The sequence below is a fragment of the Lemur catta genome, chromosome 7, assembly GCF_020740605.2.
Source record: "Lemur catta isolate mLemCat1 chromosome 7, mLemCat1.pri, whole genome shotgun sequence".
Taxonomy (NCBI): domain Eukaryota; kingdom Metazoa; phylum Chordata; class Mammalia; order Primates; family Lemuridae; genus Lemur; species Lemur catta.
In genome coordinates this window covers 72,920,281-72,981,228 of record NC_059134.1, presented here as the reverse complement: position 1 = coordinate 72,981,228, position 60,948 = coordinate 72,920,281, and the positions used below count along the sequence as shown (strand labels likewise).

The following is a 60,948-nucleotide window of genomic DNA, read 5'->3' as shown; positions in this document are numbered from 1 at the left end:
TGACCTTGGAGCACGTACAAACTTCTTTTGCCTTTAGTCTCTTTATCTGCGAGGTTTTATAGAAGAACAGATCCTTAAGGAACTGAAAGGTCAATGTGATTAGAGGACTAAGTGTGGTCTAGCAAGACAGCAGTAAACAAAACAGGGTTGTATCATTCAGGGCCCTGTAGGTCATGATAAGAATTTTAGCTTTACCCCAAAAGCAAGGGGAACCCACTGAAGGTTTTCAGCAGGAAGGTGCCATGCCCAAGGGCATATACATGCTATACTAAGAGTTAAAGCTGAATTAGCATTTTCTCCAGAACACCAGTGTATGTTGAGGGCACTAAGTAAAAATAATAAACTTTAAGAATTTCTATGTTCTTTCTAAGTAAGATGGAAAACTAAATTAGATCTTGCTTATTGCTATTAACAGTAATCTCAACTCATTCTTGAAATTATGAACTAGTTGCTCTATGTCCTATGTACATCTTTTCTCAGTTTAAGACTCTAGAAGTATTAAGTGTCAGAAAGTAAGTCTCAACTACAAAAAAAAATTTTTATTAAGTGTGAAAGCAAAACAGGTACATCTATTTAAATATTTTTTACATATTTATAGATACAATAAAGACAAATAACTTAGCAAAAATTACAAGTTTAAAGAATAGTACTATTTTGAAACAGCCAATAACATATCTGAAAATACTCCATTTTATCCATAATTAGTGAATATTACCTCCAAAAAAAGGATAGCTTGCATTTTCCTGTGAAAAATATAATTTTTTTTTTTTTGTAGATGTCTGCCAAAGTTATACAGGAACAGTCCATCTTTCTAAATCTAAAAAAGTGTAATGCCTTTATTGAGAACTTCTGTTTTTACCAAATGGCTTTAAAAACCACCAGTGTTTCCCTTTGGGCTTAGGTGAACTCTAAATCTTCACTTTCAGACCACAGGGCGTGAACATAAACAAAAATAAATCAGATTGAGAGTTTTGGGTTACTTTTCTTCATACGGAGCGAAGAACTTTCTCTTTGGCTGGGTGGAAGACCATGGTGTACTGTGATGTCCAGTCTACCACAGAGGGCTTCACCAAGCCAAAGCAGCCACACTGAAAGAAATCTGCCAGGTTCTGCGTGAATCCAAGGCTGCCAAGAAAAAAAGAGAACACGTCTTACCACATTTCCTGTGTAGTTCTTGACAAACATTCATTCAAACCATATACATTTGTTGAGAATCTATAATATACAATGTTCTTTGAAGATCCTGCAGAAATCCAGAAGTAAATCAGACAGTTCCTGGGTTCATGGGAACTTAAAAGCCTAATTACTTTCCTGGACCTGAATCCCTATTTTGAGATTCCCTGGAATATGCCCAGCAAATTAATTGGGTTTTGCTTCATCACTTTATTTTGGGGCCCCTACTCACTGGATTGGTCACTGACATCAATAAATTTCTTTCCTTTAACTCTCACTGCCCTAATTCAGACTTTGATCATCTTAAGGGCCACAAAAGTCAGAATACTTGTAATCAACAAGATGTATTTTGACCCTTAACCTTCTAAGTAGCTCTCTAAATGATATTCTTGTCTCAAGTCTTCTAACTCATTTTACATATTGCAGACTGTCTTGCCCTCCAAAACACAGATCTGTCCATAGCCCCTCGCCTCCCAGTCAAACCCTTTAAAGATGCTCCTCTGCCCAGAGCTCAAATCCAAATTCCTCATCTTTGTATTCAATGCTCTACACAATGTACCACTCAAGTTCTAGCTCTCCAAACTCATCTTTCGAAACCTCCTGCTCCAGCTACTCTGGCTCTATTTTTCCCATGATCATAACTGTGTGGGTCTGGAAGCCACATGGGGGGAACCTCCACCCCTACCTCAGGTAGCCCCCTTACCTATTTAAGTCTTACCAGTTCTCAAGGCCCAGGCCAATCAACGTCCATGTTCCCACTGGAGCTTTCCTGACTACAACTGTCTTCAGCATCATTTTTTCTCCAATAAATTCCTGCAGTACTACTGTCTATTCCACTTATGAGGAATGCTAATTTTTATACACATTCCCTATCTTTTAAGTGTCTAGCCCAATCCCTTACCCACAGTGCTGCTGTTTGGATGACTGTGTTCTGCGTGGGGGATGAAGGTGCTGCTGTCAGGAAAGGACCAATGCTACTCAGGAGCCGCTTCCTCAGTAGAGGGCTGACCATGCAGAACTGATGGGGTGGTAGTGGGTAGACATTCTGGGAATTTATAGGGCCTGGCTCAAGAGGTACAGTAGTCCCCCCTCATCTGAGGTTTCAGTTTCAGTTACCTGTGGTCAACTGTGGTCTGAAAATATTACATGAAAAATTCCAGAAATAAACAATTCATAAGTTTTAAAATTACATGCCATTCTGAGTAGCATGATGAAATCTCGAGTCATCCAGCTCTACCTGCCCAAGACACGAATCATCCCTTTGTCCAGTATATCTACACTGCCTGTGCTACCCACCTGTTAGCCATTTCAGTTATCAGACTAAAAAACATAGCATATATAGGGTTTAGTACTATCTACAGTTTCATCTGCTAAGCGTCTAGATATACATCCCCCCGGGGATAAGGGGGGGACTACCATAGTAAGTAAAAGTAGCTTAGGGGAGGACAAATGAAATCTTTGGTTTGGGCAGGATTTTGGAAGCTAGATTCAAAGCGACTCTAAGGTTTTACCTTTAGTTCCTCTAGTTTATGCTGCCGTTACTGAGCAAACATGCTCCAGCTCTCACCTGTCCTTCTATTTAGACTCTTCTCCAGGGCTTCGAATGCCCTTCCTCCCTTCTCTATCGCACCCTGCCCCACATCTCCCAAGGCTCAGCTTCAAATTCCACCTCCACAATAAGGCTTCCATGCTTTAGTGGGATAATTATTTATTCTTCTTGTTGAACCACCAACAAAGGGACTTTATTATCACTGCCAGTGTGAAAGGATTATCACAAGCTTTACCCTGCTCACCACTCCCCATTGCTTTAGCCATCTCTTCCCAATTAAGTCAATTTCTCTCCTCTCTAAATACACATTGCAGTCATATTCCAGTCTCTGATTCTCTTGTCTAACAGCCTAACAGTTTCATCTTGTACCAAGAGTATGCTTTAAAATAGACTGCGCGTGAGATATGCAGTAGGCATGCAAATCCCTAGAGGGCTCTAGGTCACCTCTGCAGCACTCCCAGCCTCCAAGACCCTGATATAGGTGGCAGGGAGATAAGCTTCAAAGCATGATCTTTCATATCACAAGATGACAGCCTTCCTACAGACACTCTCATTTTCAACTGAGGACAGGTTTTATACAACCAATGCTCCAGGGGGAACATGTCCCAGACCTGAAAAATGGGCTTCCCCCGACACAGGTGGGCACATTAAACACAGGGCTAAAAGAATCACTGGTAATAGAAAGCCAGGTTGAAAATCTTGGCAAAGCACATGATCTAACGCTTTCTACAGAGAGCCTTGTGGCTGACTTTCTCAGCCACGTGCTTAATTATCTCACAGTGACTCTGCGCCAGCAATGTGCAACCTTGTGACCATGTGGCTTGAGTGGAGAGAGTCCTCAACTTGGCAAAACTTCAAAGTCACTTACTACTTCTGCTGGGTCCAGTCAACTAAATCCAAAATTCTTATCACCTTGGGACTCATGACCTTACTGCTCACCCCATCACTGAGGCTTCTAAGAAAGAGGGGTTTAACTCTACCAGATAGCACGTTAGAGAATAGCAGTGTGGCCGTGGTGGTGGCACAAGGTTGGGAAACCAGTGGCTAAGATTCTTCCCCAGGACTCTGGGGCTAGAACAGATCTCACTTACTTGTATGGTGTCTTCCTGAGGGACAACGTCTGTCTCATGTGCCTGCTCTGCTTCAGCAAGCTGATTCTCTCATGGGAGGTCAGGCCCAGAAAAGCAATCTGAAAAAGATGGTTGCAAGGTAATGTGAAAAAGACCACAGAGTAGCTCCACCACAGGAAATGGGCAAACATACAGTACCCGCCCCAAAGCCAATTCCCTCTAGCCTCTAACCAAGGACCACGGTGAGGGCAGAGATTCAGTAGCCGTAAACTATACTTTCCTATGTAAATATAATAGCTGGGCATTTTGTATTTTTTTTGGTTGTCTAATTTTTATTCAAGAAAAGCACTGTGTATTGACTAAGAGTCATGAAATAATTGTTTTATTAATTCAAGTCATGGCTTACGGTCACGTTTAGATGCTTAACACATTCAGCATGCAACTTTTAGATGAATAAAACAATCTAAGGTCAGTATCAGCGCAATTACCTCAACCTGTGTATTCTTAGTATCTCTTTGAAAAGGGCCAAAGAAAAAGTTAATAACCAGAAGTGAAGAACATTTAAATTCATAAATTTGGGGAAGAGTAAGAATTAAGGTGACTTAAAAATTTTCTTATCATCAAAATCCCCAATTATTCAGTTATCTCATTTAATCCTCAAAACAACCCAAACATCAAGTCCCTTATCTGTAAAATGGGCCTCATCACACCATCCCTCATCCTATTGTTTTAAGGATTTGAGAAAATATATTTAAAATACCAAACGCAGAAGCTTAGAGAGGTGAAGTAACGGGTCCAAGGCCACACAGCAGAGCTGGGACTGACACCTCGGTCAGTGTGAGAATAAGCCCATGCTCCTGACCAGCAGTCTGTCTACTCAGTTTGACTTGTTACAGTCAAAGCCATGACTAACCAGAGCACTCAGAACATGCAAGTTTTCAAAGTACTGGATTGTTTTGTTCGTTGAGAAACAATTTTGTTCTAAATTCCCATTTTTTAATATTACCTGAAACTTTGAGTCTATGTTTCTGCCTTTGCATAATTAGAAAGTATAGAAAAATATATTAACCTTTCTTTAAAAAATTAAGGATACTGTAGTCTCATATACTTGTACTTGTTCTAAGAGTTCAGAAAAAAGAGAATTGATGTCTCAAATCTTGGATGCTAATTTTTACTCAGTCTCTTATTAGGCCTATGGTTATAAGCAAGGCGCCTGACATCTCTTGGGTTTAGTTTTCTCATCCATAAAATAGAGACACTACTTTGGCATGGTCTATACCTCAAATGTTTGTGAGGAAATAGATGGGAAAGTGCTCTGAAAAATAAATAAAGCACAAATAAATAATATAGTATTATAAATGATAATTAATATTAATCATCACTGATGTTAATATCCATTCTTGCTACCTGAGTCTGTTGATGTCAGAGGGATAGGAGATTAGGACGAATGCTCAGCAATCTCAGTTTAGTCAATATTATTAACTTAATTCCTTCCTTTCCTTAACATTTCTTTTCTTTTTCCCTCCCTCCCTCCTTATCTTTCTTGTTGTTATCATCATTATTTTGAAACTGGTTACATCCCCATAGAAGTGGAATACATTTTGCTTTGGTTGAGTAATGCTCTAATTGTCTGTGGTCTTGCAGTAACTGACTCAGAATGATCACCGCCTACAGCCCATTCCATGTGGGCAGGAGACAGCAACAATGAGAATTAGGTTAGGCTCATAGGAGAAGGAAGGTGGCAGGGAAGGGACAGAAGCTTCAGAGAAAGCTGAAGCTGACTACTGCCCTGGAGTTTGAACTTTCTAATGGCCATGGCGTTCTCTGAAAACGTAATTACCATGTCCACTGGTTAGTGATTTATCTTTCATTTTTTTCCACTCCCATCCACTTAAGCACTGCATAGTAACAAGGGTAACAAATAGGGTTGGAAAAACTTAGGGAAGATAATCATCTTGCATTTGCATGATGCTTTACAGTTTATATCATTCTTGCACACACCATATAATTTAATTGTATGATGGAAAAACCCCTTAAATGGAACTGTTGGAGGACCTAAGTTTCCAGTTCTGATTCTGCCACACCCTGGGTAACCTTGAACAATTCAATTCACCTCTTTATACTTCTATCTGCAAAATAAAGAGGTCAGATTAGATAATTTCTAGGTTTGGTTCTAACAATTATTTAATATCATGCTAACCTTTAAACCATCTTGTGAGAGTACACAGGCATTATTATCCTCATTTTACAGGCAAGGAAACTGAAATTCAAGAGTGGTCAAATGACATGCCTAGACCCACAGAGTAAGTGACAGAGGTGAAACTAGAATCTATATCTTCTGATTTCCAATTCAAGTCTTTCTACCTCACTACAAGTTGTTGGAGATTTTACTCAAAGGCATTATAAGAAGAGAAATAAAATACCTGAAAGAGTTGATTTAATAATAAAAATGTTGACCATGAGAAATGGAAAGCTGCTAGCATAAAGATATACAAAACCCAAGGGGAACAGGCCACAATCTGAGTGAGGTAAGTCCATAGTCCATCTTCTCTGAATGTTGTGGCACAATGATTTGACCAATCTGTGAAATCAGAAAAAAAGGGAACTCATTAAAAAAGGCAACAAACTTGCGATCATTCTCCAAGAAGATAAAATCACTGTAGTTCTATTTAGGGAGAAGAGAAAGCAAGACATGATGGCACAGGTCAGAATGCAACTTTAGAATCTTAACTTACAAATGCCACCTCAACTACCAAACACGAGAAAATGGTGCCTCGATGTTAATTAAGGCTGTAAGAACACTACATCAGTAGTTGACAGTGAAGGAATAAAAGTGGAAAAGGTCCACAAAACCTTTACTGAGATCACTACATGCAGCATAAAATGCACCAGCCAGAAGTTAACTATTCAAAGACTTGACAACTGAGAATGATTATATCTAATAAATTAAATATTTGTCCTAGAAAAGTCTCTATCTTATCTATGTTATAGCAAGGTATGGGTCTGTCACAGGACTGAATATAAATTCTTATTAAGGGTTCAGATGAAGAGGCCACTGCTGTGGGCGCAAGATATTCTATTAATACAAACACCTAGACACCATCAGAACACACCGTAACAGCATACAGGAAGCTGGGCATGAATATAGTTCTGTGTTGGCACCATAACTAATCCTGCAGAGGAAGAAAGGCCAGGTAAAGGAACTTCATGAGACAGATACCCCCAGGAAAAGATTACAGAGCAAGATTTAGGTGGTCACAGCTCAGTTCTCCCCCAGGAATGTATATGCCAATTAAAAGAGAAGACTTCACTACAGCCTTCATGATACCGCCCCCTAACCCATGCAGCTGAGAGCAGCAGTAAAAGGAAATATGGGTAGGAAGGAGCAGAAACAAGGGAACGGATCTTCAAGGTTATGTAAATCCAATGACTTTTACAGGCACCAAGACCATGCATAAAGGGTAAATTATTTTCGAAATGAGAATTCTGTAGATTTGCACCTTGAGGTTTCATAAATGCCTCCGACAATCTGAGAAGTGATTTTAGACATTCTCCCAAAGCAGCTCTGAAGAGCTCCTGGGAGAGCAAGAAAATGAGTCCACGACTTTACTGTCAACTGTCTGTCCATTTAAGTCCTAAAAATCTATTTTTTTTTTCCTCTTTGAGTCTCATTTGATTCCCAACCATCTTTCAAGAATATATGCCAGAAGCATTCTAAGAGCAATCATTATAAAGCAACAATCAAGGTAACAAGTTAGGCAAATTACACTCTCTTTAGAGCTTCTCGTTAGGACAGCAAAGAAAGACGCATTCCACGCACCTGATTGATATCACAAAAAAGAATATAATTTCCAACAGCAGGTGGAGAAAACAGCTTTTGAGTGGGAAAGAATATCTACTTTCTTTCTTTCAGCTTATGGATTTATACTGCTCCCTTCTGGGAATTCTTTTGATAACACAACATGACCACACACTAAAGTTTTCAGAGTACTGATTTCAGATTCAACATCAGAGACATGACTGCAAATTGTCATGCACATCATTTTATGCAATGTTAACACTTTAATTTATGCTGATACATTCCTATCAGGTGGCCAATGGCTAATGATAGGGAACTCCCGTGTAGCCCCAAGTCAATCGTTTTCATCTTTAGTTAGCTCTGATAAAGTTCTGATACTGATCTAAAATCTTTCTTCCTGTAACTTGTAGGATGTTGACACTTTCTGAGTCACTGTCTACCTTGAAAACAGACTCACAAAAGATGAAATGGATGGAAGCTATACAGAAGTAGCAGCTGCTGGATCACACAAGGAGGAGGATATACAGCAGGGCTCTACCAGAAGTGCTAATGGCAAACAAAGGAGGTGGGATGAGAGTGAGGCCTCATTAGAGAAATGGAACACAAGTTCATGTTTCCTGTCTGCAAAATAATGATAAATGACATGATGCCCTCACTCAATATAAAGAAATATTGCCAGAATATAAATAGAATAAAAGTAACAAAAATATGCTCAGCTAGTTTATACAGTTGTAAATGAATATAAGGTGGGACTATTCCTTATATATAAAAATACAAAACATAAATTGGTTCAGAACCAGAGAAAAGAGACAAAAACCAGAGAAGAATCAATGTGTGTAACAAAAAACTAACTTGGAAAGACTGTGACGGAAAATCGCTTCTGTCCTTATCAATACAGTCTTATGCTGTATATAGACACCAAACAAAAGTGACTATTTTTAGTGAGGAGAGAGGGGTGAGGAGAAACAAAAACGGTATAAAGTTGGCTCCTCTTCCCCAGGATCCAGTCCAAGAGACAAGTTGGTCCATGGGCCAACCTAGAAAGGTTTTCCAGGAATATGCTTTATTGTCAGGTCTTAAAAAGGCAGCTTTCTCAACAGAAAGAAGCACTATCAAAAATCTTTCATTTCTTATACCACAAGACATAATCTAAGAGGTTTTAAAAGTCTAATGTTCAGGATTACTGGTGGCCTTTGATAAGAACTGAGCTCAGGGATCACAACCTTCTCACCATTAGACCTATTTAAGATAGTGAAGGTACATTTGGCTACGAAAGTATTCCCTAGCGAGCAGAGACACCCAAGGGGTCACGTGGGAAAGGCTCTGATGAGGTAACTAAAAGCCTTGCCATGCCTACGGCAGCGTGAAAAATAACCTATTACACATAAATACTAACAATCTCTAGAAATGAAACCTCAAACAAAACAAAAGTTGTAATACTGGATGTTTCTAGGTAGGGAAACTGGGAGGCTGGGAGACAAGTGTAGAAAAATTATCTTTCAAAAACTAAACAAAATTTAAACTAAAGAAAGCCAGAGAGAGAATATGAATGTGTGTGTATTGGGGCTTGGGAGGCTAAGGGAAAAAAACTTTCTTAATATCTTCCTGAATTACTCTAGATTTCAGTTCAAGCAATAAACTGGAGCTCTACTGGTAAAGTCTAAAACTTGAACAGGAATGTAACAGGAGGGTGGACAGAAACACAGTAAAAGTGAAGCCTCTGCTTCTAGAGCCAAATTCTCCCAAAGCCTTCAAGATAAATAATAAACAATTAACCAAAAGTCCAAATAAATAAACTACAAGCATTACAAGTAAATACATAAACTGCAAGCACTATAGGCCTTTCCAGTTAGGTAACCTATTCCAAGGCCTGAAAAGCAGTCATGCAATTCTTAAGAGCTAACTGAAATCTTTCTTGCTTTAATTTAAACCCTGTCCTTCCTAGTCAATCATTCCCTACATAAGACCCCTAGACACTCTTTTAAACTGCTACTGAAAGTTATTGTCCTTTTTCAGGGGTGCAGAATAAGTGATCTAACATTCTCTTTCAAGTTATTATTTCCAGCCTTTCAATTGCTAGTTTTCCAATCAGTTCTCAGTTTCAACTTGATACTTACCAAATGGCATGTGCTTTCAGAGCTTTGTTCCTTAGTTTCTGTAACCACCACTCCCCAATCTCTTTGCCAATGACTTTTTTTTTCCTGTTTTATTTACCTATCACTTCCCACTTTGTACTTGAGCAGCTGACTTTTCCTCTCTAATGAGGGACAAATCTGTGCTTGCCTTAAATGAATTTCTATTTTTGACCACTTCTCAAATTTATCAAGGTTCTCTTCCAAAGTACTGAGAACTAACCTCATCTAGCATTGCATGCAGCTTCCCAATGCTGAGAGAGTCTTAGAGGCACCCATTTAGTTTTTATTAGGGGTACAGTTTATAGTCACCTGGCCCCAATGTGATACACAAGCGTTTACAAGTAAAGAGTAAAGTGTATGGGTTGTAAGAAAAATTTATACTTACAGATGAAAGATCCATATATAATCCAGTCACATACCACAGAAAGGAAAAACAAGAAGAATATGTAATAGTGATGGTTGCCAAAACCTAAATCAAAAAGAAAATAAACATACTTAATACTTTCTTTTCTTATAATGATTTTTCAGATAAGACCTCCTTAACTACTTTCCTGTTAAAAGCTTTTAGTGAAACAGAAATAATGCTGGTCCTTTGCTTTTAAATACCATTAAACCAAAACAAACAGTTCTGATATGTCATAGTCAACTGTCAGTGTTAACTGAACTAATATTTATTCATCACTTACTTAAAATACACTTTTTTTTAACAGAAGAAAGTTAACCAAGCCAACACAGCTCCAGGCTGGCCTATCCTGTGCTGGCAGGAGGGGAGCAGACAAGATTTTGGACAAATCCTACCCTGTTTCTTTCTTCCTTCTGTGTATCATACTTATAAAAGTACAACCTCTGAACATCAAGGATTGACTTGATTGGAGGAACAGAGAAAATGAATCCAAGGAGTAGCAATATATGTTGCAGGAGACTGGACATAACAAAGAGAGACGACCTGCAGCCTGTGAAAGGTCTACAAAAGGGAAGAAAGGCGGAAGGGCCAGGCAGCCGAGCCCCTCTCTTGCATGTGCTTCCTTCTTGATGCTGGAGATAGGAGAGTTTCCATGCAAATAACACAAATGTTCAAGGTCCCACCTTCTCCTGAAGCAGCAAAGCCCAATAGAAGGAGCAATACCCATTGGAATCAGCAGACCCAGGTTTACAGATTACTAGTTGTGTCATGTAATACGGAGACAGGCCTCTTCTGTCTACATCACAGGCCTGTGGCACCCAAATAGGATGATGCGTGTGAAAACACTGCATTAAATGCAGTGTGATAAAGATGTATGGGCTCACTGCTACTGGAATATTCGAATACTGAAAATGGAGCTCTTGGATGCCCTTCTACTTTTTCTAGGAGTCACACATATAATTAAACATATGCTTACCTTCATAGTGGTAACTGAAAAATTAAATCTCTCACCTACACACCGTCCAGTCCACAGGCAGTGTTGATCATACCGAGCCACACAGGAGTTGCACGTAGGGCAGTGGAGTGACCGTAATGGCTTCCTTATCTAAGTGCAATTAAGAGAGGCCTAAGCAAAAACCAGTGTCTCAAAGTGTTAACAAATCACAAGCAAAATTTTAACCCTAGGTCGTAAAGACATCAGCACAAACCATCCTAAATAGACCATAGAGGCTCTGGAGTGCCTTATTAATATTTACTTCCATATGTCTACTTTGATTAGGCCACCACTAGGGGCGATGTGAATTCCAGAGGCTATTTACACTGGCTAAGGGGAAATGAGGCAGTATCATAGAGCAAAATGAGCACAGAACTAAGAAAAAGGAAACCTGAGCTCCATTTCTATCTCCACCAGTAATTTGGGGGAATTTACTTTCTCCCTTGATTCCACAATTGCAAAATAAGAGGTTTCACTAAGTGGTTTCCAGGGTCATTATGAATTATGAGCCTCTGACTTGAAGATAGTTCTAATATATGCTTTATGACAGCAAAAGCAAGCAAAACACACTATGGATAATTCACAGAGAGACATAACCACAGGCAATTCCAAGAGATTATAAACATCATTCCTCCATATGTTCAAGACAGAAAACTGTTCTGACAATTACACAAAATTAGAACTGGGTAAAAACAAAGGTGTATAAATATACCATGATGATTTGACAAGTGCTTACATGAGCAATATTACTGAGAATAACGCTTTTACTATGGAAAAAATTATACAGAAAAGACTCACGAGACATGATGTACAAAATGTTCTGAAGTCCAGACAGCCAGTTTCTGCAAGGGTGATGATATTCTGAAAGACACGAAGTTTGACCTTATGACTGCATTTTATTGCAGTACGTATTATGCATTATGAACCATTCTCACTGCTCTCGCTCCAAACTAAAGAAGCTAGAAAAGCAATTTGGAATACTTGCCACCAAATCACTCTGTGCTTGACATAATGTAACTCTTCAAGCCTGCGTTTTCAAGCAATAGCCAATAAATTAGAGCTCATAAAAATTACACTTCCCCACCACTCCTGTCTACCACCTCCTCTCTGCTAATGACAATTATCTCTCCATTATAATCTGCTACAGAGAAATAAATATGCACATATACATACCCATCAAAGAAGAAACAAAACCCACCAGTATACATCTAAACTGAAGGTTACAAGCACCAAGGGCTGAGTTTTTCAGGAACACTGGCTTTAGGTAACAAAGACGACACTCTCCCCAACTTCTAAACATTCACAAGCAATGAAAAACATGCCATGTCATCTGACAACTCCATATTTGAGGAAGAGAAGGGGCATCTCCTCAGTTAAGCAGGAGGACTCCCTGCTCCACCCCCTGTACCACCACCATCTGGCCCTGGCCAAGTCCCTGCCTAGTCCATGTATTAAGTAGGGAAATTTAAGCTAAATGACCATTATCTAAATGTTGTTATAAGGAAGCAGGAGATCGCATCCCTATCAGGAATCACATCTGAAAAAGTCTTAGTGGGGTATAACTTTAATAGAAAATAAAAATATTTATTAAAACTTTTACACACACAAATGAAAAAAGTATAATAGTAGAGAAATTTCATTTTTGCTGATTTAATTATCCCACATGTCATGTAGCCACAACAAAAACCAACATAGCCGTGACTTTCTGAAATTTACAGACACTCCTATTAAAAATATCAATAACAAAGAAAGCTCACCACTTTCTTATCTTCTTCAGAAGCCTTAGTGAAGCCAGGATCAGTTGCCCAAGTCTTGTAGAAAAAGTAGAGAAAGGCTAGTACGCTGAAAATGAAAGCAAAATAGAAAGGGGTTCCTGCTAAATGTTAAAGCCAAGTTAAGGAATATATCAAACTTCCATTAAGAAGAGCATAATTACCATGTAAGCCAATTTCATCATTGGTGCCTAAGAACCTCTCTTCTCTGCATTCTGTCCCTACCTTTCCTTACATATACACATCCCCACTCCCAAACCTGTTCCCATCCTATGTTCTAATCCTACAGGAATTTGCTCCTAGTTGGCTAATGCTCCTAGTTGGCTAATAATTAATACTTCCTCATTAGTTGAAACTCATGTTAAATGTTGATAGAACAGTCACAATTTATGAGGAACATCCTGAAGACTGAAAAATATTCAAGACCAAATAAATTAATCTCTAATGGTTTAATTGTGGCTCTCCTGTGAGCATCTAGAAAAATATTCTGATTATTTTAACAAAATCATTCAAAGAAACAAACCACTTGGTTCAGAGATTCCAACTAAAAATATTTCCCTGTATACTAGATAAATGCTTGCAGAAATTTCCTTCTGGAAACTTCAGTAACTAATCCTCGTAACTGTATTAGGCTGAATGAATTTAGAAACAAAAGAAACTGTTCTTGCAAAATGATTACAAATCACATACTGTTTGGGAAAGTCAGATATTATGGATAAATTAAGATAAAAAGTGTTCCAAGGATAAACATTACTTGCTTTGAAATGTTTTCAAAGTGGTACAAATTCTTTGTATAAAACGTAAAACTTTCCTCCAGGGAAAGATAAATGAAAGTGCAGTAATAAATCAATAAACCAGGAGTAAACCAAATGTCTTTGCCTAATTGAAATCATTATTGACACAGTAACTGTATCCACCTTCCAAGGGGTTGCCAAGCTATCTTGTGCCAAACTTCAGAGTGGGAAAGGTGGCCATAAAATAGACTCTAAACCCTTGCTATTCAAAGTGCGGTCCACTGAACTACAGCAACAGCTTCACCTGGGAGCTTGTTAGAAAAGAACAACTTCAGGCCCCACCCTAGATCTACAGAACCAGACTGTGAATTTTAACAAGATCCCCAGGGGCTTCACACACACATTAAAATCTGAGAAGCACCACTCTAACCCACAAAGACCAGCACAACCACATCTGGTTCAGACAGGTAGAACAAATCTTGTTGGCTTAATTTGTCATGGTTTATCTACAGGTGGGCCTAGCTTTAAGAAAAAAGAGATGGGGGCCAGGGAAGTTGTGTGAAATTGAATTTTAATAAAGTTCATGCAGAATGAATTAAGAACAAACACTAATAAATGGTATACAGGGCAAGATCTTTTGTTAAAGAAACACATCCTATTTTTTCCATAAAATCCTGGTCAACTTATATGACATGTTCTCAAAAACACTTTCACTTGAATCATACAATGATCCTGCACATTGAGCTGACTGAATTTTGGGCTGTTCCTCTGAATAACTTATAAAACAAATCCCAGGCCAGGAGAACCACTGGATTCCCCACTCTCCAAGTGAATTGCACTCTACCCCCTCACACAGAAGCCAAACACATTCCTTGTCCCTGAGCCCCTGTCTGTGTGGTTCACTAACCTCAAATGTTCCCCATGTCCTCTCATTTACTTTTTTTTTTTTTTTTTTTTGAGAGAGTCTCACTCTGTTGCCCTGGGTAGAGTGCAATGGCATCATCATAGCTCACTGCAGCCTCAAACTCCTGGGCTCAAGCAACCTCCTGCCTCGGCCTCCCGAGTAGCTGAGACTACAGGTATGTGCCATAACACCAGGCTAATTTTTCTATTTTTAGTAGAGACAGGGTCTCATTCTCACTCAGGCTGGTCTCGAACTCCTGAGCTCAAGCGATCCACCCACCTCAGCCTCTCAGAGTGCTAGGACTACAGGCATGAGCGCCTGGCCTCATTTACTTCTAAAACTGCACATTTCAGATGTCCAAGTCCTAAATGCCTTCAAGACCTAACTTATAGTCTCCTTCCCCTTGTAAGTCTTTTCTGATTCCTTAGAGAGGATTCTCCTCCCCTTCCCTGAACTTAAAAATGCTTCTTCTATAGCACTTAGACCTTGGACTATAGGTATTTATAGATACATCAGCCTCTCCAGTAAGCCATGACCCTTTTGTCGTTAAAAAGTATCTCATATGCAGCTAAAATTTGCCTTTCTATAACTTAGACCAAATGATTTTCATTTGTTTTATGTGTGTGTGTGTGTGTGTGTGTGTGTGTGTGTGTGTGTGTGTGTGTGTATCCTTTAGATATACTCTACATAAACTATTCCCTCACTTGCTCAGTACCTGTTTATTGAGTGTCCATTCTATATATCAGCTTCCCAATGATAGACTTCCAAACACTTGAAGTTGGAAGGCAGTGATCATACCTCCAGGATAAACAGAAACACTGTTCCTTATAGGACAGTTTCCTGGTCATGTTTCTCTGTTTGTGCTCCTATTTATCATTATCCCTTTTAAAAGAATAGAATTCAAAACAGAGCAAACACCAGGGCAGAGGACAGTGGGTTTGATGTCGTCCTTTGCTTGCACACTCAAATCCCTATAATACAATTTCAGAATATACTGGCTTCGTCACTACCACACCAGGCATTTTGACACAGATTCTGGTTTCTTTTCACTTGACCAGAAGCTGTATTTTATGTTACCACAACATGCACTTGTACAGCTGATTCTCTGAAACCAAGTACAGGACTTCACATATGTTTATCCCTCTTAAACTTAACTCAGTTAGTTACAGCCAGCATCACAAATCTAACATTCAGTTCACCATTTCTTTCCTGTGTCTTAATTTTACCTCCAAACTCATCAGTAAGGTCCTATTCTCTCACTCAATCCCACCTCATAAAAGACAAATACATTACTTGCTGAACATATAAAAGGCACCAAAAGAAACTGATTATCTGAGGAGCCTAGAGTTGCCCTTAAAATTAGTTTCAACTTGCAGCATTCCACACAGACTTTATTCATAAGAGTGAATAATAATAAAATATTGGGTATTATCACAGAATGCCAGTCCTGCAATGGGGACCACGGCCAGCACTTTATAGTCATCCTTGCACCCAGGCCATGGGCTTGGTACCATTACCCCTAATTTACAGAAAAACTAAGTCTTGGTGAAATTAAATAACATGTCCAATGGTAAATAATTAGTAAGAAAAAGGGCTCAAAATCATTCTGTCTGATTCCAAAGACCATACCCTTTCCACAGTGCCCCAGAACATCTTCCCATAGCAGACCAGTATCCGTGGCAGCAGAAGCCCCCATTCAATCCAGACTCGGCAACCTGAGACAAGACTAGCCCAAATATTTAGGATTGGTCTTTACAGGGCAGCACCTGAGTTCAATCACAGGACAGTTCCAACAGCACTCAACATTTAGCTTAAAAAACATTAATCTGATGGTGAAGTATGCCACTTACTGAGTCACAGGCCCTTACAAGTAACAGGTTCATATGGGGACCTAGATCAAATGGCTTTAGGTTACACAAGCAAGTAAAATATTCAATCTTGTCAATTCCAACATCTTAAGAGTCTGTCTAGCTATGGAAATCAGTTCTGATGTAATAGCATCTTCACAAATATTGGACAGTTTCTATGAATAGTTAAACCCAATTGAATATTATCTTCTGTAATTGAGGTTTTCAAACTACAGTAGAGTTACATTTTTGTTAATTTTGATTTTGCAAATTTGAAATAATTCAATATAAAAAGTTTGTGCAAATTTGAAATAATGTAAGTTTGCTCAAATTAAAAAAATGTTATCAAAAATACAATTTTTAAAACTGCCACATAAGTTGGTAAACAAAAATATCATCCATCTCTCCTCAGTTTCATGTCAATTACCCTAGAATTTATTAGCCTTGGGTCTTCTGCAAGTGACGTTGGTGTATACTGTGCTGTTATTTGATACACTCATGGTTACTTACAAAATATTTTTATATCATATAATAATATCATCAAAGTCTTCATTAAGTGGTGGTAATAAGGCTAGTGCTTAAGAAGCTGCCACTAAATCAGTAATCATGAGACAAAGAATAGATGTAATAAAATCTTTTTAAAAAAGCCAAATGGCATCCATGGTATGTTATGCCATTCATTTTTAAAAATCTGAAAAATATTAGAGAAAATGCTCCGAAATAAAAAGCAGCATTAAAGCAAAGACATGCTATAGTGGACATAGAGTGCATGTACTCTGAGAACTCTTATGTCCATCTCACTTCACATTTATTCCTATGAAAAAAATATTCTTGAACTGAGTTTGTGCATCTCTCCTATAAACATTCTGTTCTTTCTTTTCTGAAATACTAACACCAGAGAGAGAAATAACATAGAAGTTAAAGGAATATGCTAAAAGGTACATTTCTATCTACAACATTCCTTCTTTCCCTACCTTATAAGAAAAGCAAGGCTATAATGCCTTCCTGGGGTCCTCAGAAGGGGAGAAGGGAGTCTGAAAAGAGGCAGGAAGATTGAAAATGCCTTCCACTTAACTGGAGTTGAAAATGGCTATAGCTGAAGAAGTAACCCTCTTTCCCCACTTCTAGGTGACTAGACTTGGCCAACTTAGGACAACACATCCCTGAGCTGGACTTGGACCTGGCCCCTGATCCTCAAGTGATAAACCTATTCTTTACATGACTTTTCTTAAACCACAGGCTGTCATTCATTAATAGTTCATGAAAGAATTAAGTGGGATGTGACTGAAATATTTTTTTTTAAGAAAACAGGATGAAATAACAAAATAGGGTAAAGCATGTGTTAGGAGTATTATTTTCTGAAACTTTTGTTTCACTTATATTTTGGGTGGCAAAGTCAATTTAGTTTTACTGTGGATTGAGAATCACTCCCTTAAATAATACCACTGCCACTTACCATTACTAAGGAAGCCACATTTTCACCAATATACCTCCCATACAGGCCATCCTGGCACCCAGAGGATTTATTAATTGACTCTAACTGCTGATCAAGGTAAGAGAACTATCTGACCTTGAAGAAATTCCAAGGCAATCCAACAAATCATTATAGGTCCAAGTAAAACAATAATTCATTCTACTGTTCCCCTCCTATGAGTAATAAATAAATGCTGGACACCTACTGTTTCCATAGTGTGCTCTGAGATTACTTCCAGAATCAAGCAGATTTTCAACATTAAACATCTTCCGCCGAAATCATTAAATAAATGCAAATATAAGTTGCATTCCCTGGATCTTTTCCAATATTTAAATTCCTAACAATGGCATTACTATTTTTTAAAGGCAAAATGAGATGTGCATCTAAATTTGAGCTTAAAGGATATCAGGAAAGAATAAGAAGAACCAAGTCATAAATATCAAAAAAATGGAACTTAGCAAAAAGACTGCTGGTAAGTATACAAGATTCTTATATCCGACCAAGAACCTAAAAGAAAAAGGATAAACATAAAGCATTAGTGAAACAAAATATTAGTATGATTCATTTTAATTTTAGTTCTAAATTTCTCTAAATAAAGATAGCAATAATAAATAATAGCAGCAGCAGCAGCAGCAGCAATAGCTTTCACTTACTGAGTGCTTAATATGTGTCATTTTCCATGTGGTAACAGAATTATGCACCATCATCACCCCATTTTACACATGAGAAAACTAAAGCATGATGACTTCCAAGAAGTATATGTTCTAGTTCTTCTAACCAACTTACACATTATTTCATTCACAGTAACTTAATATATATTTTCATTTCATTTTCAATGAATCTTTTTCATTTCTACTGAGACATATATTTGTATTCCCTTTTCGTGTATCATATTTTTAAATACTCCAAAATGCAAAAATTTAGACATCTTCACATTTCATAAGCTTTCTTCCAAAGGCTGGTAGTATATTTATGAAACATATAGATACACACAACCTTAAGCATTTTAATTCTGCAGCCACCTTGAGAAGCAGATACTTTATATGAAAAGATGCATAAGCTAAAAGTGACACTAATCATCAGAACACTAACAATCTCCTTTGGGTAACAAGCAACTTGAAGTCTACGTACAACTTACTCAAAATGTTTAATATTATAGTTCCAAAAGAAAAAAAATCTGTCTTTCATACTAAACACTCAATATAGTCACCCTATGCATGAATATATCTTACCTGGATATATTTTTTAATTTATACTAAGAAAAAAACAATAGTTAATGGTAGGTATGAAGGGTTAAGAAAAAAGCTATCAGGATCATAACCATAATTATGATAAGATCATATTTGAGAAGAGCTAAAGATCCCAAACCTCAGACACTCAACATGATGCCAAAATAGGCCAAATGGAGCCCATGTAACTTCCAGGTTATGGCCTGAGATTCTGCAGTAAAAAATGCACTTGGTCTAATTAGGTAGTGCAGTGAACTACCTATGTTTTAAGAGCCTGCTATTACTACGACCTGACTACTTCTGACAAGTGTCACATAACAGCCTGGATCTAAAAGCAACTGCCCCTGTAATAGTAACAGAAGCTTGCAGCTGCTTACCTCTATGAAATTGGGACTGCTCCTACCAAGGAGTATGAGAAAAATAAAAGCAGTATGGTAACGTTGCCACATACATTTGGCTCACATTTAAATTGTGTCAATATGCCAAGCGTCGTATGTTAAATCCTCAACTCACTGTCATCAAGTTTTTATATGTTTTTTTAATAATGTAGGTTTCAACTAAAACAAACAAATAACCAAACAAAATCTCAAATGCTCCTATCCTAGGTGAGTAGATGTTGTCATCCCTTGCTTCCTCTCTGAAAAAAAGAGTAATGATCATGATTCCTAGTGATTTCGCTTAAAATTTATTTAGATACTGAGTAAAGCCAATTAGTAGAAAATGAAAGAATATCTCTAAGTGGCAAATTTTCTGAATAATGGACAAACTTAGGCATTTTGCTGTTTCTCAGAAATTTGAGCTTTTAATTTACATTTAAATTCTAATTCATTTCCAGCCAATTGTCCTGTTCTTCAGTGACACAGTAGTAAGGTTCCTCTAATACTTTGTTTTCTCTTATGACAAAAGCAGTGCATGCTTATTCCAGAAAATGCTGGCAAGCAACAGAAGGACATAGGAATACTCATTATCACACCCTGCAGAGAGCAACACTGTATTTCCTTTTAGATCCTTTTCTATGGATCATCATTATTACATTTTTCTTTCACTCAGTAAATGAAAATATTTAACAGTAGAAACAAGGTTCCTGCTTGTATGAACCTTACATTGTAGGAAAGTGATTAAGTGCTACCAAGAAAAAACAGGGTGATGGAGCAGAGTCAGTAAGGGACGGGCTCACTAAGGAGATGACATCTGAACTTAAGCCTGAATGACATCTCCAGCTACACAAAGTTACAGTGTCAGAACACTTCGGACAAAGACATGAACAAGAGCCAAGGCCCCCATGTGAATGAGCCTTATGTGTTCCAGGAACAGAAGAAGGTGGAGTGCAGTGAGGGTACGGGGAGAGATGAAGTCAGTGGGAAGGGAATGGAATCCCCTAATACCTCACAGGCAAGGAGTTTGGACTTTATCTTAAGCACAAGAAAAAGGTACTAGAGGGTGGCTTTAAGCAGGGAGAAAAGGCAGACACTGATTTGCCTTTCTAAAAGACCACCTTGATTGCTAAATAGGGGTGAACTATAGGAGGTAAGAGTTGAAGTCAGGAGACCAGTGAGACGGCTTGGTTTGGAGTGCCTGTTGTGGAGACGGAGCGAAGCAGAGCAAGGAGCACTTGGTAATGGGCTGGATATGGGAGGTGAGGAAAGGATGACAGGAATCCAAGGGTGACACCCCTATTCACGTCAGGAACTGGATGCCATTTTACTGAGAAACGGAAGAGAGAGGGAGAAGAGATGGGGGTGTGATATGATTATTGAATATTATGTGTCAGCCACTGTTGTAAGCATTTGCATGTATTAACATGATGTAGGCATTATCACAATAATTATCCTCATTTTATAGATGAAGAAATTGAGGCACAGAGAAGTAAACCAACTTGTTCAAGGTCAGAGTGCTATGTGGTAAAGCTTGACTTGAATCCAGGCAGCCTTACTCTTAACCATTAACTACATATAATCATGTATAAGTATTTTCCTAAAAATAAAACCATACCAATATTTACCATTTTATAATCTCCCACAATTTAATTAGGTCGTTTTAACTAAAAATCACTGACAGCAAAAAGAACTAGCTTAAAATGAATTTAGATTTAGAAAAGGAAGAAAACATATAATGTCTGAAAAAATGAGCAAAAATGCTTCTTCAAAATACAAAATGGTTACAAAAATCTCCTCATTATTCACCAAAACTAACAATTCAAAAAGTGATCCAGGATATTTATTTTCCACCAATTGTCAATTCAATAAAATTACTGGGTTGGACAATTTGCTTTCAACCAAATCATATACTACCAAAGCCCTTTTATAAGGTTCCCACCAACCCTTGGAATGTTATTATGTGGTAAGTAACATTTACAGCTCGATAAAAATCTGTGATTCCAGCCAGTCAACAACAGAAATAAGCAATTAAATTGGAAATACAATAACCCACATTGCAAAGACTAACATACATACCTTGGAAACAAAGATGTCAGAAAAAACAATGTTATTAGAAGACATCCTTTTAAAAGCCAAGAATCTGAATTGAAGTCCAATATGTATCCAACAGCCCACATGGTAATCACAGAAAGCATCAGCATCAGGAAGAGCTATTAAGAGATGTAGAATTTGAGAATGTTATGGATTTTACCTAAGTATCTAATAATAATTAGTTCAACATAAGAACTACTTCCTAGACCGGGCGTGGTGGCTCACGCTTGTAATCCTAGCACTCTGGGAGGCCAAGGCGGGTGGATTGCTCGAGGTCAGGAGTTCGAGACCAGCCTGAGAGAGACCCCATCTCTACTAAAAATAGAAATAAATTATCTGGCCAACTAAAAATATATAGAAAAAATTAGCCAGGCATGGTGGCACATGCCTGTAGTCCCAGCTACTTGGGAGGCTGAGGCAGGAGGATGGCTTGAGCCCAGGAGTTTGAGGTTGCCGTGAACTAGGCTGATACCACGGCACTCACTCCAGCCCAGGCAACAGAGTGAGACTCTGTCTCAAAAAAAAAAAAAAGAACTACTTCCTAAGTATGTAATAACAATTAATACACCAACAAAACTAACAGAGTTTTTCTTCAAAACTGCTGACTGATAAATTTGAAGTTTGAGAAATTATACATCTTCGAAACAATCTATGTTTTATAAAATATGGCTTAAACACATTTTGTTTTGCTTTTCTTCCCTATAAGAAATGGCGGTCTTTTTAGAAAAGTGCTAATAAAAACTGACATTTAAAAAAATAATTTCTTGCAAACAGCATTCTATTAATATGTCAGAAAGCATAAAGCAAGCATAAGGGACCACACAAAAGTCGATATACCCAAGACTCAATGAGGGGAGTATGAAAGCTCCAACCTGGGCACCAGATGGTGCCATCCCCTAATAAAGAAGACTAGACAGAATAAGTGCGCAGAAAAGACAAGTTTTGTTTGGGGAATAAGAATTTTAAATGTCTAGATATCCAGAAGGCAGCATAAGGTGGTAAAATCGTAAGTGAACAACATCCCAAAGACTGTGCGGGTAAAAAGGTGCACAATCTTAGCCAAAACAAACATTTAAGGGGAAAAAAAATCTAAGTCTCCAAAGGTAACCAAGAAACACTGACCAGAAAGGCAGGAAGACAACCTGGAGAAAGAAAGGTTTCAGAGAAACCAGGGAAGAAAGTGTCAAGAAGGGAAAAGTTCTTAGTGTCAAATGTCACATGGAGATCAAAGACTGAAATATGTCCTCAGGATGCTAATGATTCAGGTTTATTTTGGCAAAGTTAAAAAAAATGAAACTTCTACAAAGCAATAGTCTGACCGTCTATACTGATGCCAGACCCCACTGTTGTGCAGTGCAGTCCCTTAACTACAAGATACCAGACCTTGAAAGCAAGCAGGGTTTTTGCAACAGCAAAGAGGAAAAGTGTATTTTGCCCCATCTTCTTCCATTTTCATGACTCTAAGCCATATCTGGAAGAGGATAATTTCAAAAGACATCAAATCTTTTTTTTTTCTTTATTTCCTCCTGATTTAGTCCTCAGAGATACCAAATCTTTAAAATGTTTCCAATTCCAATTGGCATGATGACACAAAATGAGCAAGTTTAGATTTTTTTTAAAAATTTAGAATCTACAAGCAACATAGTCTCAGAACAGAGATAATTAAATATGGATCTCAAAATTCCAAATCCCAGATACAACATTCTCACAGATGAGCCAGATACAGATGTTGTATTCATTTTGAGGACATACTGTATGCAAGGCACTGTTTGGGGCATTTGGGACATATCAATGAGTTTCAGGTATTTCTCTCATTTAAATACTAGCCAGGGAAGATAGACAAATTTATTAAGTGAATTTTATAGTATATTAAAAAGCTGGATCACACACAGACTTGTAGACCATAATAATGACTTTGCTTTTACTCTGGGAGAAATGGGGAGACATAGGAATTTGAGCAGATGAGTGATACAACCTGACTTATAGTTTAAAAGATGGACCAACTTTGGTCCATCTGCTGGACCAACATGGCATTGGTGAATGATGAGAAGGGCTCAGATTCTGGATAGGAACTGAAGGCAGAAATAGCCAATACGTCTTTCTCAAGGACTAGATATGCGGTATGACAGAGAAAGGCAAAGTTGACTGGAATGCTAGAGTAGCCACTACTGAGACGGGGATGGCTTAGTTGGGGTGGGGAGATCAGCAGATGCCTACTGGACACTAAACTGGATGAGTCAAGTAGGTAACTAGATATATGAGTCTGGAAAAGTCGGGAATAGAGAAACAAATTTGGGAGTTGTGAACATGCAGATGGCATTTAGGGAATGAACAGACAGAAAAGAGGTTCAAGGACAAAATCCTGAGGCACCCTACCAATAAGAGGTGAAGGAGAAGTGGAGGAGCTGGCAAAGGAGACTAAGGAGTGACCATTACTTCTTTCTCTCCTCTTCTACATACATAATGCAAAATAGGTGTAGCCTTCATGATGGTCCCCTACACAGAAACCTGGTGTGTTAATTTAGAATCACTCTGAAAGTATAGTTAGTAATTATTATTAGATAAGATTAAATGGTATCGTATTTGAAAACATCAGAAATAGTGGACTCAATCCACTATCCCATTTTAACAATTTGACTTATACTCACTACTATGACAGATTTTGTTAGCCATTCATGAGAACAAGTTGAACTTTTTGACTTTTTCTATTATTCAGTTCACATTAAAGTTTAGAAGAATACCACCCAGAATTGCTAAGTCAAAAAATACATAAATAAAATTTGGGTTTCATCTCTCAAAATTCCAGATGTTTTATTTTATGAAGTGACATCATATGCCTGAAATTTACAACACTGTCATTTTTACAGTCCTTAGGATTCTAATAAAAAATTGTGAATGTTGTTATCCTTTTGAGAAAAAAATTTAATAAGGAATAAGCTCTTTAAGAAAAGCTTCTATAAAATTCCTTGCAAAAAGGTGTTATTCCTTTTGCTTCTGTAAGAATCTAAGCTATCTGCATTTCAATCCATTAATTAAATAAATGTAGAAGTACATCCTAATATTCACAAGGTAACCTGTAGTTTTAGAGCCATCTAGCTGAGGACCAACAATAAAAAGCCAATGAAAGTGACAAATTTCCAACTTTGGGTCATGGGATGCATGGGAAAGATACAATCAGCAGATGTAATACAGTAAAAAGCCACTGTCTTGTTTCCTCTGATGCCCTAAAAAACAAAAACAAATGAACAAAAAAGTTCTTATATCCCATAAAATAGGTCCCATATGAAAATACCTCACATTTCTGCAGCCACCTCCAAAGTCTGAACTTTTGGTTAGCTCTCATTTTGGCTTCTGTTTTTAGCATGTGAATAATGAGCTGATTTTTGTTTTGCAGAGCCATATCAAGAGGTGTTTCTCCCTTTAAAAAAAAAAAAAAAGGAGGGAAATTTAATAATATTTTTGATATACTATGGGTGCTAAACATTTTTTTAAAACTCACCAGAATCATACTCAACACATTTATGCCAAAAGTAGCCAGCTATTACTGTCTACGAGGTCTGTCCAGAAAGTATCCAGCCATTTCATATTATATTTTTCATACTACATGGCTAGATACTTAAGGACAGACTTATACATAAAAAACTGAAAACAAATATATAGCTTATCTTTGTGTTAATTTATCAGTCTTCTAACTGAAGATATAATAAGCTAAGAGAGATAAATACCTGGTCATACCTTAACATTTCGGATATCTAGGCTAGAACCAGCTTCCAAAAGTTTATCAACCGCGTTAACATTTCCTGCTGCAACTGCCCAGTGAAGTGGAGTGTTTTGGTGTATTTTATCAACCACATTGAGAGAAGCATTAAACTTTAAAAGAAATCCAGTTGGTTCTGGCCTGTCTCAAAACAATAAAATACCAAGGGTCATTAACAGAGATGATGATTTTAGGAGTAAATGCAAATAATGAATCTTTTAAGATAATCATCAATTAACCAGTCAGTAAGTATTCTGAACAACTGAGGAAACTCTTTATGCCAAATTCTATTCTAGGTACTAATAGGAGATAGCCCCCTACCTCCAAAAAAGACATCTATTAAGTGATAGCTTGCTATCTAGATAATATAATTTTAACATCAATACAGTGGAATACTGCTTTTGTTTTTCAAATTTTCACTTTTCTGTTAATTTTCTATTAGTTAACATTTTTTAAAATTGTGGATTAAACTTTGGCTAATATTAAGTGCTATGTTATTTATCCAATTAAAGATTAAACGTATGTTATGTTTGAGGAGAAACCAAAAGCTAACTTCACACTCTCCATCTAATCAATGTTAAATAAAGCAAGTATAAATAATGTCGTAAAATATTTGTTTATCTTAGAAAGTTATGAACTAGAAGACAGAATTCAGTCAAATATTTTTACTTTATTATCAATACCCTCCCTTCATGACTACAAATGATTTTTTTAAAAGAATATTCTATTTTAATTATTCCATCAGGTTCTTTAGAGATTATACCTGACTTCAGAGTTATCAGTGAAAAAGAGAAAATGCTTTTTAACAAAATTCTACCCCAGCCCCACCACTCCATGAACAAAAAGGAAATGGCATTAAAGTTAACTCAGTTCCTAGAAGTCCTAAGTAAAAGCAGAATCAGAGATTTAATACAACATAGAAACAAACTGATAACGGAAAACTGTAGCATGTATTTGCATAGAGGAATACCAAAAGATGTACTACATAGTGGTCATGAATCACTTGTGTTTATAAAAATGAATACACAGAAAAACTTAAATACATAGTGCCTGATCTGAACATATGAACAGACTTTTCATAAATCAGTTACAATTAATATTTTCAGAGCAGTTAACAATGGTATCAGAGAATCTCAAAATTTACTGTTTTCCAAAAGGTAGATTTATCAACTAAATTTCAAATTATGAGCATGTTTAAACTTGCGGTCATTTTTTAAAATGCAAAAGAAATATAAGCCATGGTAAGAGGTATTTGCTAAGGAATCTCTCCCTGTTCTGTAAGGAAATTTTTTTCTTATTAGTAGCTTTCAAACTTTTTACCAAAACTATCAGAAAAGAGAAAATGTATTTCAATGGTGCTTTTCCAACTATAACTACCTTAAAATTCCATATTAGAGTCACAGGGTAGAAAATTTTATTTTCTTCAGAATACACTATCATCTCACATAGATACTTAAAATTACATACACAGGAAAGAAATTGTTGAAACCAAGTATCAGATTGAGGCAATTGAATGGAACTTACTCACCCAATTACTTTGTAAGCTGATAACATGAGAGGTGTCTGCCCATTTACATCTGTCATATTCACACTCTAGTCAAAAAGAAGAAATCAATTCACATCACTGTAAATATACTCAAAATTCTGTTTCTTCTCAATAGAAATATCTCTTTAGTATATTCAGCATTACCATTATGTCTACATGAAGGATTCAAATATCATTTGAATAAATGAAAGTTCTGCTTCACTTCCATATGGTAATAAATCTATGGATTTTGACAAAATATGTTTAAAGGGAAAAATCCGAATGTATCATGGAAAGCGTTGTATGATGTGAATGGAGGACAGCTAAGGGAAAGAGAAAGATATTGATAGCCACCATCAAATACAAGAGATGGTAAAGACCTTAAAAATCATCTAGTTTAGACCTTAGTTGACACATTAATTCATGCTATCATTTCTTATACAAAGTCATCCAGTCTCTACTCAAACACTTCCAATAACAATGACCTCTCTATCTTCTGAGGCAACTTGTATTTTTGGCTTTATCATATTAAGTTTCAAATAGTAAAACACAAAAAATTCTTTTCTATTTTCTGGAAGAGAGAAAAAAAGGAAATCATGTCTCCATGAGGACATGCTCCTTTTAATAAAACAGGTCCAGGTTTAATGCGTACAATAATGGTTCTAACCAAGCCCAATAAAAAGAGCAGATTCTTATGGACCTTGGAGGAACAGAACTTGGAAAGAAGCCCAGAGAGAGGCAGAAAGGACTCCTCTTCATACATCTTTCCAAAATGAAATCCAAGAGGTTATAATTATTCTACTTCAATTAGCCAAGTCTCAGAGAAAGTGCTTATTTAAAGAGAGCATGATCATTCCAACAGCATTTGTGCAAACATGTTTTCACGCCAGTTATAGGCAAGTCTGCTAATACACAAACTGCTTTGCCACTAGAAAGCATATTTCAGGCAAGTATAGCTGACAGTGAAACTCCCACTGCTAATACCCTATAATTTAACCTGTGCCTCTCAAGGCAAGTCATTTTTCATGGAATTACTTTGGAGAACAATAAGAAGCATATATTCAAATTGGCCTCCCATTTGGGCTCAAATAATGAAAGCAAATGATGGGTTAATTTAGTGATCTGACTACCACTTTTATATTCAACCAGAAGAAAATACAGCCTTTGAAGACATGTTTTTTAAAAACTCTGCAAATTACTGGGCTCATAAGAAAAACTATTACAGGCTTACAAGTTTTAGAAACATCAATTATATGTTACTGAACTAAATGACCTGTCGTTTTCCCTCCAATGAAGCTGAAAAAGCAATATTCAATAGCTAGACTTACTGAGGCTATTAATATTTGAATACCTGGATATCCATTAACTTTTACTTTAAAAATGAGGACAAATTACTGATAATCTTCCCAATCTCTTCAAATTATAATAGCTGGAGTATAATACACATTTTAAAACATACCTGTCCTTTGGAGATGAGATATGCTATAATAGGCATGTGTTGAAATAATACTGCCAGGTGGATACTGCTGAATCCCTCTCCATCGATTAGAGTGGGGTCTGCACCATGCTGGAGTAATAATATGACCATAGGTAAATGTCCTTGTCTGTAAATAGAAGACAAAAAATTACTCTGTAGCATGCAGAAGAAGAAAAAAAAAAATCAGGAAGAAACTGATATCCCGAAGACATGAGGGATTTGAGCTATATAAAAAACACGTCCTAACAGTAAGATTTTTGAAACACTGAAGACCATTCAAACATCTTTTACTTACATGCTCCAAACTTAGAACTATATGGATAGTCATTCTTGAGTGCAAGTGATAAACTTGATAACTTCACAATCTACCTTAAACCTTATTTTGTTGCTACCATGTGTAAATAATAATTTTATATCACATGCTAACAATAAAGACTTTAAAACCACTTAGACTTCACTGTTGCCATTTTAAAAACAAAATATAATCATGAGCCAGATATACAGGAGCATAATATCCACAAACTATGGGTATACCATATTATTAAAAACTACATATTCTTATACTTGAATATGGTCCATTTTTCATGTAAAGCACTGTACCTCAGTAGCTTAAAGAGGTTGAATTACCCCTAGGTTCTTCAGATCTCTTGGCTATGGAGAAAAGATTCAACTCTTCACCTTACATGAACAATTATTAATTTCAGTTTCAGGTTCATGTCAACTCCACCAACCACAGAAAGTAGAGTTTAAATAAAAAAAAAAAGCTGTTAAGTATTAATATGAAGATTTATTAACTTCAGCTTCAGATGGCCAATACACATCAGAGAAAAGAGGACAGCGACTTAAGAATAGAAATGTTCTAGGTTGACATACTCAAAATTTCTTGTTAATTCTAAAACAACTTTCAAAAGCGTTGACTCATTTGACCCTAAAAGATAAAGAGATATACTTTACATTTACTTGAGAGAAAAATCCACCTCTTTGAAATAAAATTACGACTACAAGTTTCCAAACAGGCATCTGTCATAAGACTGAACTGACTTTACAGTTCACTGAACTACTGCTTTTATTCATGTGACCAAATATAAAAGATATTCATTCTAATTATAAAAAAGTAAGTATATACAAATTTGAGTTTGATAATCAAAATGGAGCCCTAAAATTAAATACCAAAAACATCCTTTCTGAAAACTCATTAAAGCTGTAATTTGTTTTTAAATGAAAAGTTTAAAAAAAACAAAAAGGAAAGAAAGAATACCCTTCTAATTGTCTGAAACTGTGATTTCCAATATGGTGACCACTAGCTACAGGTTACTATTTAATTTCAGTGTTTAAAGAAACCTTACCGGACAGCCCAGTGAAGAGGAGTTGAATTTAAATCTCCACCCAACTGATCTACAACAGCACCTTTTGAAATATAAAACCTGTTAAAAACAGACATAAATGAAAATAAGATTTAAAACTTAAAATGCAAATTTAGGAAAAAAAATAAATTTTTCTTAGTAATTAATGTGTTAGAAAATGAAAATTACCCTCCCTAACACACCCAGATCTATAGAAGTCTGAAAGATTCACGTGGTAGTATCAGGCATATCCTTGGTGAAACCATTCTTAGCATATAGGTAATTACTCCTGCTGTAATTAGCATTCCATTATAACGTACATACCAAACACATGACAACTACTTTCTGCATAGTCTTACTACCACAGCACTCTTAAAATAGTCTATATACAAAAGGTTTAGGATCAGACAGACTAAACTTGGAGGAGAAAGGTAAAATTATGTCACTTTCAACAATTCAAAACTAGAATTACTATTGGAAATGAATTCTAAAAGTAAGTAGTAAAAAGTTAATTTAAAATCCTTCCAGAAAAGTTAGACATTTTGAGTGTTTTGTTCTTTACACTGGGGGCATGTGATACATTATTTAAGGTAAATGTAAGATAATGAGATTGATATTCTTCTATGATTTATAGAAGTTAGTCTCATTACTTCAAAGGTGTGCTTCATACATCATATTATCTAAACACTATACTAGTTTGTTTACACAGAAAAGGAGTTTGCCTGTGAGTATAATTTGTATTAGAATATTTTAAACTTCAACAAATTTTCATTTCCTTAAACCTTGAGGATTTTAAATATATAATCCTATAACACAAAATATATACACATTCACATATACATATACATTTTACATGCTAAGGTATAAAACAAAAAAAATGGGTAGGCAGTAGTGTTTTATAACAGGGAAATATTTTATACAATCCAACACATGCCCACTTAAAACTGTATTCCATATTTAGTTACAAAAAAAAAAAAAAAAAGATTAACTGGTGTGTGTGGCGGTTCCAGGACTTCATTTCTAACAGAGGATTATAGATGGTTCAATATGCATACTTGCAATTGAAGAAAAAGACGAATGAAGGAGAGACCTAAAATTATAAATATGCAATTAACACACATATATCCCATCTTACTTTACAAGATCCAGCCTGTTGTTAATAGCAGCCCAATGAAGAAGTGACACATTTTCTTTGTCTGGTTGTCTGACATCATATCCTGCTTCTACCAACTCTTTACATCGTTCAAAAATTCCGTATCTCAAATAAGAAAAAAAAGGCATAATTGATATAGTTAAAATAATTTCAAATATCAAAATTTCTTCCTTTTACCATGTTCTTTATCTAAACTGTCTTTCAGCCAACAAATACAATAATTAACAAAAAAGATATGCACAAAGAGGACAGATTGTAAAGCCAAACAACAAAAGTAAACCTGGTTTACTTAATGATCAGATTAATCTATTTAGAATTGAACTTGATCTTCTTAAATAAACTTTAACAGTCACATTGTCCTCCTTCAGTAAGTTTTATTTGATCCTCCACCACGTGCCAAAAACGCATGGTGCTGATTCTTCACTACAACCTTATCCCTAAATAAAATCAAGCCCCTGTAATAACCTCACAATAAGGGAGAAAGACTAAAAGGAAACTTAAAATGGGATAAAGTCAACAACAAAATATGGACAATTATGTACATAGGTATAGCAGAAGAAGAAACAATTAGCACCTCCTGAAGAAGATGAAACTAAGATATATTTTATAGGCTGACAGAAGGAAGGGAGGGCATTTCAGGCAGAGGAAGTAGCATGTGCAAAAATCAGAGATGTGATACAGCATGGATGTTCAGAGAAATAAAAACAATTTAGCATTGCTGAAGCATAAGGCATAAGAGAGGGAATGGTGAGAGATGAGGCTAGAAGCAGTAGATAAAGACCACATGAGCCTTCTATGCCATGCTATGAAGTTTAGACTTTACCTGCGGTTCAATGGGAAACCAATAAAGGGTTTTAAAGAGGAATCACTCAGACTTTGAGTTCTAAGAAAGATCACATTAGTGACAGTACAAAAGCTGCTTAGAAGAGGGTGAGGACAGAGACTGAGAGACCAGTTTAGAGGCTACTGTAATAAATACAGGTGAGAGGCAATGAGAGCCTAAAGAGAGGCAACTGGAATGGAAAAGGAAGGATGGACTTGAGAGATATTTAACCAACTGACTGCTAAGAGTGAGAAATACCTCTTTTTAATGCTATAATAATTTTTAAAAAGCATTCATTAGTAATATTTCTTTTCAAAAGAAACTATGAAGTCCCAACAAACTATTTGTCACTCTTTTTAACATTTATTTCTATTTAGAAGGACGTGAAAGTTTCAATAGGCCTTCAAGGGTCAAAAATCAAACCAAATGGCAGAATTGTCTCTGTTTCCCACACTGTTAAATTAGAATAGTTTCTGCTTTACCAAAATGTGTGTATAAATGTGTGTGTGTGTGTGTGTGTGTGTGCCTTTTTGGCATTTTTAAAAGACAGAGACATCTGTTTGACAATACTAAGTGAAAATATTGAGTAAGTTTTTGATAATGACACACATATCCTTATACTCTCCATCTTTTAAATGTCACCTTTAACATTTTAATGAAAAACAAACACTCTCTTTATTTGAGAAACATAATAAGAATACACATTAATTAGGATTTTGGTGGTTTAGAAAACACACACAAACACACACACACACACACACACACACACACACACACACACACGTATCCCAGCTCTCTTTTGCCCTTTCCAAATACTACCTACAGATCCTCCCACAACCACTTGAGAAAGTCCAAGACCTGAAGGAAATTTAAGGACAGACATAAAATGTGAGTTTTTACAGAGATTTCCTGTGAATATAGCCTAATTTCTCACATCATAACAGAGTTCTACAGGTAGCAAAGAAAGGTTTAAGTGTTTCCATTGTCATTCAAGCAAGTATCTACCTTAAGAACACTCTCATCTTCATGTAAATATAAACAATATCAAATAATATTCACCTGAAGTAGTGGTTCCCAGGACCTCTAGAGTTCATATAAACTAGTAATTAGAATACTCAAATAATTGTCAATGTGTTTTTTAACTAACATAAACAATAGTCTATATTAAAGCCAAACAGGCTAATTAATCACCAAACATCTTTGCTTTTAACAGAAATTATACCAAGTTAGTATGGTAACATTAGTTCCTTTCATGCTAATTTGAGGGGCATGGCAATCTGATGGGCAGATTTATGTTTGATTACTAAGAAAATGGATTACTGCTTAACGTAGTTTGATGGAGAAAATATTTCAAAATCTGTTCAACGGCAAGAGCTAGGGTAGATGTTAATTATTAATGAGATTCATGAGGGTAAAAATGTTGGAAATAATTGACTTAAGGTGAATACCTTAAGTTATACGGAGATCTTAAGGGGAAACCTTCAAAATGTACTTTTATTTTCAGTGCAAACAAAACAACCCACTATATGTTTCAAGGGGTCAGAGAACATATTTCCACCTTACCTTACTGTCTTTCTTCCAGCGCACCCAGGACAAGCACATAGAAAGTACTCAATAAAAAAATAATTGTTTAAAAATATCTATAAATGTGTGAGCTGATATTTTTCATCCTATCTACATACTTAGCCTGTAGAGCATTTTAAAAGACTCAGATTTGTGTTTCAAATTCAGAGACTAGCTTTAGTGTCATTTAAAATCATTCATTCATTCAACAAACATTTACTGGGCACCTTATATTAATAGAAGACAGGAAGCGTGCCAAAGCACCGGGGCTACAAAGATGAAAACATGCTTTTGCTAACAAGCTACACACAATCTAATGGGAGAGCCTGGCACATAAACAGGTAAGGTATACTATACTAAGCACTCTGATGCTAGCATGACAAACCTACATAGAGCTGGTGTTAATGAACTACCATTATGAAGTGAGGAAGGTAAGCATATGGAGTGCCATGAACTGCACATATGTTATTATTAATTCACCACAGCATAAGGATAAAACAAAGCATTTGGAAGACTTACTGAGTAGCTTTCACAATGTCACAGTTACTAGAGTCCTCTATAAGAGGAAGAGCTTCTCTTGCCTTGGCAAGTTCTTTGTTTTCATGCGCACAGTTGCCACATCGACCAAATCCTGGAGGGTGGGGGCCATGGCTGTGATTCCTGCACTGAAGAGTAAGAGCAATTTGACAAAGCATATAAGAGAATTAATGTCACATTCAATTACATAATGAAGCATTTGTTACTATCAACAATATCTATATTAATAAGTGAGAATTTTTTTGGAGTCTTAGAAGTGTATCCTAGAGAAGATTTTCTTTATCTTAATTCTGTTCACTAGGAAATATGCTTAATATTTGAAAAATCCAAATTACATGTTTTGTCATAAAATAAAGGTCATCTGAAAAGGCACAAATGGAATTTTTGTAGTGGGTAGAGGATCATATTTATTGACATGGTAGGAAGGTCTCCCAGCCCCTGCTTTGTGGGGTTGTGGTGGACACATCCTAAGGATACCCGTCCAGTAAATCAAGTTCTTGTATAATCCCTTCCCTCTGAGTATGGGCAGAACCTGTGACTTGCTTCTAGCCAATGGAATATGGCAAAGATGATGAGACAATCACTCCCATGATTACATTATGTTATACAGGACTGTCTTAGCCGACTGGAGCAAGAGATTCTTCTGCTTGCCTTGAAAAAGTAAGATGCCATTATATGAGAGGGTCTGTGAGAGGGCCACATGGCAAGAAACTGTGCGCAGCCTCAAGGAGTGAAAGCAGTTCGTGGCTGATAGCCAGCAAGAAAATTGAGATCTTGATCATACAACTGCAAATTCTGCCAATAACCACATAAGCAGGAAAGAGGGCCCTGAGCTCCAGAATGGAATATAGTTCAGTCTTCATGTCAGCCTAGTGAGACCCTAAGCAGAGGACCCAGCTAAGCCATGCTTGGACTCCTAACAAACAGAAACTATGAGATAATAAACAGGTGTTACAATGGTGGCCACTAGCCCAGTTGGTTAGAGGATGGTGCTAATAAAGGTGTTGTTTTAAACCACTAAATGTGGGGTAATTTGTTATCCAGGTAATAGAAAACTAATACAGAGTGACAACAGGGTTTGGTGAGCGTAAAAAGAACTACTGCCAAGACAGTCTCATCAGCTTAATGAAATGTTACATTCAGATAACCCATTAACAGTAGCAGCAAATGGCAAGCTAAAAAATTTCTCTTTAAACAAAGTATTATCTTAGATTTGCTATTTGAACTGATAGAGTGTTTCTAATCTCAAACACTGAGCTTAGACTTTGGCAGAAACCCAATAAGGGACTTTCCAACATTATTAAAAAAAAAAAAAAAGCCCCCCAAAGTAATTTAAGATCAATTATCCATTCTGTGGATTATGGATGTATTTTGTTTCTTCTTTCCATTACCATGGACTTTTGGGTTCATTATCACCTCTAGGGTAGAAGATCAACTTAGATCAGCAATCTTTGACACTTGTCAACAACTTTGCTAAAATATTTAGTGGACAAGCAGGCAGAAGGAGGGGGTTAAAGTCTTTAGCATAAATGAGCTTACTGAATCATTTTAACACTCCAAAACAAAGACCTAGTTTTACTTGAGAGGACTCTTTCAGCTAAAGTGTGGGATGCTCAAAGTTTCTCAAAGTTTCCAGACAGTACAAATATATCAAGTGTGTATATTATTTGCATATATTCTAAATAAATTTTTAAAAAAAACATATCTGCAGTGTGACCCTAATTATGGTGAGACCTCTGACCATTCATTTACATAATAACCAATCTAACTGATCTCAAATTACTCAAATTTCCAAGCAGAAACAGTTTCAAGTTAAAGTATTCAACTTTAATAAAACACATTATATTGTTTTCTCTAAAGAAATGACACCTTAAAGTGCAACCTTCCTAAATTGTACTTATTAAGCAATTAATGGGTACCTATTCAAAATTTAAAAAGCTGATTTTTTAAAAACAAATACACCAGAACTTATATCTTCAACATAGTCTCCTTGGGAGATTATTACTTATTTCAATGACATTACCTTGAAATGTTTTTAGAATTTCCTTTCTGAAACTGTCCTCACAGCCACATAAAAAATGAGACTCATTACATTTTTAAACTCTTAAAATATTATGATATATCATATACAGAGAAGTACATAAAACATATGTACATATATGAATTTTTTTCTTTTGTAAAGTGTAAAAAATAAATATAAAAAGAACGTCTATGAGACCATCATCTAGGTCAAGAAATAAAACTTTGCCAGCACCCTAGAACACTGCCCTAACAAGCGCTATGCTCTATCACATTCTCACACTAAAGGAAGTTTCCTGACTTTAGTAATACCACCTTTTGCTTTCCTTTATAATTTTATCCCTTATGTATCAACCATAAAAAGTACAGTTCAGGTTTACATTTTTAAACCCTTATGTAAATGGAATCATATTCTATGTATTCTCTATAATTTCTTTTGCTTAACATTAGAGTTATAAGCTTCATCCACATTGTTGTAAAAGGCACAATAGGTTCATTTTCATTGCTGTATCATGTTCCAATATATTAACATACCACAATTAATTTGTCTATTTTACTGGCTAGATATGTAGATTGTTCCCAGTTTGGAGCTATTATAAGAAATATTGCTATGAGCACTCTTGTACATGTCTCTGGATATACATGCAAATAATTGTCAAGAGCACATATCTAGAAGTGAAATTGTTGCCTTTTAAGATATGTTTATCTTATCTTCCAAATGGTTGTACCAATTTAAATTTCCGTTGCTCTGATCCTCACCAACACTTAGTATCAAACTCTGTAATTTTTGCAAAGCTGAAGAATGTGTAAACATACCCTATAGTGGTTCTAATTTGTATTTCCCTATAATTACTAATGAAGTTGCATGTTTTTTCATGTTTATTGGCCATTTAGAGTTCTTCTTTTGTAAAGTCCATGTTTAAGCAATTTGTCCACTTTTGTTTTACTAGATTTCTGTCTTTTTCTTCCTGAATGGTAGCCCTTATACATTCTAGATACTCTTTTTTAGCTATATGTTGATTATAAAATGAAGTAGGACCTTCTACTTCCATGCATGATGGAATAACAAGGATTGGACTTAACCTCTTGCTGTCTATTAAAAAAAAAAAAACTAGAAAATAGGACAAAATATATGAAATAAACTGTATTTAGACTCTGGACAATAGGAAAAAACAAGACTGTGATCACCAAAAAAAGAGAATAAAACAAGCTGAGCCCCACTATCATCCCAGTAGTTTTGGAATTGTGAACACTGAAAAGGAAACACTTTGTTTTAGTACCCAGCAGCCTTGCTAAATTGAGAGGACAGAAATTTGAGATTGGAGAAGCTGAGGTGTCTGTAAGTTGGAGGCGGATTTCAACAGAAGTGAGCCAAGCAGATAAAAAGGGTTCTAAAATTCTGCACAGGAGGCCCTTTGAGTCTTTGCTGAATACTAGACCAGTCAAGTACTCTAACAAGGCTAGGCAAAAAATTGACTGGGGATTTGTAAGCTGAACAATTACCAGAGCTCACATGCATCAGGAAGATGTCCAAATTCTGACCAGCCAAAGTGGAGAGTCTTTGATGATCCCCTGGTGTATTCAGTGGCGACATGAGAGGTCCACGCCTTAGTAGTAGGGCTGAACAACCATACCTGGAGTAAAGGCTACTCCAGAACCACTCGAGATAAGCTTTAAAACCACACTTCAAAGTACTCAAACTGAGAAGCATTAACTTTGCAGCCAGCCAAAACAATACTCAATGTTCTTTAAGAGAGGCAACAAATACCACATACTCAACAACACGTATTTACAAAGTCCACCATCAAATCAAAACTTGCTAAACATGACAAAGAAGCAACAAAAGTGTGACCCATAACCAAAGAAAAGAATCAGACCCTGAAATGATAAAGATGACAGAATTAGCAGGAAAAAACATTAAAACAGCCAATATAACCATGTACAAGTATTTAAAGGGGAACATAAGCAAAATGAGCAAAGAAACTGAAGATATGATAAAAGATTAGGTAACATCTAGAGACAAAAAACAATCTCTGAAATAAAAATTACACCAGATGAGATTAATAGCAGATTAGATAATATAGAAGACCATTGAGTTTGAAGACACAATAATGAAAAGTATCCAAAATGGAGCACAGAAAGAAAAAGACTGAATATGTGCAATTGGAGTTCAAGAAGAGGAGGAAGAATGTTTTAAAAATATCTGAATAGCCAAAAATCTTCCAAATTTGGTAAAAATTATAAACCCACAGCAACTAGAAGCTCAATGAACCCAAGCAGGACAAACCCCAAAATCCTACACCAAGAAATACCATAATCAAATCACTAAATACAATGATAAAGAGATAATCTTAAAAACACACTGAAGAAAAAAGGACATATTATGTTCAAAGAAGTAGAGATAAGAATAAACTCTGATTTCTCATCAGAAACAATGCAACCCAGAAGATAACAGCATTTTCAGCTCTTTCAGTTTAAAAGTGCTGAAAGAAAAAAAATAAAAACTTGGAAGAATCAACAAAAATATTTTCAAAGATGGAGGTGAAATAAAAACTTTTTCAGACAAACAAAAGCTAAGAAAATTCCCAGCAGACCTACACTACAAGAAATGATAAACGAAGTTCTTCAGGCTAAAGGAAAATACCAGATGGAAATCTAGATCAAAACAAAGGAATAAAGAGTGCCAGAACTGTGGGTAAATATGTGTGTAAACATAAAAGACATTTTTTCATTTTTTACATGTCTTGACAATAAAAGGGAAATAGTACATTGTTGTAAGAGATACTATAATAGTATTTGAAGATAGACTGTAATAAGTTAAAAGTGCAAAAGTGAAAGTCCAAGAGCAACCTCTAAATAAACAAAACAGAGGTATTAGGTAATAAGCCAACTGTAAAGACAAAATATTTATAAAATATTTGGTTAATATAAAAAAGAAAAGTAAAGAAGAAGAAGAAAAAGATAAAAATGCTATATTTATTCCAACCATAATGATAGATAATTATGTCAAATGCAAATGGTCTTAAAAATCCCAAAGATAGAGATTGTTAGACTGGATTAAAAAAATAAACTATATGCTATCTATAAGAAACCCATTTTAAATAAATATTGAAGTTAAAGTATTCAACTTTAATAAAACACATCAATTGTTTTCTCTAAAGAAATGCTTGCCCATATAGTAGACATATTTATAAGAAATCACTAAACTATTTTCCAGAGTGGTTGTACCATCTTGCATTGTCAATAACAATGTATAAAAGGTCCAAAAGTTCTACATCCTCACCGGCACTTGGTTATTATCAGTCGAACAGGTGTATAAGGACATCTCATCATGGTCTTAATTTGCATATCCCTAATGGCTAATGAAGTTGAGCACCTTTTCATGTGTTTATATGCTATTTGTATATCTTTTTGGTGAAGGGCCTGCTCCAGTCTTTTGCCCATTTTTTAACTGGGCTATTTGTTTTCTTATTGTTAAGTTTTGAGAGTTCTTTATATCATATACTGTAGATACAAGTCTTTTGTCAGATATGTGAAATGTGTGATTTGCAGATATTTTCTCCTGGTCGGTAACTTACCTTCACATTTCTTAAAAGTCTCTTTCACAGAGCAGAAGTTTTAAATTTTGAATAAGTCCAACTTATCAATTTGTTCTTTTATGGATTGTACTTCTGGTGTCACTTCTAAGAACTACTCTCTTGAGATCACTATTCCTCAGATAGTTCTCCCTCAGAATTTCTGGTGCCTGTGCTCCCAGGAGACCCCTTTCCTGTTCCTTGAGCCTGAACTGGATGGCTTCTCATGGAGCTCTCCCTATCTGCACTGATGCTTACTTCCAGGGCTCAAGTCCAGGCTGGGGCAAACCAGAGGGAAAAGAGGTACTAGTTCAGTGGTTTTTGAACTCTGGTGTTTTCCTTTTCCACTCTACCCACTCTTTTGAATAGCTAAATTCTGATTTATCCAGTAAATAATCAACCACACACACACACAGTCACACGCAGCTAAAAATAAAAACATAGGTAGTTAGATTAGAATGTAAATAAGAACATTACTTTAGGATTCTTTTCATGGTATCACAGTAATTATAATCATATTCAACTAGAAGGAGACAAAGGGTTGAGGAAGAGTTGAACTACACTCAAGAATTTCTAGAATGTCAATAAGTAACAGATGTTAACCAAAAGTACAGCTAAGATTGACAGAGAAATCAGTCTTTTATATAAAAGTCTCGCTCTGTTGCCCAGGCTAGAGTGCAGTGGCGCCATAACAGCTCACTGCAGCCTTGAACTCCTGAGCTCAAGGACTACAGGCATGCACCATGGCACCTGGCTAATGTTTTTTTTTTTCTTTCTTTCTTTAATTTTTTTGTAGAGACGAGGTCTCACCATGTTACCCAGGTTAGCCTCGAACTCCTGGCCTCAAGTAATCCTCCCACCTCAGCCTCCCAGATGCGGGGATTAGAGGTGTGAACCTACACATCAGCCTGTAAAACTTAATTTTTTTACTAAAATTTTAAAATTGTAAAATGATACATATTAATTTTAAAGACCTGGCAATAAAGAAGTGAATAAAGTATTAACAATGTGGACTCCTTCCTCTCCAATACTATATATACAACCAGAGATAACCATTATTAACAGTTTGGTGTATCCTTCCTTATTATGTTTATGTTATACTTTAACATATATATTATACTGAATACACACATACAATTTCTTTATAATTTTCTTCTTATATTTATTTAACAAAGAATGGGATCATATTATACACATTATTCTTCAACTTGCTTTTCTCACCTAACAATATATCATGTACAGCCCTATAGGTCAGTAATAGTTGAATATTATTCCATTGTATAGATTTAGCATAATTTATTCAACCATTCCCCTACTGTTAGAGGCACAGGTTGATTTCAGCCTTTCATATCTATAAACAATCCTACAATTAACACCCTGTACATTCTAGTTCTAAAGGATTGATTCCCCAAGGAGGACTGTTGGGTCAAAAAATAAAAGCATTTTAAATATAAATAGATGCTGACCAAATACCCTCCCCACTTCAGTGCCAACAGCACAGTATATAAGTATTTTTTTTCCCTACAAACCTTCCCAGAACTGGGTATTATCAATCTTTTTACAGTCTGGCCAATCTGATGGTTAAAAAATGGCATCCTGCTTTTCATTTGCACCCCCCTAGTTGCTAACAGTCAGTGTTTTGTTTTTCTTATTATGTATATTGGCTCTCCAGCATCTTCTTTTTTGTGGACTGGCTTTTCATAGTCTACTTGTTTTTCTAGTGAATTATGTATATCTGTTCCTGTTTGTAAGTTAGGAAGATTAATCCTTTGTCTACATGCAGATTTTTCATAATAGAAAATTGACTCATTCTACAAATACAAATTTATTGCCTCTTATACTGTCTTAAGGGGTTAAGGACATCAGCTTCATTTTTCATGTATAAAGTTGAGGAGGATTACACGTGTCAGAGTAAAGAAGATCCACAATTTAGAGCATTTACTTATGCAGCAATTAATTACTGTGTATTTATGGTATTCAAAGCATTATGCTAAGCAGCACAGAAGACGTGGGTGTCTATCCTGTAAGAGCTTAAGTCTAATAGGGGAGATACAACAGAGACAATCAAAGTAAAATGATAAAAGAAGGCAATGTATGATTCTATATGATTAAATGGCAATAACAGACTACAGAACAGGAGGTTCTTCTGTTCATTTCATCAATTTTTACCTAAATCCAGATCAAAGTAAAACCTAAAATAACTATACAAATTCAAATCCTATGTTTGAAGTCAATGGTCTCCAAAGTGAGGAGAGTACACTTAAGGCCACATATGCAGTAACACACTGGGTAATGGGAGAAAATTTTAATGTTTCTATTATAGATTTTTATCTTTAAAAAAAAAGGAAAAATAAAATTTACAAATTTGAGTTTTTTAACCTTTACTAATTTTTAACACTGACAATCTCACTGATCTGTATGTCAAGCAGGCCACTCCTACTCCACTTACAAGGCACCTGAAGGCAGAGCAGTTTCCACAACTAGAGGGGCTGAGGGTGGGACCTTCAGCATATTATCATATATATTAGGTTAAGCAATTTTCAAATTATATTACCAAATTTTAACTAAATTACCTCTCCCAAAATAAGCAAGCAGCTTAAATGATTTCTACAAAGAAGCCATGAATTGAGGTAATAATCAGCATAAGCAAACAAGAAAATAGCAGAGCTGACAATTCTATTCATAGGAGCTATTGATCAGTCACACGGAAAGTATAAACAAAGACAATCTAATCTAATTTGACAAGTCAGCCCCCTCCAAAAAAATTCAAAATTATCAAAAAGGCTAATTTGAGGTAGCTTTATACCCACTATCTTTAATTCAAATCTTGCCATGAGTATATATTGAGCTATTAATTAACCAATATAACTTAGAAATACATTCAATTCTTATAACATGACCCATGTTACAACCCATGGGTTACAACCCATGAGAATATGAATTTGGCAACCAGCTCCTGTCCCCCTGTTCAAACACAGGGGAGCTGGAATGTTACTGTTTGTGAAGTAGAAGGATCATCAGGAAAAGGAGGGTAAAGACATACACAGAAGTAGAAAAGCAACTTTGAGTCTCAAAGGTAGGGAAGAAGAAACCAAGTTCCGGCTTCTGCAATATTCTCTTAGCCTAATCTCTCCTGATTGCACTGAAAGGAACAGGTGTCAACTAACCAGATTCCTAGTATTCTCATGTTGGCTGTATGATGGTGGCTAATCATCTACCCTATTTTTGGCCCTAGTTTCTACATTTGTAAAATGAAAGGGGCAGATCGATATACCTATAACGTTCCTTTTAACTCTCACATTCTATGGTGCTAAGAGGAGATATTACAATAGTCACTACTGACTTGTGCACTGGTTAAGATTTCACTGCGCTAACAACCATTTATGGATATGGAAGCTTAACTGATGCATGGCTGCATACAACATTAAGGTAACAGAATAGACTAAGCAAATTCTCATGATGCCAGCAAAGTCACAAGAGTCTTCATTAATCATTCATTCAGGGATATGGCAATGAACAAAACAGACAAGATCCTTGGTTTTCAAGGAGCTCATATTCTAGTTAGGAATATTCTCTTCCCCATCCTCTGAGCATAGCAAAACAGACTACTTCTCAAGCCTTGGATTCAAGAATAGGTGGACTCCAGGTGACAACAAACAATCAATAAAGATCACCATCATAACTGGGCCACCTGAATGGCAATGAAAAAGCACTGTTTCAGGAGCCCTAGGACCTGGGCTCTGCCTTTAACTTGATGTAGATCTTTGGAAAATAAGTTATTGTTTTTGAGTCTCAATTTCATGGGAAAAGTAAAAGGGTTAGACTAGATCAATGGTTCTCAAACCTTCCTAATGTCATGGCCCTTTTTGAAAATGTTACCAACTAAGGCCTCTCTATTTAGAGAAATACACAACTGCACATAGAAACCTAACTTTTGGATATAATTTCAATATGTTCATTAATGCCCTGAAGTTTACCCTATATACCAGTTTAGGAATCTCTGAACTAGGTAATTCACTGAAAAGCCTTCCAGTGCCAAGTATTCCATGACCCATTCCATTTTACCTTCTCTAGTCCTCCTAGGATTCCAGTCTACAAACTGACTCAAGACACCAGGATAACATGTTTTTTGTTGTTGTTGTTGCTGTAATTAAAATACATAAACAAAAAAAAAAAAAACAAAAAAGAGGGGAAAAGGGGATGCAACATGTAACTCTCTTCCACAGGGGGAAAAAAGTATAACAAGATACTATGAAAATTATCTAAGAGACATATGGGCACATGTGTGGTGATTTTAACATCACATCCCCAGAATTCTTTGATACTTCTCCATCAAGAGGTAGGGGTCTATGTCCCTTCCTCTTCACTGAGCTCTGTGACTGCTTCACTAATAACATACTGCAGAAGTGACACTGTGCCAGTCTGCAGGCCCAGAAACTGGCAGGTCCTCTTTCCATTTCTTGAGATGTTTGCTCTGGAAACCCAGCCACCATGCTGTGCAAAGGCCCAGGTCACATGAAGGTGTCCCTATTGAAAGTCAGCATTCACTGCCAGATGTGAGTGAAGACACCCCTAGATGACACCAGCTCCAGCAATGGAGTCATCCCCAGCTTAGGAGTCTTTCCAGTTGAGGCTCTAGAAGTGGTAGAACAGAAACAAACCAATCCTCCAGCAGTCCATCCAAATTCTTCATACAAAGAGTCCATGAGCATGACAATGACTGCTTTACGCCCCTCTATTTTGGGGTAATTTATACCACAATAGAGAACTGGGGCATCTTTAAGCCATAGGGGGGATCACATAATATTTCTCACACAGAGATATCATGAATCCAATTATTTTTCTAAATAGTGCTGAAGTATTGCTGATGTTACAGTGGGCATTAACTTAAAAGAAAACCAAGACCTAGAAAACCATAATCAAAACTTTGATGAGGGTCACTATCTTGACGGATTATCAAATAAAAAAAAAGAAAGTGAGAGAAAAAGTGTGAGAAAGACAGAAAGAGAAAGAGAGAGAGAGAGAGAGTACATGCGTGAGAGAGATCTGACAGATAGCTATTAAAACTTCTCACATTAACAGAACCAGAGTTAAGTTTCCAAGTTCATTCACTGGACAAGTATTTACAGAGTACCCACCAGTACTAGGCACTGTTCTAGATACTAGGCACACAGCAGTGAACATGACAGATAAAAATCACTGCCCTTATAGCACTTACATTCAGTGGCGAGGAAAGAAACAATAAGTAGGACCAATAAGTATGTTAAATGGTATTAAACATTGAGAAATGTAAAACAAGGATGGAAGTTAGGGAGTGTTGCTCACAGTGCTGATAATGGGAAGAGCTTGCAATTTTAAATATAGGGGTCACAGAATGCCACACTGAGGTGACACTCGTGTCAAGACTTTAAAGAGGTAGGAGAATAAGCCAAGTGGGTACATGAGGAAAGAGCATTCAGGCAAAGCAAATATTAAGTACAGAGACTGTGAGGCCAGTGTGGCTTGGGTTGACTGGGCAAAAAAGATAGCGTCAGAAGGAAACTGGGGACCAAATCATGTAGGCAAATTCTGGCACAAACTCATCAGCAGTGAACTTGGAATCAAGAGAGCCAAATTCAATTCAACCAGAGCAGTAATGTTTTTGTCTATTTTGTTCAATAATTTTTTGCCAGCACCTAGAACAGTGTCTATTGCCTAGTAGACATTCAAAACACACTGCTGAATGAATGAACGAAGTCTTAGTCTTGGCTCTATCATTTAGGAGCTATTTATTTGACTCGTAGCAAGTTACTCCAACTTTTTGAGCTTCAGTTCTTATCTCTAAAATTAGAATAATCATTTCTCCTCACATCACAGGATCATAGAAGCATTTTGCAAACTGTAAAGCACCACATATAGGTGAGGTCTTCACATTATTAGTGAAAAAGTTAACAACAACTTTTTTGATTATTATTTGGATATTAATGATTATTATTAACAACAACAATGATCTTTCTACTTTGTCTAATTTCTACCTCCAAATCATTCTCTCCCTCCACAAGTGCGGGAACCAGGGTAGGCTGTCTTCCCTTCAGCATAAGGGAGTGAACTTTAAGCACCTAAAGGCTTTTGTAAATAAGTGGCAGTAATTAAGACATGCTAGTTACTCCCACCAACTTTTCTTTGAGGTTCTGAGAGAAAAAGAATGAGGCATAGTTTCCATGTGAAGATTCAACATCCTTTTGCAAAATCCAGTAAGACTGCAAACTAATTTTTCCTGTCCAAATGTGAGACTACCCAATAAGAACACCCTGACACTTCTCCAGATATTTTGGTCCTTACTAAACCTACACCAGGCTGCTGAAAGAAGGGAAACGGGGAGCATGAGGAACTCTCAGGATTAGAGGTCAAATAATCTGATTGTACCAAACCTCTAGAAATTCTACCACCTAACTCACTCTCCAGTTTTCTCACCTGTAAATGGGGATGGTATATTTTTCTTAAGGATGCTTCAATTATGAAATAAAATAATGTATATAAAAGCATCTGGCATATGCAAAGCACTCATCAAAATTGGCTGAATCTGGAAATTCTTCATTAATTCAACAAATACTAAGTGAAGGTCTACAGTATGCCAGTCAGTACTCTAGGCACTGGGAAAGGGCCATAAGCAAAAAGGACAAAAATCTCGTTCTCTTGGAGCCAACAACTACCCACAACTTCCCCTACTGGCCCGCGTCCGTTCTCTGGAACTACATCTGGATTTTATAACACCTCCTCCACAGAATACGCTCCTTTGGGATTTCGCAGGTCGCTATCACGGGGCTCCCTTTCCTCCATCCTAAACAAGCAGCCTTAATTCTTTCAAGGTGTAAGCAAGGACGTGGAAACCAGAGCTAAAAACAGGGCTGGGTGGGGCGAAGGCGGGTGCCAAGGCGCCAGAGCTGAAAAGGAAATCAACAGAACCGCTCAGACCCCAAGCCAAGGTCAGGCAGGGCCGGTCCAACTCAGGTGTATCGCCTGACACCTCTCCCAGGAACGAACGTCCTCCCCTCCCCAAGCCCCGCAGCGGTCCCTGCCGGGCTCGGGCTGCCGGGCCGGGGGTGCCGGCCCCAGGGGGCGCCCTGGCCCCGGGACGGAGGCCGGAGAGGCTGGCTAGGGCCCTCACCCGTCAGTCCTCGCCTTTTCTTCCCGGTCGCCTCGGAGAGAATTCCCAGCGTCATTCTCGGTGTTCCCAGGCTCCGGCTTCCCCCGCCCAGGCCCCGCCGCCCCCGGAAACCCCTCACCGAGCCGCCTCACACGCACAAGCTCCCTCTCCCCACAGCCGCAGCCGCTCTCCGGGCCCCGCTGACAGCCCCCGCCCAGACGCACTCACCTGCGAGCCCAGCCCCGGCCCCTCCATCTCCCCAGGCACCCGGGCGGCGGCGGAGACTCAGCAAAGCGTACAAGGCAGCCCCTCACCAGCCCGCCTTGGGCCGCCTCTTCTCACACTTCCTGCTCGCGCTCCCGCCTCTGCCGCTGAGGTCCCCGCTCGCACCCTGCGCCGTCAATCGGCCTCGAGAGCCAATCCCCGCCCTCCTTCAGCTGGGGGCGGGACTTTCCCGCTGCCCTGAGGCCAGTTGCGAACGGCCCGGTGGAGGCTCCGCCCCCGGCCCACCCCGCTGTACGTTCCCTGGGCTCCCGCCCAAGACTGTGCGCCCCTCCCCCTGGTGTCCACCTGCCCTAGACGTTCATACAGGTACAGGATCAGGCTGTTACTCCAACGTCAACCACCATCTGCTGAGAGCAAATCTGGACTTGGCTACCTACTGGCTCGATGACTGTGAAAGTCTTTTACTATACCTCAATATCCTTATCTGTGAAATGGGAAAAATAAGGGTACCTACTTCATGGAATTGCCAGAGGGACTAAATGAGAAAAAGCACGTAAAGCCCCTCAGCCAATGCTTGGCATATACAAAAGAATCAATAGATGCTAGCTGTTAAAATATTTGCCACTCTCCATTTGTGTGACCTTGGGCAAGTCACTTCTACCATCTGGGGTTCTGTTTCCTCATACAAAACAAAATATATGAGTTCCACAGCCCAGGCTAGAGGGGGATTGGGCAAGACCCCCCTACATACACCCCCCATGCCCTTTGGTGGACTGCACTGGAGGAGCTGGCATGTAAGCCCTGTCCAGTTTGAAGGTCTGCAAAGCAAAGATAAATATGGTTCCTGCCCTGTGGCACTCCACTGGGGCAGTAGAGCTCTCCTACTTCAGCCCCCAGAAAACACTGGGCTTTTTCTAGCCCAATATTTAACACAGTTCTTTATAATTATTCTTTGTCATGTGTCTGTTGCTAAATTAAACCAGATTAATACCTTCAGAAGGTAATTTGTAAAAGAACTAAAAACACTGACTCTCCTATCCTATAAGTGTCTAGAAATCCAACAGTGCTGAGTTTTCCCATGAAAAATACTACTATGATACAATAAAATTGTAGATTTGTTATGATTAATATTACTTTAGTGTCTCTGCCTATTGGGCACACCAGCGCTGGGTTACCCCAAGAGTGCAAGCCCTTTGAGGGCAGGAACCATGTCGTATTCCTCTCTGAACTCCCAGTGCCTGACATAGCACTGGGACATGGAAAGTGCTTGGTGCAATGTTATTTAGTGGATGGATGGATGTACAGGTGTGTCAACAACTTCTATGATACAAGGAAGGACAAATTGAATGACAAATAGAAGTGCAAGCAATTTCCATCGAAAGCCAGGGGAAAAAGCAATTAACTCAGACAGGTCAGGATGGGGGATTGATGGGTGAGAAAATTGGGTATGGTCATTTTGGTTAACTAATCAGAGCTCTCTCTATTGAGCACTCACTATCTGTTGGCACCTGTGCTAGTGTTTTGCATACATTATGTCTAATCCATGAGGTGGTTGTTATTTTCTCCATCTCCTGGAAGAAACAACTGAGGTTGAGACTGATTCCATAAGCCCCAAGTCACTCAGCTGGTAAATAGTGGAGAGAAGATTTAAACCCAGGTCTTACTGAAAAGTGCTTTGGCCAAAGTAGTTTGGTTCTTTCATTTTGAAGGACCAATTTAGACGACTTTGTTGAACTTGAGGGAGGCTTGAAATCTGCTATTTCAATAGGTCTACACTGATATCCTAACACATTGGAAGATTCTGGAGTAAATAAATGCTAACACCCCGCTCCTTAGCCAGGTTTCTAGTTCCCCTCCACTTATTTGTTTCATGCCTCCAGTGAGCTACTTTAGATTGGGATACTTGTATCCATGTCTAATGGCTATGTGAAAGCAAACCCAGTGATGTCTCTAAGTGCCATTCCCTCTCACCTTTGAAAATGCCTTTGGCTTGTAGACAAACCCCAGTAGAATAGCCTGATGGTAGAAGTATGCTCCTAGAGCCGGCTGCCTGAGCCTACAGCCCAGCTCCAGCACCTGGTATCTGTGTACACTTGGGCAAGTTACTAAATCTCTTTGTGCCTCAGTTTCCTCCTCTGTAAAAATGGGATAGCAGTACAGTTCTTACTTCGCAGTGCTATGGAGAAAATGAAATGAACTAATATATGTAAAGTACTTAGAGGAGTGCCTGGTACATACTAGGCACTAGATATGGGTTAGCTATTATCGTCGTCATCGTCCTACTCAGGAGCAGGTGTTGGGGAGAGCACTGAATGCACCAACTGGGGCTGTCATGTGAAAAGCCAAGGACAGAGATTCATCAGACTTGGCCTCTAGCTCAAGCTTTGCCTTCGCCTTCTGTGTGTATTCTTCCGGTAGAGCTGCCATAACAAAGTACCTCAGACTGGGTGGCTTAAACAACAGAAATTAACTCACAGTTCTGGAGGCTAGAAGTCTGAGATCAAGGTATCAGCAGGGTTGCTTTCCTCTGAGGCCTCTCTCCTCCGCTTGTAGATGGCTGTCTTCTCCCTGTGTCTTCACATGGTCTCCCTCTTCGCATGTACCTGTGTCTTAATTTCCTCTTCTTATAAGGACATCAGTTATATTAGATAAGGACCCACCCTAATGACCTCATTTTAACACAATTTCCTCTTTAAAGACTCTATCTCCAAATACTGTCACATTCTGAAGTACTGGGGGTTAGGATTTCAACATACGAATTTCAGAGGGACAAAATTCAGCCCATAACACCACGTGACCCTGGGCAAATCACTTCCCCTCTGTACGACAGTTTCTTCTTTTGTAAAATAGGAGTGAGAGCAGAGGCTGGAAGTACTGACCTCTGTGATCCCTCTCGGCTTTGATCATGTAATTTCTCTCGCTGAGATCAAGCACTATCTTCTGGTCCCCCCAACACTTTTAGATCTTTTTCAGGTGACACTATTTCCTTCATTCTACAAACATATGTTGAGTTCCTGGTCTGTGCCAGGCACTGTTCAGCATGGGGGATTCAGCATTGAGCAAGACAGAGAAACCCATTTCCTGGGTTCCTTGTCCAGCAGCAAGAGACAAACTTTAATCAAACAGGCTCACACACACTCACCTCTCATCGTCAGCCTTGTTGTTCCTGGGTAGATCCTCTTTCCTCCATTTGGCCACAGGCTACTGGTGCACATCCAACTTGTGTCCTCGTGCTTTGTACAAGGTCTGCCACATGCATGGTGAAGCCTAAAAAGAAGTGCTATTGAAACAAACGAACAAAGAAATGAGTACAACAGGAAAAAAAATGGTTTATAAGATGACATCAAACACAGCTCAGCTCCATAAATCACTCTAAGATGTGCTGATTTCACAATGTTTAACAATTCTTGGATTAAAATAATTCCATATTGGGTTTGCTAATCCCCACTGTCACAATATGGGCGGCAACTGACTGAACTTCTGATTCTGGTTTCATTTCTTCCACACCTCTGGAAAGGACAGAGTGTTTTTTGAAGCAGGGGCATGTGGTTGTAATCATTTCAACAGTGATACCAAAATAATCCTTTGGAATGTCAAAAAAAAAAAAAAAAAATCCCACACATCTGTCAGCAGAGGGCTTCTCCCAAACACCAGTTAGGAAATCCCGATGCTCTGCAGTCCTGAGCCAGAGGGCTGGGTGGGGTGAGTGCCCACTGCCCTGGGCAGCCAGTGTTCATTGAGCTGCTAACATGTGCCAGGTCCAGGCTAAACATACGAGTAAACTGGGTGGACAACAGAGCCTCTGCTCTTCTGGAGTTCAGTGTGAGGGCAGCAAATACTGATAGACATGGAGAAACAGATCAAAGGAAATAGTGAGGATGGTGAGGACTAAAAAGGGAAAGTGCCCAGAATATAAACACTGGGACCTCCTTTAGCCTCAGGGGTTAGGGCGGGGTAGAGAGTCCCTTCAGAAAGTCATAAAACCAGCTCAAAAGGACTGCTCCAACTTCTCCTATTCACAGAAGCGGAAACTGAGGCTCAGGGAAGGAAAAAGACTTGACCAAAGCCCCCTTCAAAGGAGTGGTGAAGACAGGGCTAAGATGACTCCTCTGACCCCTCTATGGCTACCTCACCAGTCTCAGGAAGCCTTAGCTTCCCAACTAACTATAACCAAACTCAAAGAGGCTCAGGACTGGGGGGTTGGGAGTAGGGCAGGGATTGCTTAGGAGTCTTGCTCAATCTTTTGTCTTCTACCCATGAAACGGCTTCACCTATGAAGAGTTACAAACTTCATTTTCTATACAGATCACCAAGATCCATTCATGAGATGTTCTAAGAATCCCAGTTACTGTGGGCTGGGTTTGGAGCTCATGGCGTGCATTTTATATTTGACTTGCCAGATTAACCAGATTCCTATGGGTGGGTGGGTAGGTGTGTGAGAAAGAGAAAGAAGAGGGAGGGGCAGTGGGATAAGGTGAAGCAGGAAATGTTCCTGCTCCTTTTCAGTGGTTGATATTTTGAGTCTTAGTCACCTCCTTGCAATGATACATTTAAATACCTATTCCTATGGAAAATTTTTCTGGATGTGTCCAAATTATGACAGTGACACTCAGAATTGGGCAATACATCTGTCTTGACTCTGATATAGACATGGCAAGCCTCCCTTCTCTACCTTCTAGATCCGTCTATCATAGCTATGTATTTATTTGTTTATATACGCATCTCCACCTAATCTCTGTGCTCCTAGAAGACACTTAAATATCACTTCCTCCGGAAGGCCTTCCTGGATTCCTAGACAAGGTTATGATCCCTGTTCGGTGCCCCCATAATACCCTGTGAGGCTCCTGTCACAGCACCCATGGAACGTTACTGCTTTATTGCATTCACGTTTAGAACATCTATCTTCTCTGCACACCATAAGCAGTTCTGTGAGCACAGACCTGGGCCTGTTTCAGACACAGATGCACCTGCAACGCACAGCACAGTACATGCCCCATGAGAGCCACTCAGTATTCAGTTGCTGAATGAGTAAACGACTGTATTACAATCATTCATTTTTATTTACATCCCTGGCACCTAGCACAATTCCTAACACAGGCTAAGTGCTCAAAACTGTTGACTTGCATTAAAGAATTCCGTTTCTGCCTCTATGCTGTTTGCAAAACACTTTTGCTTCCTCTCAGGTTGAGATTTATAACAATCTTATGAAGTAGGCAGAGCAGGGATTAGCATCCCACTTTTTAGACATGGCTCAGGAAGCTTAAGCAGTTGCTGGAGAGCATCAGGCTAGAGAATGTCAAAGAGCTGAGGCCAGGAACATCCAGTGACAAGAGCAGTGCTGTTTCCTTGTTGTGATCCTATGGATATCATCACTGACAAGAATTAAGTTCAGAACCCAGGAACTCACTGCAGGTTCAGGGCCCTTCGAAACTTCATACAGGTACTTTTTCAAAGATATTTTTCAAACTCACACCTACTTCGGAGAGGGAAGTCATGGGTTTTAGAGGCTCGCTTTCTGTGTTCTCCTAGGAAGAAATCTTACCACTTTAAGCCTCCATGCTCTCGTCTGTAAAATGGAAATAGTAATAGTATCCACTTCATGGAGGATTAAATAAAAGGATTAAAGAAAAGAATGCACATAATGTGTATGCAGTAAGTACTTTATAATGTTGGCTGTTACTAGGTACAAAAGCAGCTGAGAAAAACTAAAATCTTAGGGAAAACTTGGCCTTGAGATTGATCATGAACCTCACTCTGGAATATTCATAACTTTACAGGAAATATAATGGCCAAGGTTCTACTGGCCAAAATTTATTTCTAGTTCCAACAGGTGAGATTTAATAAGAGTAATGGTGCTTCTCTTGCCATCACCAACCTGCCCTACACACTCAATTATTTGTATTAATGAGAAAAACTGCATTCACTAGAATGTTCTGCATTTACTAGAGAAGGAGGCACTGATTGAATCTGTCGTCAGCTGCTCCAATTACAGCGGTAGAGCCGTGTCTGTGGTAATTGGCCAAGCTAGCTGGCTGCGGTGCAAGTTGCTCAAGAATATAAAAGGTGGCACCATCTGAGGCCAAGTTGGTTAACTGTCATCTCAGTTTCTAAAGGAATGATAATTCCTCATTGTGCTTTGGCTAGATGGCAAAACATGGCAAAAATCTCGATTTTGCAAGCTGAAGGCACTGGAGTCATTCTCAGAGCCACTGAGTCCCTGATGCAACTGATTTTTGGACATGTGGATTGTAAGCAAGGGCAAATGGGATGACAGGAGAGGCAGAACACTGAACAAAATGATAGAGAGAAATTCTGACACTCCCTTGAACGCTCTATGCCTCACTGTTGCCTGCTCTAAAGTCTCAACTCCTCTGAGGGCCTGGAGTTGAGCGCTGAGACACCCTCAGGAACCAAGGCAGCCACTCTCAAATCCTCTCTCTCTCTCTGTGTCTCTGACACCTGTTCTCTTCTCTCTGTAGAGTGGGCCGTCTGCTCTCTCATGGTCCCTGCTTCCCTACAACTTCTGTTTGCACACAATCTGACAACAGCTCTGATTCTGCCAGGCTTTATAGGCCCAGCACCCACCACCCGCTTGCCACTGTCTGTGTGTCTCTTCATGCAGATTCTTGGAAGACAGAATCCACTTGGCAGGTACTTACTCAGTGGCTCAGATGGCCCTCACTCACTTATTTACCTTGACCAGTCAGCCGTGAAGGAGTGGCTTGTTTTTCCCTGATCACCAAGGGCTTTAGCAAGGACTATAGATGGGCACGATTCACAGAGAGGAGGGATCTACGCTACCTGAAATTCCATGAATTAGAGACTCATTTGCCCTTACAAGTAAACACATTCAGGAGGGTGTGCTAGTTTCTTAGGGCTGTCACAACAAAATGCCAAAAAGCATGGCTTAAAACAACAGAAATGCATTCTCACACAGAGGCTCAGAGTCCTAAATCAAGGTGTGGTAGGGCCCTAGTCTCCCTGACAGCTCTAGGAAGGGTCTTTCCTTGCCTTTTCCTCTCTCCTGGTGGTTGCCAGCACTCCTTGTCCCTCCTTGGCTTGTAGGCATGTCACTCTAATCTCTGCCTCAGTTGTGGCATTCTCCCTGTGTATCTGTCTCTGTGTCCAAATTTCTTTCTTCTTATAAGGATAGCAGTCATTGATTAGGGCCCACCCTAGTCCAGTATGAACTCATCTTAAATTGATTATTTCTACAAAACCCCTATTATCAAATACAGTCACAATCACAGGTCCAGGGGTTAGAACTTCTACATATCTTTTTGGGAGACACAGTTCAACCCACAGAGGGTAAGGGAAGTAAGTAAGGAGAATTCGTCTAATTCCAGCTCATCTCTCTGAGAGGTTGTGAGGAAAGAGCAGTTTCAGTTTCAGAGCGAGGAGACGTGAGCTAGAAGTCATTCTGAGACTAGAGGAACTTCCGGGAGAAGCCAGGGTAGGGCGGTGTAATGAGGGACTTTGGACAAGTAGGACGCAGTGAAGGGACCTCGGTTCCTGGGGGGCTGGGAAATAAAAGCGTCAGAAAATGGAAGACGACAGCCTTTACTTATTTTAGAACTTGGTCGGGAATTCATCGAGTGAGGTCACGGGAATCCAGAGCCAACTTTCCACAGCACCTAGGACAGTGTCTGGTACATAATAGGTACTCAGGGCATAGGTACTCAGAAAGAGAGATGGGGAGGGGGTGGGGATTGGATGTCACCTCTTGTACCGAACGTCCCATGATCCCTGGGGCTGCGGTGGCCGCTGTCCTCTACATCCACACGGCATTCTGGCATGGCGCTTGTCTTGCTCTATTGTAACCACCAGTTTACTCACCTGTCTCTGCCTCCAGCCTGTAACTCTGTGAGTTAAGGGTCCTTTCTGTGCATCACTGCATCCCGGAGCCTGTACAGAGCACACACATAGTAGGCACTCAATAAATCTCATTGGGTGAGGGGTGAAAATTGTGAGGAAGCCCATCCTAAAAGCATAGCTGGGAAGGAACAGGGGAGAAAGAACTGGAAGTTGGAGGTTAATTCAGGGCATAGTGGCTCCTAATTTCAGTTAGTCGCATGACTCATTTTCAAATTCCAAACCTGTCCTGCCACCCCCAGGGTTGGTTCAGGAGCAGAAAGGTCACCTTTGCTGTGGGGACCTGGGGGAGCAAGGGTGAAGCCCATGACACAGGTGCAGACACCAGCCACATCAGGAACCCAGGGGTCTTGAGGCTGTAGAGGTTGCACGTGGCTGTACCTGGAAGAGCTCTCAGGGCTGGCAGGTCCCCAGGGTGAGGCAGATCAGGAAGTAGGAGCAATACATGGTGTCTCTGGGTGACCTGAATACAGGGCATCAGAGGCCAGGCCTCCAGCTGGGATCCCGCTGGGCCACATCACAGACCCACAGCGGGCCTGAGGCAAGAGCCTGCCTCTTCCTGGCTTGGATTCCTCCTCCACCAACCAGAGGTGACCACAGTACCTGAAGGAGCTGTCAGGAACCCAGCTTACAAGTCTTTACTCAGTTAATTACCAGCTGCATGGCCTCTGGCAGACAGTGAGCCTCTCTGGGTCTTAGTTTCCTTACCTGCAAAATGGAACTTTGGACTCAGTAGTTCCTCATATGCCACAGACAAGAAAGAAGGGAGTCCTCAGATCCAAGGCCAAGTTAGTTTGATCCCAGTCCCAAAGGTCTATGGACACTTATAGGAGATTGTCCTCATGATAAAGTACAAATTGGACTGCTGCCACAGGAAAAGAGAAAGTCCCATGTCATTCTGTTAGCGCAGAGCCTGGGGCGAAGGACCCATGTGCCAGCAGAGGGAGACAGAAGGAAGAGCCTACAAGATGCCTCTCAGAGCCCAGGCGCTCTGCCCTCCTGCCAGCCCCTCACCTCATGCCCCACCAGGGCCCTTCCTTTCTAAGGTGATTCACCTAGAGTCTGAGGCAGAATATTAAAATCAGTGAAGATATTTCAAGAGTTGTCTTAATTGATAAAAATTGAGTAGCTTTAAACCATAAGCATGAAACTAAGAACTCTGGAAAAGTCTGAGGCATATTAAAATGCTTAAAGATATGTAAAAATGTGCAAAATGTCTCAATGGTATATCCATATTATCAGCACATGGGGTTTTTTTCCCAACCAATGTGTCACTTTGACTTACTTTTTTTTCTTTTTAAATCAATTTACCATCTGGAGTTGACCTAGAACCTTGGGAAGGATTCTAACTTCAGAAAATAAGGTGGGCAGAAAGCAAGGAGTAATTCCATAGTCATAGGGGCTTTAAAAATTCCCTACCCAACCTGCTCCCTGAGTCCGGGTTCTCTCACTCTTCCACATCCCTTAAGAGTTGTTGTCACTATCTCTTTGAATATCCACGGTATTCATGGGATACTCACTTTCTTCTATCACTTTGATTATATTGAGCAGAACTCTACCTTACTGTTATGTTTATAGTTGGTCCAGTGTCTATCTCATGGGGCCACAAAAATTCCAACAAATTCTCTCTTCCACTTCACAGCCCATTAGACACTTGAATGAGTGATGGCACCCCTAAGTGTGTCGTCCTCCTGGTTAAACATCCCCAGTTCCTTCAACCATTCTTCAATTGATGTGGAGACAAAGTGGGAGGAACGCTGCTGTTCTGGGAGCCAGACAGAGCTAGCTTTGTATCCTGAATGAATCTAGGTACCCTTGGCTAAATCACACAATCTGCAATCCTACTACTATTTTGCAAAGTTGTTAAGAAGGCTAAATGACAGAATATGTGTAAAGCATATGACATGGTATCTGCTTCAGAATGGATGTTTTGTATGATGATAGGTGCCAATATTGTTATGGGACCAGGGACAACTTATCTGCTATCCTTCTCCATCAGAATAACTCTACATAAAAATGAAATGGGGTTGAGATATTTGGGAATGGAAAGAAATTTGGGGCTAATGTGGCCTAGCCAAGGGAGCCTGAAAGAGAGGGGCTGGAAGTCAAAAAGAGGAGTGACAGGTCATAGGAGGCCAAAGAAGATTCTATAAAGTGAAGATGAGAATGCAGCTGGCATTGTGAGTAACAAATTATATAGTGTACGTGAAAGTGCTTTTAGGATAAATGCTCCCCTGTGTTCCCAGAACTCCTGGTGCTTTACTACATTGTACTATGGCAATTTGTCAATGTGTCTATTTCCCCTGAAGACTGTAAGTTCATTGTAGTGGGAAAATGTCATTTTTGTCTGCCCAGCTCCCTCCTTCCAAGTGCTTCTCCCTGCCCCCCAAGTCCCAGTGGTTTAGGTGGGACTGTCAATTTCAGAACCCTGCGTGCTATGAGACAGGACTGGGTCCATGAGCCAGGCCTGACCAGTCAAGGTACTCCATCCCTTTGTCCAGAGGGCTGGGAAGGGGCATGTGGCCAAAGTGGGGATGAAGTCCCTTGATGTATTTTGATCTATAGATGCTGGAAAAGACAGATTTCCTTCTTTTGAATTATGAATTCTAAGAATATGAGCTTGGAGCTATAATTTGTCTGTTCAACAAGTATTTATCAACGGCCTAAATATCAGTCAGTGTTGGGAGGGCCCAGTCATGAGAACATATACCTCTCTAGATATTTTAAACAGAGGGAATTTAACACAGGAAAGCGCTAAAGCAAAAAGGGACTTTAAATTAACCCAGAACTTAGTAGCTGCTAGAAGAAGCTTCCATCCTAAGGGTGGGGTAACAGAAGAGTACAGGTGGTGTTGCCAGACCCAGAACCTGGGAGAAAGGCTTTGAGCATGCAGCTGGTGCTCTGCATGCTGGTTGGAGAGCAGCTTAGGCTCTGAGGAGATAGCTCCGTTGACAGGTGCTAGAAGTGCCCAAAACACCTGTTGCTCTCCATGTCTGCTGGAGGGTTGCTAACAGAAGTCTGAAGCAGGAAAAGAGCCTCTTCTCTCCTCCTGTCTTCCAGTTTCCCACCAGTGCCTTGTTGGCAGAGCCTATCTGAAAGCCAGTTGGCAAGAGAATCTGGGGAATGTAGTTCCAGGTCCAAGCCACCCTAAAATCCATAGCAGAGCAAAGGAAAATGGGGATGGACACTGAGAACAATCAGACAAAAGACCAGCCCCATGTGCGATGTGCTAGGTCTTATTCTGGGGCCTGGAGGTGCAGCAGTAAGCAAGACAGACAAAAACCTGGCTCTCCAGCAACTTGCTTCTAGAGAGGATGCGAAACAATAAAAAAGCAACCTATACACAGACAAGGTACAGGCAAGGACACAAAACATCACTTGTCTCAGTGTAGGTTCCCTAGAAGCTGAGCATGAGCTGCGGACAAATATGCAAGTGATTTCTCAAGGGAGTGGTTTCAGGAACACCTGCTAGGGGATGAGGGAACATGATGGTTAATTTTATGTCACCTTGGCTAGACTATGGTGACCCACTGCTTGGTCAAACACTAGTCTACATGTTGCTATAAAGGTTTTTGTAGATGTGTTTAGTCAACATTTAAAATCAGTTGACTTAAAGTAAAGCAGATTACTTTACATGGGTGGGTGGGCCTCATTCAAACAGTTGAAGGTCTTAAGAGCAAAGACTGAGGTTTCCCAAAGAAGAACAAATTCTGCCTCCAGAAGGCAACATAGAAATTCCAGCTTTCAGATTCAAGACTGCAACATCAGCTCTTACCAGAATATTCAGCCTCCAGCCCAATGACTTGCTCCATGGCTTTTGGACTTGCCAGCCCTGACAATTGCATGACCCCATTCCTTAAAATCAATCAATCAATCTATTTATCTATCCATATATCTATCTCTCCCATTGGTTCTCTTTCCCTGGAGAACCCTGACTACTACAGGGAAGGGGAAGAAACAGAGCAAGGATGTGCTTTCAGGCAGTCTAGTCTAGCTGGATGCCATCGGAGCTCTGGAGTATAAACTGCCTCACAGAGTTTGCCCTGCCTTGAGGCAAAGGAGGTGGGTGGGCTTTGTCCATCAGCCAGTCCCTGGAGCAATCCTCCAGAGAAGAGTGTGGATGCAAGTTGCACTCATAAACTTAACTACCAGGACTTTATTTTCTCCATAATATTTTTTTAAAAGCCATGATATATTAATTCCAGAAGGCCACAGAGACTTCTGGGAGGAATGATAGGAATAAAGTATATTTCCTTCATCGCCCATTGATACATTATAATAGAAAGGATTTCTTTAATTAAAACACTAGCTTTGGGTCTTGAGGGCTGTGGGGCTTGGCTTAAGGGTTTAAGAGTTCTAGTTTCAGGTTCCAGGTTGGCTAACTCACCATATAACCTTAAAAAAAAAAAAAAAAAAAGAGCTTGCCTTCTTTGAACTTTACCTCTTGGCTATTCCAGAGAGCTAGCCAGGGCAGTAACTGGTTTTACTCAATCCAGTTCTTCCAGTTCCACACCCACATCCCTGACCTTCGCTACCAGGTAAAAGGCATTTCCTCTGGAAGCTTCCCTGGTCTCTCCAGGAAGTCATGCACTTCCTTGTCTGTTCTCCCTCAGCGTTCTGCTTGCCCCTTTATGATTACATTATTGCATTAGCCGGTAATGCACTCTTTACTTTCTAGGCGGCCGAGCATCTCAGTTTTCCTGGGACTGAGGGGTTTCTTGGGACACTGGACTTTCAGTGCTAAAACCCAGGCAGGTTGGTCACACTACTTTTCTTTGTCCCCCATTGACAGTGAGTTCCTGGAGATATGGGATTCCCACCTACTCAATCTGATGTTTGCTCTTGCACAGTTCTTACACAAGGCAGATGTTTAATTGTTTTCGGAGTTGTAGGGGGTCAAGAAATAATACCTTCTTTTCTCTGCCCAAGCTCAGAACCCACTAAGATAGACACACACAAAAGTCAGTGTAAGGATAGTCTTGCTGAAATAACAGGAAAATATCTAATCCCGTAACTTTCTAATAACAGCTAAAGATCAACCCTATGAGCTCTCTCTCTGCTCTCTCTACTGGCAGGCAACCTGCTGGGACTGGGTTCTCACAACACCTCAAAGGAGCCCAGCACACAAAAAGGAAATGTAAATTTTTTTACAGTTCCTAGACCTATGGACTAAAACTATCTTTTAGCATCTGTTTCTACAGGGAGAGTAGTTCCTGAGAAGCTCCTGGATGACAGCATGGGGGACAATCTCCAGACATGGAATCCAGCCCAAAATCATATCTTGAGGGCAAGGTCATTTTATCCCTGAAGCAAAGGGAATGGATGCGGCAGTTTCACACTGCAGATTTCATTATCTGCTTGCAGTTAAGAAGAGAAGGAGGAACAATTCACAACAATTAACTATTTTTCTCTTTGTCCCCATAAAATCAGCAAGCCACTTGGCCTAGCTGCTGGCATCTCCCTTCTCTTTCTTTGGGATGCCACGCCATCTCTCTCTCTCTCTCTCCCTCTCTTCCCCGCCTCCTCTAAGATGGATAAAATAAACTTTTTTACTTTTATATCTTAATTTCTCCATGAGAACTCTTTCTCCACCCATGCTATGAGCACCTACTAGGCATTCCACCCTAACAGACACATATATTAATAGATGAAAATACCAGCTTTGTTAGTAATGAAAACTGATATTAGAGAAGGCGCTTAGGTCTTCTGGTTGATGGGCTTCTAATACTTCACCCCCTTAATTAGAGACTTACCAAATCACAAGTTCCGATGTTTCCGGACAACTTCAAGCATCTGAATGTCTGAATGTGTGGAATGGAGCAAAAGGGATGCTGTCTACAGGTAGGCAGATCCCAAAGGTAAGAACAAGAGGCTAATCTGAGTATGAAAGCTTGATTCTCAAACTCTCTTATTAAATAATTTACTTCTCCTCTCTTTGGGATGAGGGAGGGAAAAGGGAAGGGGAAAGTAGGGAGTAGAGAGAAGTATTACTTCAATCTCCCTCCACAAGAAAATGCCAAGCCAGGGGAAAAGAGAATTCCCAGAATGATTGGTTGAATGAATGAATCAACAAATAAATACTGCTAATGCTGCTCATTCTTCACCTACCGTCTGATCGTTTGTTGGGAGTCTAGAGCTATTGTAGGATAGAGGCTCCCCTCTATACCCAACCTCAGCAGGCCCACTACCAAGTGCAGAGAGGACGATGGACAATGGCGCCAGCTGGTGATTACTTGCTGAGATACCCTCAATTGTTGATTTGATCACATGAGAATTTTCCTAAACGCTTGCTCTGTACTTACCTACCTGACATGGACTTGGTCAGCTATGCTTTCCCGGGACTTACCAGAGCCACGTTGAGAAAGTAGTCATCATGGTATTAAGGACTTTGCAGTTACTTAA

General features: G+C 38.8%; 1 protein-coding gene across 2 annotated transcripts; it reads right to left on the bottom strand.

Annotated features, from left to right (window-relative positions):
* Positions 1-524: 524 nt before the first annotated feature.
* Positions 525-46,819, bottom strand: ZDHHC13 (zinc finger DHHC-type palmitoyltransferase 13). Of its 2 annotated transcripts, none has more exons than XM_045557666.1 (17): positions 46,678-46,819; positions 33,712-33,857; positions 30,789-30,911; positions 29,657-29,734; positions 28,293-28,437; positions 26,837-26,901; positions 25,287-25,449; positions 24,844-24,969; positions 21,537-21,670; positions 18,261-18,361; positions 12,881-13,005; positions 11,922-11,984; positions 11,141-11,234; positions 10,112-10,195; positions 6,216-6,373; positions 3,814-3,911; positions 525-1,125 (listed from the first exon to the last, which is right to left on the bottom strand). In XM_045557666.1, exons 1-17 carry the CDS (start codon positions 46,702-46,704, stop codon positions 987-989), a joined length of 1,869 nt encoding a protein of 622 aa, XP_045413622.1. In that variant the 5' UTR covers positions 46,705-46,819; the 3' UTR covers positions 525-986. The 2 variants fall into 2 exon arrangements, with proteins under 2 accessions (XP_045413622.1, XP_045413623.1); XM_045557667.1 differs by having other exon boundaries at positions 33,712-33,852; positions 46,678-46,786.
* Positions 46,820-60,948: the final 14,129 nt, after the last annotated feature.

What these genes read in the sequence shown, in the direction of transcription:
- ZDHHC13 (XM_045557666.1), bottom strand. Translation starts at nt 46,704, where the DNA reads ATGGAGGGGCCGGGGCTGGGCTCGCAG. An exon ending in CTGAAGAAGATAAGAAAGTG is followed by an intron (nt 11,985 to 12,880) that starts GTGAGCTTTCTT and finishes CGTGTCTTTCAG; the next exon opens with AATATCATCACCCTTGCAGA. An exon ending in CATTTTGTACATCATGTCTC is followed by an intron (nt 11,235 to 11,921) that starts GTGAGTCTTTTC and finishes AATTGCACTTAG; the next exon opens with ATAAGGAAGCCATTACGGTC.